The 66,848-nt window shown below is 34.9% G+C and overlaps 5 protein-coding genes across 5 annotated transcripts; all 5 read right to left on the bottom strand.

Annotated features, from left to right (window-relative positions):
• Positions 1-7,037: 7,037 nt before the first annotated feature.
• On the bottom strand, positions 7,038-9,129 carry LOC109240066. The gene is made up of 2 exons (XM_019406681.1): positions 8,912-9,129; positions 7,038-8,760 (listed from the first exon to the last, which is right to left on the bottom strand). Exon 2 carries the CDS (start codon positions 8,445-8,447, stop codon positions 7,257-7,259), a length of 1,191 nt encoding a protein of 396 aa, XP_019262226.1. The 5' UTR covers positions 8,448-8,760; positions 8,912-9,129; the 3' UTR covers positions 7,038-7,256.
• A 27,168-nt stretch (positions 9,130-36,297) lies between these two features.
• On the bottom strand, positions 36,298-41,632 carry LOC109240067 (COX assembly mitochondrial protein 1-like). The gene is made up of 4 exons (XM_019406682.1): positions 41,453-41,632; positions 37,299-37,365; positions 36,825-36,929; positions 36,298-36,715 (listed from the first exon to the last, which is right to left on the bottom strand). Exons 2-4 carry the CDS (start codon positions 37,341-37,343, stop codon positions 36,626-36,628), a joined length of 240 nt encoding a protein of 79 aa, XP_019262227.1. The 5' UTR covers positions 37,344-37,365; positions 41,453-41,632; the 3' UTR covers positions 36,298-36,625.
• A 5,668-nt stretch (positions 41,633-47,300) lies between these two features.
• LOC109240058 (uncharacterized mitochondrial protein AtMg00810-like) lies at positions 47,301-48,539 on the bottom strand. Its single transcript, XM_019406674.1, has one exon. The coding sequence runs from the start codon at positions 48,537-48,539 to the stop codon at positions 47,301-47,303; it is 1,239 nt and encodes a 412-aa protein (XP_019262219.1).
• Positions 48,540-48,663: 124 nt separating this feature from the next.
• On the bottom strand, positions 48,664-51,998 carry LOC109240060. Its single transcript, XM_019406675.1, has 3 exons — positions 50,243-51,998; positions 49,098-49,291; positions 48,664-48,957 (listed from the first exon to the last, which is right to left on the bottom strand). Exons 1-3 carry the CDS (start codon positions 51,996-51,998, stop codon positions 48,664-48,666), a joined length of 2,244 nt encoding a protein of 747 aa, XP_019262220.1.
• Positions 51,999-55,048: 3,050 nt separating this feature from the next.
• Positions 55,049-55,783, bottom strand: LOC109240061 (COX assembly mitochondrial protein 2 homolog). The gene is made up of 3 exons (XM_019406676.1): positions 55,739-55,783; positions 55,253-55,357; positions 55,049-55,144 (listed from the first exon to the last, which is right to left on the bottom strand). Exons 1-3 carry the CDS (start codon positions 55,781-55,783, stop codon positions 55,049-55,051), a joined length of 246 nt encoding a protein of 81 aa, XP_019262221.1.
• Between the last annotated feature and the right edge of the window lie 11,065 nt (positions 55,784-66,848).

The following is a 66,848-nucleotide window of genomic DNA, read 5'->3' on the forward strand; positions in this document are numbered from 1 at the left end:
AAGAAAACCTAAATACTTACCTAAAGCCATGCCAAAAGTACATTTTTCCGAGTTTAACTTCATATTGTACTTGCGGAGAATCTCAAAGGTGTCTGACAAGTGTTGAAAATTATCCTCCGTCTGTGTTGACTTGACCAACATATCGTCTATGTAGACTTTCATGGTTTTTCCCAGATGTTCTTGAAACATTTTAGTCACCAATCTTTGATATGTGGCTCCAGCATTTTTCAAGCCAAATGGTATGACTTTGTAACAATAAGTCCCCCTATCTGTGATAAACGAAGTTTTTTCTTCATCTAGAGGGTCCATTTTTATTTAATTATATCCTGAATATGCATCTCAAAATTTAAAAGTTTATGACCTGCAATAGAATCAATTAACCGATCTATATGCGGTAAAGGAAATGAATCTTTAGGACAAGCCTTATTTAAATCAGTATAGTATACACAAACTCGTAATTTTCCATTCTTTTTTGGAATCACCATGGTATTAGCTAACTAGTCAGGGTACTTTACCTCTCGTATTGAACCAATTTTTAAAAGCTTTTGTACCTCATCCTGGATCACTTGATTTTTGAAGGACCCTTGCTTCCTCTTCTTCTGCTTGACAGGTGGGTGTAATGGATCCTCATTCGGCTTGTGAGTCATCACCTTTGGTGGTATACCTGTCATATCTGAGTGCGACCAAGCAAAGCATTCTGCGTTAGCACGTAAAAATTCAATTAACTTACCTTTCATTTCTAGGCTCAAATTTGCTCCGATGTAAACTTTTCTGTCTGGCTAATGGACAAATAATATTATAGCTTCGAGCTCCTCGGTAGTTGTTTTAATATTTTTGTTTTCCTATGGCTCTTGAATCACATCGGGTCTTGAATCGACATCAGTCTGTACTTGCGTGTCTTCAGTGAGGTTTTCGCAGCAGTATCCTCAACTAAATTCTGTAATTACTATTTCGCATCTGCACCATTGGCTACCGTGCTCGCAATCACCACTGAGTTAATACTTTGTTAAACTTGTTGATCTCCACGAATTTGACGGATTCCCCACTATGAAGGAAATTTGATAACTTGATGCAATGTGGATGGGACAACGTCCATATCATGAATCCACGATCTTCCCAAAATTATATTATAGGCCATGTCTGCGTCTATCACCTGGAACTTTGTATCTTTGACGACCCCTTCTGCAAATGTGTTAAGTACAACTTCCCCTTTCGTAATAACGCTTGAATTATCAAACCCAGACAAGGATCGTGCTTTTGGTATGAACTTATCATTAGCTTGCATTTCATTCACCGCCCTCAGTAAAATGATGTTCACTGAGCTACCTAGATCAATCAAAACTCTTTTTACATTAGTATCATATACGAGTAAAGATATTACCAGTGCATCGTTGTGAGGAATCATCAAGTCGTCTGCGTCTTCATCGTCGAATGTTATATTGTCGCCATCCAAGACTTGGTGAACTCGCTTTCCGTGAGTGACTGTGACTTTTGATGTCTTTTTCGTGGTTGTATAAGTTACTCCATTGACCTCATCTCCTCTAGTTATTATGTTGACTGTTCTATTTGGTGATGGAGGTTTTGGGGGTTCCTGTCTGTTCTTCATGTATGATTGTCTTCCTTTCTCACTGAACAGATCAGTAAGATAGCCCTGCTTCAATAAATGTTCGACATATCCTTGCAAAATCCTACAATCTGTTGTTCTGTGGTCATGGTCATTATGAAACTCGCACCAGAAATCTGGATTTTTTTTGCTTGGAACTGATCTTATTTCTTTTGGCCATCGCACCTTATCCCCCGTACCTCTTAAAACAACCACTAATTCGGAGGTGCTGATGTTAAAGATGTTTTCTCCTATTCTTGCTTACGGATTGGAATCATTGCTTCGGGCATCCCGCTCCTTTTTGAACCTGGATGAAGAACTCGCATCTTTTTGCCTTGATCTTGAATCAAATCGCACATTCTTCTGTTTAGATCAAGAGTCTCACCCTACAAGTCCCATGTACGACTCGTACTTGTTTTTGCTGGACCTTCTCTCTGATTCTGAACGTCTCAAACCTGGTCTTTCATCGGCCCTTGGTTGTGCGTCCGTATCTTATTCCATCCGCATCTTCATACTGTACCTATTGTACACATCGTTCTAAGTAGTTGTAGGAAATTCTCGCAAGCTTTCTTTCAACCTCCTCGTGGCTTCTGAACTTTTCTCGTTCAAATTGCTCGCGAATGCCATAGCCACTCAGTTATCAGGTACTCGAGACAACATCATTCTCTCCCGCTGGAATCTATCTACAAATTCCATGAGCAATTCTGTACTCCCTTGTTTAACCTTAAAGATGTCTTCCATCTCTTTTTTAATTTTTTGAGCTCCCGAGTGTGCTTTAATAAATGAATTTGCAAGCTCAGCAAAAGAATCAATAGAATTTTCAGGTAAAAGAGAATACCACGTTAACGCTCCTTTTGTGATTGCTTCACCAAACCTTTTAACCAAAACCGATTTGATATCCTGCTTGGTTGAATCATTGCCTTTCACACCGATAGTGAACGCAATTACGTGATCTTGAGGGTCAGTTTCAGTTGTTCCATCATATTCGAGAATATCAGGCGTTTTAAAATTTTTGGGAATTGGTAAAGGTGCTGCATTTGGCTTCCGAGGTTGTTGTGAATACTTGTCAATATCCACCCCTTTGATCACGGGGGGCACTTCAGGTATTTGCTTTATACGATCGTTTTACTCCTTCAAATATTTTTGCAAAGTTAGCACTAAACTTTGTAAATTAGAATTATTTGGTGTACCTAATCCTCCATCACGAGATTCATTAGGAATTACTCCACTTCCAGAATTATCAAGCCCTGAGCGCGGGTTCTCCAAGGTTGTTGTATTAACTGGTGGAGGAGTTTGCGTCACATTGGATAATCCTCTGACAAAAGCTTGTAGTGCACTATTCACGTGCTCTGCAATCAATTGCTTTAGAGCATCCTGCTCCACGGTTTGGTCGTCTCCCTGCTGATCATCAACGTGTGAAGCAGACCTTTTAGGTGAACTTCCACGGGACTGCTGGGGGGATCCTGTAGGTGTGTGGTGTGGTGGAGTTCCACCTTGTTGGTTCAGGTGGTTGTTGTCGTTAGCAGTTGACATACTTGGTTGTCAAAAAATAGAATTTGGAAAGTGAACAGATTATTAGATTCTCAATAAGGAACCAATTTGTTTAACCCAAATATAGAATTCTCGGTCAAAGTCAATATTTAAAAAAAATCGGGTTACTGATAACCAAGATTTACTTCACTTTCCCTACAATTCGAAGAATAAATCAAAGAATGGAAATAATTGATAACGAAAATATGAAATAGACTGGTATTCACTCCCAAAACTACGGTTTTAGAACTTTGAGAATAAAGTAAAGAATGATTGCATAGATTTCAATAATTGTCTAATGCCCTTACAAATGAGATTTCAGTCCTTATATAGGAGCGTATAATTATAACGGTTCCCTTACTTAATTCGGGCTTACTAGTGGTATTAATTGCTTTGATTGCCCGTTACCATATACAACCGTAACAGAAACATTTATGATTAAAGATTCCTTGTAACTGTGCTGATTCCCCTTCCTTATTTATAGCAGGTTCGTGTATCTTCCCTTCTTTATAGCCTTTATTCATCTCGTTCCTGTTTTTCCTTTTACAGTTGTCAGGTCCGGCTTTTTCTTCAGTATAAGTCCGTGGGTTTTTCCCCTGTGCCTTTTCCGCATTCTTTAATTCATATAATTAAGAATGCCACTTGTCATTATATCAATGTTCCACATACCATGTCCTGTCATCCTGTTGTTAATCCACGTGTCATGTTTTTTTTCCACCAATACAGTTAGCTCATGAAAAACTATACACAAGGGATAGATTTGTAGAATGAGGAATAAGTAGCAATCAAGACTGTGTACTATGTAATGCAGTAGATGAATGCAGAGCACATATCTTATTGAGATGTTCATACTTGTCTTCAGTTTGGTCCAAACTTATGAATTAACAACATATACAGAGACAAGCAATGGGGTGGCCTAGTAATAAGACTGGGCGAGAAAGTATGCTAATGAAAGAATGCCAAAGCCCACATTTATAGAATGATATTGGCCCTAGTATATAAGGCAGGAGAGGAACAACGTAATCTTTTTCTTTTTTTGGTTTTCCACTCGGTGTCCGGTATTCACATTGGGGCTGACTAAATCCAGATTCGCGTCGGAAATTCCCACATTTGACGGTAAACGAACAATATAATCTTTCAAGGTATAAAGAGGAGCGCAGAATGCTATGCAGGATGTGCTTTGCTTGTACATAATTTTCACTTGGTAATTAAATTCGGAGGAGGAGGAAACATAAACGATAGGCAATTGCAAGATAAATCTCTGTAAATCTCTCCTTTTTTTGTTCATATGATATACATGTAACATGTGGGTAAGAAAAGTATAATCAAACAATAATAATATGAAACCATTAAAATTATCTGCATACTACATATAAATAATAAATAACGTCTTAATCGCTAAATAATGTCATCGAAGACTCCTTTGAAAGCAATATTTCACTAAACAAAGAAGCAAAATTTTCTCTATTTAATTAGTCAACCGCTAACAAACAAAAATTAAATACATGGCGAGTTTGCCTAAACATCTATGCATTATCAATTTTTTTTAATAAAATGTTTATTATATCATGGTCGGCATTATTTTGTTAGCAAGGGTCAGAAACTAGGAATGTGTTTGGTACGAAGGAAAATGTTTTCTAATTTTATATGTTTGGTTGGCTTAAATATTTTAGAAAATATTTTTCTCATGAACTCATTTTCCTCCAGTTGAAGGAATATGTTTTTCCTATCAAAAGAAAGGAAAACACTTTTCAAAACTCTTTTTCAACTTTCTCCATCCTATTTCCCATGCCCATCCACTCTACCCTCACTCACCCCACCCCCAACCCCCTACCCTCCACCACACCACACCCACCTTCCACCCCCACCCCGGACTTCACCCAACACCCACCCTAAATAGAATTATTATTAAGAGTACTCTCTTTTCATGTTGTAGATAGAGTAATTTTTTTTCAACAAAATGAGTATATTCTTTTATGTAATAAAGTATTTTTTTTCAATTCAACAAAACAAATACTTTTTTTATGATGTAGAAAAAAAGTGTTGTCTTTCATTTCAACAAACTAAGTATTTTCTTTTTTTGAAATAAAAAAGTGCTTTTTCCCAACGAGACGAGTACTTTCTTTTCATAAATTAGAAAAAATATTTTCTTTCATTTCAACAAAACGAGTACTTTCTTTTCATGATATAGAAAAAAGTATTTTATTTTACTTCAATAAACTGAGTATTTTTTTTATTCAACAAAATGAATAATTTCTTTTCGTAGAAATAATACTTTCTTTTGCACAAAATAACGTATTTTCTTTTTAGTTATCGAGCTCAAATTTCAATATTGTTCTTGTGTGAAAAAGTAAAGTAACATATAGTTTGTATGGGTTTGTATGAATTTTAAAAATAATAATTAAATTCTTGAAGAAAATAGAGTCAGGGGAGGGGGGAGGGAGGAGTACAGGAAAAATGGGGATTTTGAGAAATGTGGATTGAGAAGAGTAGTATAAAAAATTATATTTCTAATAATATTTTATACTCTCTAACCAAACACTAGAAAATATTTTTCGGAAAAGATTTTTCATTCACCAACCAAACAAAGAAAAATAAGTGATAAAATCACTCATTTTTCAAGAAAACATTTTCTAGGAAAATATTTTTCATACCAAACACACCCTAGAATTACTAAATTGTTATTCTGTTGTCGGCTAGACAGCCGTATTTCTTCACGACGAAGTTGTTTATGATCTGACCAGCAACTTGTTATTTAGTTGTCTTGAGTTGTCATCTGGATTTTAAAATTATTTCTATTATTTGGAAGATATGGTCAGCTGTTCACATTAGTTTCTAGATTAAGGCATCGTTCAGCAGAATTATTTTGAAGATTATTTAGAAGGTTTATATCGTAAATCTCACTCATATAGGTTAAAAGTGAGATAAGGAGATAATTAAAAGCTATTAATTGCAGCCCAACACTTAAATGCACGTCTATGTACCAATATTAGCTAATTTAACTCATACATTCTTAATATTAAACAATCAAAAAGGTATTTTTATGAATAAAATCCTAACGAGCCAAATTTTGTTTATTACGGTTTAGATTTATTTTCTTAGTCATGGTTTAATATTCTGTTAGTCATAGTTTACATGGAGTTTTACTCAGAGTCCTATTTAACTCGACAATTAAGTGATAATTATTTATATAACCAGAGTGATACATGTCATAAATTTGTTTATCCGGCGCCAAATGAAGCTTCTTAATTGGAGTAGAGCCCTCATTTTTCTCAAATAGAGGCGAAAGTAGCATGTTACTCTTTTGACATGGTATATAATGGAAAAATAGCATTGTATCAAAATAATTCCATTAGTTCCTCTCTAAATCACCACGTCAACATAAAAAAGAATATCTTCTAATTTATTTATCTCCTCTTAATTCTTTTCTATTAAAAGATTCTATCCACTTTTCATTGAAAGACAGCTTAGAATCTCGCAAGGCTGTGGCTATCCTGCATAGACCACATATAGAGTAGATGTCACGACTTATCAGAAGAGGAAATTTGATGATTGTAGGGGCTAAAGACCTAATAATAAATGTCAGAGGCTGGGAAGATGTAAATTCATTTTAAGTTAAAACCTTCGAGTTGGATGCAAAAGGGCAAACGAAAACCACACGAAGAAGAGGGTGCAAAACCACAACAAGGTCAAAACCACACGAAGAAGAGGGGGAAAAACCACAAAAAGGTAGACTTATAATGGTCTTAGCATCCTTTAGCTGTTAACCAACAGGCATCACGACTTGATTTCTTTCAGGGCAGATTTTGATTCATAACTTCATATAGTATTCATTCCCCCATAGGTGTATTTGCAATACAAACTACTGTTCGGTGACTCAATATTCAGCTATATGGAATACAAAAAGAATGAAAGAAAACCTTTTATACAGCAAATTTTGTTAGATTTCACCTCTCCATCATGTTCGCAAGTCCTAATTATTACTAGTAAAAAATGTACCAAACATCGAAATCACTCAGATAATGAACACAAACAATATAAAACCCAAAAAAGTGACCTTTCAGTTATAATCCACCACCATGACAGTAATAGGAGAATACAAGAAAGATACAGCCCCAAGAAACTATAAGGGACCTTGAGCTTGTGAGGGTGGTAGCATAGGCCAGCCAAGAAGTTGAGGTGAGCCAGGAGGGGATGAATGCTGACTAGGAGAGAATACACTTAATTCCACAAAGGCCCCTGAAGTAGTTTCATCCTTGTCCGTTGTTCGAAAGGAGATGGATCCTCGCTTCGTTGAGGTAGCTGAATTTCTCCCAGGACTGCTGACCATACTTCCTCCAAGGTTAGCAATTAGAGAAACAGTATCATTTTGTTCATCACTTAACCTTCTCCTAGCCTCTATATCCCTCTCTGAGCTCTTCTTCAATGCTAAAGAATCCCACACGGGCATGAAAACAAGCATGAAGATGCCCAACCCAATACAACAAAAGAAGGAAACAAAACCCACAAATGCAAGAGCTTGAAAAGGTAAATATTCTGGTTGAGTTTTAACAGTTAAACCAAGCAATAGAACCCTTATAGGAAAGAAAGCAGAAACTGATACCACTAGCATGTATACTCTCTTTTGCAGACTCCTATTGATAACCAAATGCAGGATTCTTCTACCAAGCCAGAATAAATAAGAAGTCAGTATGATGGCAAAAAGACCAAGGCAGAAAGTATTCAACAGAGGGTAAGTGCAGAGGGCAACATCCTGATCATTCGTAGATCGCTTAGCTGAACTAGTGAAATAATGCGGCAATTTGCTAATGTAATCCTTCTTAAATTGCGGTCCAGCCGTAATAAGTATGAGCTGTAGAGCAAAAACCGGTAGGCAAAAGAGAAGTATATATCCAGCTGTTTTGCCATTCCATTTCTGGCCTAAAGTTCCCGACTTCTGTAAGGACGCCCGAAGGAGAAACACAACCGTGAGGTAAAGGCAAGGTTCTGCAAAACCTAAGCTCGAAACAATGTAACACTTGCAAACAGTTTCCTGCCATTTGAAGCTAAGAGCATTCAACAATCTCCCGTCGCCTCTGAACAAGTTGAGCCGAACAACCTCCCCAAAGCCCCACCAAATTGCAAACAATATAAACGTAATACGGATAATCCAAGGACCATTAAAATAGCCAAGCTGAATATAACCTTGCCCGTAAATCCTCGTGTGAAAGTAGACCAAGTACAAGATGCAGAACAACCCAAAAAGTACCAAAATAGAAACAAGCAAAATAGTAATTACACCTAGTGCATCACTAGCAACTCTCGAATGGGGCATTACCCAAACCACAAATTGCACGCATGCTCTCTGACAGCATGGAGACCTGAAATCCCTCTACCACATGAACCACCCTCCTCACTCCTCCTCCTCAACAACAACACAAGTGAAACCACAGATTTATTCTTGTTAACACCTTTCAACCTCAAAACTACCATATATGAACAGTCCCTCAAGATCTGATCACCAACACCACCTCACACACCCCAAAATATCAATTCTACTCTCCTTTCTTCGCTCTTCTTCAACAATGAACTCTACCTATATTCACGCCCAATTCAATGTTCAACGTTATAATTGCTCTAAAGACAACCTAAAAAAACATACAAAACCATACACAAAATGATCACAATCTACATACATAAAGTACAAAACTTGCGCATTAACCTTGAAACAAACCCTAAACCAAAAAATCAACAAAAAAGTACTGACATATGCGAAAAATAGATCAATAGAAAGCTTACAGGATGAAGAACCTTGATCTGGAGAGCTCAAATTCTGAATCTTCCTGTCGCCAGAGAGAATCGCGAAAAAAAACCCTAACCAGAGAAAAAAGAGAGAGAGAGAGGATTGGTGGAAGAGAGGAGTGAGGGGAAAAATGGGGGAGAAGATAGAGGGGGGTGGGGGTAGTGTGGTAAGGGGGAGCTTTGTTGGAAACAGGCTGTCGCCAGCGAATAAACCAAACCCAGAAATGGAAATTATTATTGAGATTATAATGTAAGGAGTAATGTTTAATGGGACACAGAAAAATAAGAGAAAATAAAAATAAAATAACAGGCTGTATACAGCTGGATGATTCCGAGCCTCTAGCTTGGAATGCTCCGAGCCTAGTTGGCAACCTGACCGTGGCGGCGTTTACGGTGAATGTTCTAACTTTGATTTTTCCTCTCTTCATTTTTTTTATTTAATTCATTAATTAATACTTTGTATAGAAAATTTAAAAAAAAAGTTAGAATAGTGACAGTTGAATGGACTTTCACACCCTGGAATTACATCATACATTCGTTGGTTTTGTAGAATAAATATTTTTCTCTCTCCTTCATCAACGCATTATAAATAATCAGTTTTTTTTAAAAATTAATGTAAATATTCTTTTATACAGCTTGTCTATGAAGTATTTATAAAATCAGTTTAATGGCAAGTGAATTTTAATCATTAATGTTAATAGATAACTTTGTAAAATGTAACTAACTTATTATAATAGTTTAAATTATATTAATTGATCGTGTAAACAGTTGTTATATCGTCACTGTGTGTAAAGTAGATTCTTTTTTATATGTAGTTATTAAAAAAATATTTTGTAGATTAATTTTTCGTGTATTTGGTTAAACTTAGATAAGGTGACAGCAAAATATGTGAGATACTGCATGGTGATAAAATGTTTTGAGGGTCAATTTCAGTATTAAAAATGACAATAATGTGATAATTTCAGCAATAATATGACAGAGTTAGTTGAGATACTTTCAAAGAAGTATGCCCAGAATTAATACAAACAATTTCCTTGGTTTGAACAGAGATAAAAAAAATCCCTCCGGTTTGGAACTCTGCTCCAATCAAGTCGCCAGTTAATTACAACAACAACATACCCAGTAATATCCACACTGTGGGGTCTGGGGAGGATAGTGTATACATAGATCTTACCCCTACCTTGTGAAGATAGAGAGGATGTTTCCAATAGACCCTCGGCTCAGGAAAGCATAAGCAACATATTAATGAAAATATAGATAAGAAGGGACAGTACCAAAAGCCACATAAAAGTAGAATAAAAACAACAAGACAGTAAGGTGACAACAATGAAAAATAACTATTAGTCATAAAAACCTACTACCAACAGAAAGCGAGACTACGTGCCAATACTACTGTTATGAACACTCTAGACTACCTACTCTACTACTCTAATCCTCGACCTTCATATCTTCCTATCAAGGGTCATGTCCTCGGTCAGCTGAAGTTGCGACATGTCTTGCCTAATCACCTCTCCCCACCTCTTCTTTGGCCTACCTCTACCTCTCTGTAGGCCCTTCAATGTCAATCTCTCACACCTCATCACCGGTGTGCCTGTGCTCCTCCTCCTCACATGACCAAACCACCTAGTCGCGCGGTCGCGCTTCCCGCATGTTGTCACAAAAAACCTTATTTCTGATCCTATCTAACCTGGTGTGCCAGCACATCCATCTCAACAACCTCATCTCTGTTACCTTCATCTTCTGGACATGAGCGATCTTAACTGGCCATATACTCAGCCTCATAAAACATTATTGGTCTGACCACCACTCTGTAGAACTTACCCTTAAGTTTCGATGGTACCTTCTTGTCACATAAAACACCGGAAGCGAGTCTCCATTTCATCCATCCCGCTCCAATACGATGTGTGACATCTCCATCAATCTCCCCATCCCCCTGAATAATAGACCCAAGGTATTTAAAACTTCCTCTCCTAGGGATGACCTGCGAGTCCAGTCTTACCTCTCCTTCCCCTTCTTGAGTCTCGCCACTAAACTTACGCTCCAAGTATTCAGTCTTTGTCCTGCTCAACTTGAAACCTTTAGATTCCAGGGTCTGCCTCCATACCTCTAGTTGTGCGTTCACATCGTCTCGTGTCTCGTCAATCAGTATAATATCATCTGCAAATAGCATGCACCACGGCACCTCCCCTTGGATGTGGCACGTCAGTACGTCCATCATCAGAGCAAACAAAAAAGGGCTGAGTGCCGACCCCTGATGCAACCCCATCATAATCGAAAAATGGTCCGAGTCCCCATCCACTATCCTCACTCGGGTTTTTACTCCATCATACATGTCTTTAATCAACCTAACGTAGGCAACATGTACACCTCTAGCCTCCAAACATCTCCACAAAACCTCCCTCGGAACTTTATCGTACGCCTTTTCTAAGTCGATGAACACTATATGCAAGTCCTTCTTTCTCTGCCTATACTGCTCCATCAATCTCCTAACAAGGTGGATGGCTTCTGTAGTCGAATGGAAATAGACACACTCATCCTCACCCTTAGCTCTACCATTCTCTCCCAGGCTTTCATAGTATGTCCAAGCAGCTTGATACCTCGATAGTTATTGCAATTTTGGATATCACCCTTGTTCTTGTACACAGGAACTATCGTGCTCCACCTCCACTCATCGGGCATCTTCTTCGTTCTAAAAATGACATTAAATAACCTAGTGAGCCATTCCAAGCCTGTCTTGCCCGCACTCTTCCAAAACTCCACCGGGTTTTCATCCGGCCGGGTCGCTTTGCCCCTGATCATCTTACGCATAGCCCCCCAACTTTATCAACTCTAATCCGCCTACAGTACCCAAAGTCACAACGACTCCCAGATAGTTCCAAATCACCCAGTACAATGCTCTTGTCCCCCTCCCCGTTCAAGAGACTATGGAAGTAGGTATGCCATCTCCGACGGATAAGCCCCTCATCCAACAAAACTCTACCTTCTTCGTTCATGGTCCAAGTCTCAAGCTTTCCTTTCTCGCGTCTTGGCTAACTTGAACAACCTCTTATCCCCACATTGGCCGTCGAGTTCCTCATACAAACGACAAAAAGTTATAGTCTTTGCCGCCATAACTGCTAGCTTTGTCTCTTTTTTAGCCAACTTATAATGCTCCCTATTCGCCTTCATCTCCTCATCATCTACACTTTCCACTAGCTTCAGATATGCTACTTTCTTGGTTTTCACTTTTCCTTGCACCTCTTCATTCCACCACCAGTCTCCCTTGTGACCACCGGAGTAACCCTTGGATACCCCTAATACCTCTCTCGCAGCTTCCCTAATGCATTGCGTAGTCGTGGTCCACATAGCGCTTGCATCCCCACTAGTCCTCCATGCCCCCATAGTCACCAGCTTGACCCTCAACTCCTGCACTTTAGCTTCCGTCAAGGCTCCCCGCTTGATCCTATGTTGGCTATACATCACCCTCTTCCTTCACTTCCTTGTGATCTCAAGGTCCATGACCAGGAGCCTATGAAGAGTCAAGAGGTTCTCACTCGAGATGACCCTGCAATTCGTGCAAGTCGCCAGTTAATTATGTACTTTTTTTCATATTTGCTTTCTTAACCTTTTGTATAATTGAGAAATCTTTTAACATAAGTATCTCGGCGTTAGAAACCTGGTGGGAATAATGACATCGACGCTATATTCTTCTCTACTTAAATATCAAGTTTTATATTCTTCTCTACTAAAAATATCAAGTTTTATATTCTTCACTTAAATTTTAAGCATGAGTCTAATCCACACACTCTCCCTCTCTAACACTTATCACTAGACAAAAGCTCTCGACAAATATTTACTTTTATACTAAGGAGGGACAAGTGATAATTGGAGACTATCTGCCTATCTGGTTCTTTGAAAACAGTTTTTACCATATTAAACACGTAATATCAAACATTAAAAATGATATAATAGTACAAAATTTAGCAATGTATTAATCAAAGAATATTTCTTTATCCAGTTGATGCCCCCGAAGTGAGTTCAAATGTGCTTGAACTATTTCAAACGGTTCTTTTTGTGCAGTTTGATTACTCAAGCAAGCACCAGTTTTCTGTTAAGTTAAAGAATATAAATAAAACGAATAGAAAGGCTAGATCACTCAGCTTCATTATTGCCAATTTTCATACCTTTACCAGATTACTTCATAAGGAATTGAGATCAGTTAGTTCCTAATACTTTCTTCTTCTTCTTTCTTTTGACATGTCAAAAGAGTTTTCCTCAACCCCCCTTGGGCTTGGAGTGGTAAAAGGAGGAAGTAGATTTTTGGGCGATGTGCACAAATAGCCATTAATAGCAGATGTCTTTATTTTTAAGCCACTGTTTTAATTGTCTTTAGTTTTTAGTCACTGTTTTAATAAACTTTTACCTGCCTGGACGAAAATATCCTTTTGTTATAACCTTATATCTACGCTCCTTATTAACGATCAGCAGCAGCAACACGTAACTAACTTTCGAAGCAGCAACAGAGACTGTGATCGTCCAAAATTGCAGTAGCTTCTCTTCCGATTTCAAACTATAGCAGCAGCAGAGACTGTGATCGTCCAAAATTGCAGTAGCTTCTCGTCCAAAAATCGACATAAAATTACAGTAAGTTATGCTTTTGTGTGTTTTTGTTGATTTTTATTTCGTTACTGGGAATTTGATGCTAGGAATTTGATTTTTTTTTTCTTTTCTGGATTGATAACGTTAAGGACATCGCGGCCTGTGATTATTCTATAAATATTGAGGACATAAAGTTAAGGATTTGTTGTCCTGAATATTAAGGACATAGTGTCCTGGTTTTGCAAAAGTTCAGGACCATGAATCCTTAACTTTTGAGCTTGGAACTCAAAAGTTAAGGATTCATGGTCCTGAACTTCAAGTTTTAAGTTCAAAAGTTAAGGACACTTGGTCCTTAACTTTGATTTCCAAGTTCAAAAGTTGAGGATTCATGGTCCTGAACTTCAATTTTCAAGTTCAAAAGTTAAGGACACTTGGTCCTTAACTTTGATTTCCAAGTTCAAAAGTCAAGGACTAATGGTCCTGAAGTTTGACTTCCAAGCTCAAAAGTTAAGGATTCATGGTCCTGAACTTCAAGTTTCAAGTTCAAAAGTTAAGGACACTTGGTCCTTTACTTTGATTTCCAATTTCAAAAGTTAAGGACGCATGGTCCTGAACTTCAAGTTTGAAGTTCAAAAGTTAAGGACACTTGGTCCTGAAGTTTGAATTACAAGTTCAAAAGTTAAGGACACTTGGTCCTTAACTTTGATTTCCAAGTTCAAAAGTTAAGGACACTTGGTCCTTAACTTTAAATTTCAAGTTCAAAAGTTAAGGACGAATGGTCCTAAAGTTTGAGTTCCAAGCTCAAAAGTTTAAGGATTCATGGTCCTGAACTTCTGGTTTCAAGTTCAAAAGTTAAGGACCAAGGGTCCTTAACTTTGATTTCCAAGTTCAAAAGTTAAGGATGCATGGTCCTGAACTTAAGTTTGAAGTTCAAAAGCTAAGGACACTTGGTCCTGAAGTTTGAATTCCAAGTTCAAAAGTTAAGGACACTTGGTCCTTAACTTTGAATTCCAAGTTCAAAAGTTAAGGACACTTGGTCCTTAACTTGGCCTTGAACTTACAGTTCATGTCCTTAATTTATACAAGGATTGCTCTGTAAATATGTCCTGAATTTCCCATTCTCTTGACTTGCAGGATGGAAACAATATGTATTATAGTTGCTTTTAATGGTAGATGGACTACAGACTATAAGTATCTTGATCATCAAACAAAGCTTGTTCTAGTACCTAAGGCAATTCGATTTATAGATTTCATTAAACAGGTATTTGAAGTTGTTGAATTGGATAGAGACAAAATTGAAGCAATGATATGGTTTGATATCAACCTGGGAACAAGCAAGGGAATGCTTGTATCCAAAGATTTGGATCTTCACACATGTATAGAGTTACTAAAAAGTCATTCACTCTTCAAGGGCTGTCGTTTCATTGTTGATGTTTGGGAAAGAGTTTTTGGATCTACAAGCACCTTTGAACATGTCAACAGATAAAATCAACATGACAATCAAAACAAATGCCAACAGATAATGGAAATAGATATGGTTGAAGCTCAACCAATAACTGAAGAGGTGCTTCAAACATTTGATTGTATTTAAGTAGAAGGACAAAGCATTATAGAGATTGACAACGAACAAGCTTTGGGTATTCAAGTCTTAGAGAGTGCACCGTTAATAGAAGAAGTTGCTGAAATAACCTCTACTCAACTAACTAGACGAAGCTCAAATTTGAAACAAAAAGTATCCCCAACTACGATATTAAGAGAAAATGCTTCGTTGGATGAAATAAAAGTGGGATCAATATTTGACAAAAAGAAGAGTATAATTAACTATTTTTCGAATATAGCAATTAAAGGACATTTTGAATTCAAAGTTGTTAGATCAAGCTCAACAAGATATTCTTTGAAATGCAATGATGATAGGTGTGGGTGGTGTGTGCGTGCTTTAAGAGTCAAAGATTCAACACTGTTCAAGATAGTAAAGATTGTGAAAAATCATGACTGCTCAGTTAACACTATGAAAGCGGATCAAAGGCATTATTCAAAGTTGATTAGTGGTTACATTATTGACAATCTTCGAGACCCAAGGTTTGAAGTTACACCAGCTTTTGTCATGGCAGAAATGCGAAAATTGCATGGACTAGACATTGGGTATCACAAGGCGTGGCGTGCTATCCAACGCGCTTCAGCTTTAATAAGAGGACTCCTGAAGAGAATTATGAATTATTGTCTTCATACTTGTATATGATGAAAAGTAAAAACCCGGGAACATATACTAACATAAAGATAGACGACAACAACAGGTAAACAATCAAAAAAGAGATTATTAGTCTGTTTTTATAAACTATAGGACATGCTGTCCTTAAACGGTGAAAAAGTTAAGGACTTGCTGTCCTTAACTTTGATGTGTGCAGTGAAAAAGTTAAGGACGTGCGGTCCTTAACTTTGATGTGTGCAGTGAAAAAATTAAGGACACTTGGTCCTAAACTTAGAGTTGCAAGTTAAAAAATTAAGGACATGTTGTCCTTAACCAGTGAAAAAGTTAAGGACGTGTTGTCCTTAATTTTGATGTGTGCAGTGAAAAAGCTAAGGACACTTGGTCCTTAACTTAGAGTTGCAAGTTAAAAAATTAAGGACTGCATGCCCTTAACTTTTAAACTTGTAACTCTAAGTTAAGGACTACACGTCCTTAACTTTTTAACTTGTAACTCTAAGTTAAGGACCAAGTGTCCTTAACTTTTGAGCTTGTTAGTATAACTTCAGGACTACATGTCCTAAACTTTTGAGCTTGTAACCTGAAGTTTAGCACTAGCTGTCCTTAACTTATGACCTTGGTAGTCTAAGTTAAGGACAGGTTGTCCTTAACTTCTGTTAACCTTCTGTTATACTGTATTTTCAGGTTTCTTTATATGTTTTATGCATATGGATCATCAATAACTGGTTGGAATCATTGTAGACCAGTGATTACTGTTGATGCAACTTTCTTGAAGTCAAAATTTCATGGTGTTTTGATTATTTCAGTTTCAAAGGATGCAAATAACCAAATTTTCCCACTAGCCTTTGGAATTGCAGAATCTGAAAATAACAATTTCTATGAGTGGTACTTTAGTGAGCTTCGCAATGCAATTGGGAGTCGTGAGAATTTAATTTTCTTATCAGACAGGCATCAATCTATTGCATATGGCATTGCAAAGGTATATCCTGAAAGCCACCATGGGATTTGTATCTATCATTTGGAGCAGAACCTAAAGCGAAGGAAAGTGAAAAGTGAGGTCATAAAACTTTTCCAAAGTGCTGCAAGAGTATACAGGCGCAAAGAATTTGATCTATACATGTCAGATATAGCAAAAGTAGATAAGAAGACTTATGACTACTTGATGGAAGAACCACCGGAAAGATGGGCACGTTCTTGTAGTCCACGACGAAGATATGACATGCTCACAACAAACATAGTTGAGTCAGTGAATTCTGTACTATTAGAAGCAAGGGAGCTGCCTATATTAAGAATGATGGATTTCATCTAAGTAAAGCTACAACGTTGGTTTTATGAAAGAAGAAATGAAGCAGAAGGAAATTTTTATGACGTTTCTTGTTGGGTAGAAGAGGAATTGAAGAAAAAGATAGATTTAGCATTTACTTTGAATATAAGTATTATGTTCTTTGTTTAGCTTAATATTTTAATGATAATTTAACATAATGTACTAACTTAAAAAGTTTTAACATTGAAGGTCTTCCCTGTTGATTCATGGCGTTCTAGAGTTGAGGAAGAAGGAATTGCTTTCTTGGTGGACTTAAACAAAAGGACATGTGATTGTTTTCAGTTTCAATTTGATGAATTACCATGCATACATGCAATTGCAGCTATCGAGAAGAGAAACATCAAGAAGTCCAACTTTTGCTCGCACTGGTACTTAAAGAAATCTTGGCTGAAAACATATGAAAGACAAATACATCCTGTAGGACATACTGATTCTTGGATTGTACCAGAGGGTGTTAAGTCACAAATTATTAAACCTCCATATTTCAAAGTGCCACCAGGTAGAAGGCAGAAGAAAATGCATGTTCCAGCTACCGAGTCATCCAAAATAACATTCAAATGTGGTCGTTGCAGAAGAATTGGCCATAATAGAACAACTTGTATATATTCTCTGGCGGTCCATCCATTTTCAAGGAAGCATAGAGAATAGTAGATATATCAACTTATGTTTATCTACTCTTTTAAGTTTTTGCTATAAATTGGATTCATTTAGATTGTTTTTATTTGACCAGATGTCCTGAATTTTCAAAGTTTCTTTGCGCTTATGTGCTTTTTGTTTCTTTTGAGTTGCAAGTTCAAAAGTTAAGGACACTTGGTCCTGAACTTTGAATTCCAAGTTCAAAAGTTAAGGACACTTGGTCCTGAAGTTTGAGTTCCAAGTTCAAAAGTTGAGGACACTTGGTCCTTAACTTTGAATTCCAAGTTCAAAAGTTAAGGACACTTGGTCCTGAACTTTGAATTCCAAGTTAAAAAGTTAAGGACACGTGGTCCTTAACTTTGAATTCCAAGTTCAAAAGTTGAGGACACTTGGTTCTGAACTTTGAATTCCAAGTTCAAAAGTTAAGGACACTTGGTCCTTAACTTTAATTTCCAAGTTCAAAAGTTGAGGACACTTGGTCCTGAACTTTGAATTCCAAGTTAAAAAGTTAAGGACACGTGGTCCTTAACTTTGACTTCCAAGTTCAAAAGTTAAGGACACTTGGTCCTTAACTTTGAATTCCAAATTCAAAAGTTAAGGACAGATGGTGCTGAACTTAGACTTACAAGTTAAAAAGTTAAGGACATTTGGTCCTTAACTAATATTTACAAGCTCAATACACATAATTTAGGGAATGCAAATGGACAAATCAATACTTGACAAAAACAAAGAAATTGATAACATGATGCCTTTATATTACTTCTGAAACTGTAATTTGGCATAGCTGTGACAAAAAATTATACTATGCAAACAAAATAAAAGTGCCTTGTGGACAATTTACAAGATATTTCAGAATTCATATGGATTTTTTACAGCAATTTTATACAAAAAATCAACTACAGCTAACTTTCTTTACAATTAAACTACAACTCCTTTGGACAGGAAGTTTCATTTTCACTATCATAGTCGTCGCCGACATTTTCTAGTGGTGTATCATAACCATAATTTCTTTTCCACTCTCCATGTGCCCAAAGATTTGCTGCAAGTTCTTTTCTAAATTTTGTTATGTCTTCAGGTTGGAATTTCTCCACATCCTTTCCCGTCATCAACAACTCCACATACTTGATAAGGAATGCACCACAATCAGTCCTAAGAAAAATGTAAGATATGGAGTCAATTAACAATATCTTTAATAAAATAAATCTAAAGTACATATAAATTATATATCAAATGACAACACGTACGATCTAGTTTGGTTTGGTGATCTTTGCCACTGAATATCAAATTTGTTAGATGCATTTCCAAAAGACTTGTGATTTTTCTCAAACTTTGAGAACTTTAGCAAGTGGGGGATCATGCGTGCATACATTTCAATGTGATTCATTCCTGCCTCATATGGCTCACTATATATGGAATCATACACATCAATCTTTTTGTCATTCAAGTCCAATACCCCCAAAAGAAAATGTGTCACGGCATCATCATCTTCTGAAGGAAGCCGACATGGAAAAAAGATTTTGTCAACCTCTATCCAAGCAATTCCACATCTACGACTGTCACCCCACACATATGGTGTCAGAAACAATTGATTATCACCACACCAAAACTCATCTGTAGCATCTTCATTGAAATCCTTATATACAAGTGCCATATAGTTATCAAAAAGTATATTTGTAGTTGTGCAACGAAAAGGATGGGCACGAGGGTGGTAGAATTCCTTCTTTCTATAATAATACAGGACAATGTCAATATGCTTCATAAAAAGCCAAAAAAATATAACAAATCCATCAGTCATAAAAAACTAAAAATAATAAATTAATAATAAAGAAAATAAATCTATGCAAATTATCAAACCTTATCATCAAGTACAAAGCTACTATCTGAAAGCTCAAGGAAGAACATTTTGCTACTAATTTTTTTGGGTACAAATTTATATGGATTCTTTCTCACACCATTATCGTCAGCATATATATCAGTTTCTCCAATGAAAATTTTGAAAATATCAAAGTTAGAAGTTAGTCCTCATTTCCTAATTAAGGACATCTAGTTCTGAACTTAGGCTAAGAAGCTCAAAAGTTAAGGACAATAGGTCCTGAACTTAGGCTAAGAAGCTCAAAAGTTAAGGACACTTGGTCCTGAAGTTTGAATTACAAGTTTAAAAGTTAAGGACACTTGGTCCTGAACTTCAAGTTTCAAGTTGAAAGAAATTAAGGACACATGGTCCTGAACTTAGACTTACAAGTTCAAAAGTTAAGGACACTTGGTCCTGAACTTTGAGTTCCAAGTTCAAAAGTTAAGGACACTTGGTCCTGAACTTTGAGTTGCAAGTTCAAAACTTAAGGACACTTGGTCCTGAACTTAGACTTACAAGTTCAAAAGTTAAGGACACTTGGTCCTGAACTTTGAGTTCCAAGTTCATAAGTTAAGGACACTTGGTCCTGAACTTTGAGTTGCAAGTTCAAAACTTAAGGACACTTGGTCTTGAACTTAGACTTACAAGTTCAAAAGTTAAGGACACTTGGTCCTGAACTTTGAGTTGCAAGTTCAAAACTTAAGGACACTTGGTCCTGAACTTACAGTTACAAGTTAAAAGTTAAGAACAAAAGATCCTGAACTTAGACTTACAGGTTCAAAAGTTAAGGACACTTGGTCCTTAACTTTGAGTACCAAGTTCAAAAGCTAAGGACACGTGGTCCTGAACTTACATTTACAAGTTTAAAAGTTAAGGACACTTGAGCCTGAAATTAGACTTGTAATCTCAAAAGTTAAGGACAATTAACAAATAATGGAATACATTTAGGGGCTTACGCTTTTTTGCGACCTTTCCTTTTCTCCTTGCCCAACCACCCAATGAATTTCTTCAATAAGTTTGCATCATCTTTGGCATAATGAAAAATACATTTACGAGTATATTTTGATTTTATCCAGCCTGTATTCTTGGGAGTATTTTCATTGTGCGCCATCGATGTTCCTGTTTTTCTTTCTTGTTCAAAAAAAGATTTCAATTGCCAACTAAGCTTCTTATTCCTTTTCCCTCGACCAAGATCTTCTTCAACATATCCTTCACCCTCCATAGACAAACCCTCAACAATGCTACTTTGTGTAGTTGGAGGAGTAGGAGTAAGAATAGAAAATGATGGACCATCAAAACTATCTCTCTTCCTTTTCCTAGTATATTGGTTAAGGGCTTCATTTTTGTTTTGCTCTGCAGACAACACTACATATACATTAGTTTGCTACAAGTCATAAATTTTACAACGAATTGTCAAATGAAGAGACAAAAACTAAGGACATAATTTTTGAAATGTACTGGCAATTTCAATTAGGAATATAATATTTAGGACACAATTAATACCTGTGTCGTCCACGCTGCATTCTTGTACTTAACAGACAATTGAGCTGACATATTGATTGCATTTTCTTTATCTTGAAACTGTGCATTTTCTTTATCTTGCAACTGTTCTCCATGATCTTCGATTGCTAGTTCACAAGATTTTGTAAAATATTTACAAGAGTTAACATAATTAGTAATTGTTACTAATCTTTGATTAAAACAAACATGTATAAAATTAAAAAAAAATTCGTCTAACCTTTTGCAACTGTCAAGATCATGCCAGTTAAATCATTATCTACACTAGCATTTTCTTGGCTTCCAATATTGTCGGTAAGAGAGCGAGGTTGTAGAGAGATCATATGTTCCTTCTATACATTTGCAAATAATCTCACTTATGCTTGTTCCTTAGGTATTTTCTAAGTCTTGAGATTGTCCTCCACTTCTCTCTTGATAGTACACTCCGTCTTTTTCCCTTGCAGCTTCAAAAGATTTTGTAACATTTACAATTAATACCCTTTACTAATAGTTTACTAAAACTAACATTCAACATATCATGAAAATTCCATCTAACCTTGATTGGCATCATTTTGAATTCCAAATTTCTCTTTAAGTGAGAGAGGTGTAGAGAGATCATATACTCCTTCAACACATTTGCATACAATCTCACTTACACTTGTTCCCAATGGATTTTCCAAATCCTGAGATTGCACTCCACATTTACAAATTATTTCTGTTACTCCTGTCTCTTTTGGATTTTCCTAGTGTTAACATTCTACTACTTCTTGAACTTCCACTCCATCCATAGATTCTACATATATTTGTAATCACAAAAAAGTTTATATATATTACGCTATTGAATATAAATTTCAATGACAACAAATTCAAAATCTATATCTAACCTTTCCCAATTTCAGTGTCAATATCAGTTTCATCTTCTAGATGCGCATCTCTATAATCGTTTTCATAATGATCTTCTGCATGCACATCTGTATCATCACATTGATCATCACCTGCATCTTTGTTAATTGGAACAGTAGGTTCTGTATCAACCGCATCTTTACTACATGGAGCAGTAGATTCTCTCTCTATGTTCCTTTTATTAGGTTTGACAATCTTCAACAAAGTATCAATCTTTGATCCTAGGTCTTTCTTTAAATTCTGTGAAAGAAATTAAGTTAAAAAGTTAAGGACAGGTAGTCCTAAACTTCAAGTTACAAGTTAAAAAGTTAAGGACACTTGTTCCTTAACTTTGACTTCCAAGATCAAAAGTTAAGGACGAATGGTCCTGAAGTTTGAGTTCCAAGCTCAAAAGTTAAGGATTCATGGTCCTGAACTTCAAGTTTCAAGTTCAAAAGTTAAGGACACTTGCTCCTTAACTTTGGTTTCCAGGTTCAAAAGTTAAGGACACTTGGTCCTTAACTTTAAATTCCAACTTCAAAAGTTAAGGACTAATGGTCCTGAAGTTTGAGTTCCAAGCTCAAAAGTTAAGGACACTTGGTCCTGAACTTTGAGTTGCAAGTTCAAAAGGACACTTGGTCCTGAACTTTGAGTTGCAAGTTCAAAAGTTAAGGACACTTGGTCCTTAACTTTGAGTTACAAGCACTGAAATAAATGATATTACTTTGATGTCATTTTGAATCTTTTATTTTTGATATAGCTATTCTTTGATTTATTCTAGTAACTTCTGTGTGCATATCCTTTGTAAACTTCTCCGATAATCTCTGAATCAAAAACCATGAAAATAAAAAAGTCTCTTAAGCAAAAATAAATAAAAACACTAATGCTATTCAAAGACAGAAAACCTACTTTAACAATTTTCTTAAGCAAGGCTTCATCAAATTGTGTGGAGGAAGGCATTGAACTTTGATCTTGAGACAATGGATCATGCACACTAACAGGCTCCGCATCTTCTTCAACAGAAATAAATGGTACCACCTCGATCAACTTATACAACTATTATATAAGGAAAAAAAACGTAAGTTTTCAGAACTAAAACACATAAACAAAAAAAATGGCTAGTAATCAAATTAACTTACATTTTCATTATGGAAGTATTTTTTACACAGAGAATCATATTGTGGAGATTTCATATCCATATAACATAACATCCGAGGATACCCACATTCTCTGAAGTTCACAAATTGTTTTTCCTGGAAAATTGGAAATACTTCCATAATCCAAACACAAAAAGCGAAAGGGAAGCCAAGTATAGTATAAAAGTCCTTGTCTTTATCTTTATCTTTCTCTTTCTCTTTCTCATTCTCATTCTCATTGGGCTTCAAACAACTCTTCAATGATTTTATTAACATAACAAAGAGAGCCCCAGTTGAAAGAGGAGCAGAGTTCATTGTCATCTACAACTTTCATAGTTGCTCGGACACATTCCGGTTCTTGCACTTCCCCATCAAAACAGATTCAACAAAATAAATTATTGCCAACTTCACCGCATCATCATCGCTACCTACAAATGATGCAGTTGTACCATTTGGGTGACTAGTAATAAAATTAAACAAATCGCCTAACTCAATTCTATCTTTCCCATGGAAGTAGACTTTCGAAAGCCTATTCTCTTTTTCACGCACAACTGTGAAGTCCACTGAAGAAGAACATTTTAAACCAATAATTATATGAAATGCTTCACGTGTAAACTATACTTCATGGCCAAAGACCTTGAATGTCATTGAATTAGGGTCATTGCTTACAATTTTTGAAAGCAACACACAATGAATAAGTTTAAAACAGAACTTCACACTTTGCAATCGGAAAAAGTTTCCAAAAATACCATCCCTCAACTTCTTCCATTGCCTGTTCGACAAGAAATCTTTTATTGTTTCCTTATACTGTAAATCTCTTTTCCAATAACTATTTAAATTACGCCAAACATCAAAGTCGAAAACACGATCTCCTTCCATTAACACACTACAAAAGAAGTAAAAAGAACATAAAAAATTAGGACTAAAATCCAGGACCTAAGTAAAATGCATCTTAAAGTTAAAGACTTATCACTTCAAAAGTTAAGGACACTTGGTCCCGAACTTTGAATTCCAAGTTAAAAAGTTAAAGACACTTGGTCCTTAACTTTGATTTACAAGTTCAAAAGTTAAGGACACTTGGTCCTGAAGTTTGAGTTCCAAGTTCAAAAGTTAAGGACACTTGGTCCTAAAGTTTGATTTCCAAGTTCAAAAGTTGAGGACACTTGGTCCTTAACTTTGAATTCCATGTTCAAAAGTTAAGGACACTTGGTCCTGAACTTTGAATTACAAGTTCAAAAGTTAAGGACACCTGGTCCTTAACTTTGATTTTCAAGTTAAAAAGTTAAGGATACTTGGTCCTTAACTTTGAATTCCAAGTTCAAAAGTTAAGGACACTTGGTCCTGAACTTTGAATTACAAGTTCAAAAGTTAAGGACACCTGGTCCTTAACTTTGATTTCCAAGTTAAAAAGTTAAGGACACTTGGTCTTTAACTTTTATAAAAGCACAGTTAACTAAAAATTCATAAACACAGTTAGCTTATTGAATTCATACGACTATTTTTATGAAATATCCTTACATAATCAAATATATTGATTGAACCGCAAACACATTTCAATACAAAAATGTTCTGAATAACTTCCTAACAAAAATTCGCAACTTCTTCCACACTGAATCAAGTTATAATCATTATTTTCGAAATTTCCTACATACTTGATACCAAACACAACATTGATCACGATTAAAGTTATACAAAAAGAAAAATGCATAAAAGCAAAATAAAAAATATACCAGTTCGCTGGTTCGATGCAAAGAAGATGACAAAGGAGAACATATTAACTGTAACAAACTACTGAGAATCGCTGGGCAGGAACAAATCGAACAATGATTTGCATGCAAGGAACGATACTTAGGGAGCGAAATTTGTCTCTGAAATTTTGTCTCTCAAATTTTGCCTCTGAACGTATAAAATAAGGGTTTGAGAATATAAGAATAGAAGAAAGGGTAAATTTATCTTTTCAATAGTTTTAATAGAGTAGTGGCTATTTTTGCTCAGCATTAGAATTGGTGGATAAAAAATAAACACCACCTTATTTAGTGGCTACCACGCGCCATTTTTACTAGATTTTCAGCTGAGTAATTTAGGACCCGTTTATTCATATTTTTTTTTCTTTTGTCCCATTTTTTTTTCCAAATATATGTTGTCCATAAAATTTTGCAAGTTATTGGAAAATTTTCGAAAATGAGTATATCACTTTTTCAAAATTTTCAGAAGAACTTTTTTCCCACTCACAAAACTGCAACATTTTTTCAATTGAAATGCTTATCCAAACATAATTTCAAATTCCAAATATAATTTTTCAACTTAACTTCAAATACTACTTTTTCTTAAAAATTTACGATTTTTATGTCCAAACGCCTATTTAACTTATGGAGGCGGTGGGGGAAAAAATTAGCTTATGGAGGCAACAAAGTTTTGGTTCGGCAGATCTAAAATCTAAACACGAGTTATATCTTCATATTTTCATTGCATTCTTGAAATTATGAGTTCATAACTCATGTGTAGTAAATATTTTTAGTAATTTTTTGACATTTAGGTCTTTCTTTTCTGCAAAAAATAATAAGTTCAATTTAACTCAGCACCTAAATCAAGATAGTTTTTTTTGTTAAAAGAGAGGGGAATGTTCAAATTTCAGCAAAGTTTGAGTTTCAAACCAATTCATACGTTTGTGCGTTTTGTTCGAGCCCCGGGTATGGAAATATTCTTGGTAGGAAGCGCTTTCCCCGAATGAGGTCCTACGCGGCGCGAATCCGGATATAATCGGGCTCCAATGCAAGTACCGGACACCGAGTGGAAAAAAAAAAGGTTTGTGCGTTTTGTTTTAAAATATGCTAAAGCATCCTTTAAATTTAAAAAAGAACGTTAGAGTAACCAATAAAAGCTTTCTCTGTAGACATGTGATATCGCCAAAAGAGACCCACAACTCTTGTCCTCTATACAGTGCTGCTATTAGGTGCCCTTTGATTTTTGTACGGAGATGGTGACTCTCTTAAAGTATATGTCGCCATTTTGGCATCTTTTATTTGAGAAGTTTTATTTTGTGTCTCATACAACTGACACTAGTTGTATGAGGCTCCTTTTTGTCTCACAAAATTGTGGACCCTAATCTTACACTGGTGGGTCCACAGAATTCTGGGTCCACTAAACTGTGAGACACAAAGTTGCCCCATATATGAGACACAAAATAAAATTTTCCCTTTTATTTGCTTTTATATCAATGCCTATTTCAGAACTAATTTCAACAGAAGAGTCCGGTAACTAATAATGGTCATCTTCTATTTGCATATTCGACAACACAAAGATAAAAGAAAAAAATACGGACCATAAAACCGCATAAATCACCATAGCCAATTTTTTCTGAAATATAACAATATATCCAATTTCGACCTATATTATTTTTATTTCATTTATCTAAGCAATTTTTCTTCTAAGAATGTTCTTATGTTGAATCACTTGTACGCACCTAAACAAAATATTGAATATGTCATATAGAGAGAATAAAGATAGATGGACAGAGAATATAAATTGTGAAACTATTTTAATATATTTTTGAAACTATTAATATTGAAATATTAAAGCCCCGAATGAGTTGTTGGTTCATGATATTTTAATATATTTTTGAAACTATTAATATTGAAATATTAAAGCCCCGAATGAGTTGTTGGTTCATGATATATAAGTTACCTATGGTTTCTGTTTAATTATATCCTTTCAAAATTCTAAGCACACCAAATTAAATTCCTACCACACTATTTATACTTTTTTTGTTTGACCGGATAAAAAGATCGTTTAGCCATTTTCTTTTCTTCTTTAATTGAATTAACTAACCAACAGTAATCATCATAGTAATTAAATGGAATTTTAAGGACATAAAATTATATCAACACTACAAGATTCATAACTGCATTTATATTCACAAAACATCTAGTTAAGCTATGAAATAGAAATTAAAGTAATACGAAATTGAACTGCATAAACTTCAACTTATGTGTTTGCTTCCATAATTTGTGTAGATAGTTTATATGCTATCACCTAAAAAAAACCAAACAAAAAATGAGATGAACGTGAACAAAAAAAAAAATAAGAAGCTGTTATTTGCATCACTAACAAAATAGACAATAAAATAGATATACTTAGAACCTATAGTTCATATCTTAACCTAAAATCAAAACTTAATACTAATTGCAGCCTTAACTGCATATTCACAAAATCCATATGATCAAATCTCAAAAGCACAATAAAATTACATGATATATCATTAGAAGGAAAAAGGAAGCGAAAATTGAAAGCAAAAAAGGAAAGAAAGAAGAAGAAGCTCAGAGAGCATCAACAGAAATTGAGAACTCACCTGCAAGTTACAATAAGAAGAACGTTAATAATGATTCAATGTTATCCTGCCATTAAAATTGAAAGTTATTTTGGTACTTAATACATAGAAAACGCATTACTCCTCTAAAGTAGAAAGCAAAAAAAAAAAAAAAAGGGAACGGCATGGAAGATTATAATTATGAGCATATTGTTATAAATAGAATTGTATTTATGGTGAATGTCTATATTTAAGGAGATTCTAGGGTTTATTACTTGGTGGCTAAGTCACCCTCTCCCTATAAATAGAGGGTTCTATTCCATTGTAATTCATCCCAAATCAATAAGAATTCTCTCTCTCTTTCTCTGCAATATTGTTCTTCTTCTTTTATTATTTTATAACACGTTATCAGCACGAGACTCTAACCAATTGAGTAGAAGCTTTGGGATTGAGCATAATGATTGTCAATTATTCCATGAACTTCCTTCATGATTAAATTCTGGATTTAAGGTAAATATTTTACCGTATTTTTCTCTTTTATTCTATACTTTGATTTTAAGTACAAGCAAAGACAACAAAGTTTGATTATAACTCTAATGGAGTTTGTAAGAAATTATAACCACCTGAAGTGGTAAAATTTCTATGCCTCGCCATGATCAAATTCATGTATGATTATGGGCACAAAAAGTGGAAATCCGTCCCATTGAATTTGCTCCATTCTCATTCCCTTAAGAGAATGTGATAGCAGTATGTGATAAGTCTGAAAGAAGACAAAATTATCACTATGAATATATCAATGGATGTGGACGTGGCAATAGACGAAATTATAATCGTCATCATTGTGATAATGAGAATAATAAGGATTCTCAAAATAAACCTTCACTCTGTGAAAGTAATATTTGTCATCGATTTGACATGAGATTTTATAAAGCACATACAGATGACTATGGTCAATTCATGATGTGAATGTGACAACATCCGATTTATGAATACATATTCATTCTTGAAAGAATATGAACGTGCTAGTGGTAGTGAATATACCACACTCACCTCTAGAAGGAGGTTTGAGATGATATAAGAAAATAATGTTATTATTATGGCTTGAATGGTTATTGGTCACGTACCTATTGTACGCCAAAATATTTTGGTAATGTGATTATTAAAGAATAACATTAATGCAAGAAACATATCTTGCATATAATTTTGACCATAACCATAATGGTATAACTCTCTCTTTAAAAGAGATATTCACTACATGGATGTTGATGAATCTGTGGTAGTACAAATTAATTGAGAGCTCTAGAAGAGCCAATTATACTATTTTGGAGAAAATTGATTATCAATAAGACGTTGTGTTGTAGCAAGTCTCAAAGAAACTTATTGAGTTTCCAAAGTATACGTGAAAGCGGTTGATTATATTGAGACTATAAATAAAGGAAAGATTTAATATCTTTTATTACTACAACTTGTAGCGGGGTAATATGTATGTGAAAAGCTACCCGCTTTATTCTCCAATTTGTACTACATAAACAAAAAATACCACAATGAAGTGGATATTTATTGATATAAAAACCCATATCATAATAAACTTGGAGTTTATTGATAATTGCACACGTCATGGTGTAAACCTGAACTTTATTGATAATTTATCCAGTTGGCATAATTGGTTTAGCCATATCAATTTTAAGTATGATGTGCAGAAATAATAGAGAATTCACATGGGTAAATATTAAAGAACTAGAAAGTTCTTTACGAATTCTCTTACATTGCTTGTTCTCATTAATTAATAGATCAATTAAAATTGGGATTGAATCCCATGAATGCTGGAAATATCAAAGGTGAATATGGGCCCATTCACCCGCCATGTATACCAGATAAGATGCATCTATGAGATGGTTACATGTGCAATTATTATTAACCCGCAACATGGTGTTTGCGAGGTAACTTGCTCAATAATTTAATTTCGAGCATAATTTCCAGATTTTCTATTCAACAAGTTCATCTTGATAAATTGGTTTACATCATAATTGGTTTAGTAAAATAATTTATTAAGTTCCTCCACTTAATAGCTAAACTATTGCTTATGAGAACAAAGTTATATATATCAGTTTGATATACGTTATATACGAAAGTATATTATTTTCTCCCCTCACAAGTGGTTTAGGGTCAGGAACCAATTCCATCTTATTATTATTGATGTGCGGTGTATATTTTGATTAACACCATAACGCACAAAGATGGATTCTCAAAGTTGAGGAAACAAGTTAGTTTTTCTAACATGAGGGGGGAGACAAGATAAACAGTTGAGAAAAAGTTACGTATAATGAATTATCATGTGTACATCTAAGATCCTCGAATAAGATATGAACTTGAAGTTCATAAAAGGATAATTCATTTGCAATATATTGCAAAGCATGCCAAACACATTTGTTGACCCAAAGAAAGTAACTATATTCTCGTTGCAAATGCTCCTATTAAGTCCTAGAAGGACAAAGTCTATGGTACGCTTAAAGCATATAGACAAATCGGTTTCAAATAAACTTCTTGATAAAGAAGATGAGCAAATGATCTAAATGATCATAATAAAGGAGGCAAGTGATCTAGAAGATCACATGACATAATGCTTCATAAAATCTCAATAGAGGTTTAGGTACCTGAAATGAATGAAGAGATCTCTATGTTATGTCTTTATTAAAAATGTTGAAACCGATATAAAATATTTGTCGACGACATCTATGATAGCGCTAAATATATATATATGAGGATCTTAAGTCTGAAGAAACAATTCGAATAGAATTGGTTTCATATGAAAGACATGTAGTTTTGAACATGTAGTTCAAACACTTGAAAGTATAAAGTCAATGGTATGTGCAATCAGTTTTCGATATCTTATATGTCTAGCATGACATGAAAACTTGATATGCATCTAAAGTCTATTATATGACTTATATGACTTAACAATCCCTGAAGGATTTAAATTGCTTAAAGCATATAGAATTCATGGTCATGAAGTACTACATCCTCAATGCAATTTGTGCACAAATGTATCTTGCTATAACTATATGCATGATAATATGATAGCAAGAGTTTTCACCTCTATGCGAAGATATTGAGCTGACGATTCCAACAAGATCATATGAAGATAATTCATCTCTATCAAGAATGATGATTTCAAGGTGCAATATATTCATTCAAGTTAATATGCCTGATTTGTTCATTAAATCTCTACCAAAGATCTTTTGAAGATGGTGCACAAGATTGGAATGCAAATGCTTAAGGATGTGAAGTGATGCTCTCATGAGGGGGAGTTAATACGCGTTGTACTCTTTTTCCCTTACAATATTTTGTCCCATTGGGTTTTCCTTGCAAGGTTTTTAACGAGGCAACCAAAAGGCGTATTATTAGATATGTGTACTCTTTTTCCTTCTCTAGAATTTTTTTCCCACTGGGTTTTATTTTAGTTAAGGTTTTAATGAGGCACATTATCTGTTGAATAGACATTCAAGGGGGAGTGTTATAAATAGAATTGTATTTATGGTGAATGTCTATATTTAGGGAGATTCTAGGGTTTATTACTTGGTGGCTAAGTCACCCTCTCCCTATAAATAAAGGGTTCTATTCCATTGTAATTCATCCCAAATCAATAAGAATTCTCTCTCTCTTTCTCTGCAATATTGTTCTTCTTCTTTTATTATTTTATAACACATATATAGGTTTTAATACACGGCATTAGAAAGGCAGTGTTAGAACTCTATTTTTGGTTAAAAAATTTAGTACTACCAAAAGGAGAAACAGGAAAACTCAAATTTAAAGTCCTATATAAGGTAAATCCCTATACAAAGTATGCCTTTTGAGATTGGAGTCTTACGTCCGGAATTTGAACACGAATTGAATTTAGTCCTCCACTATTTAATTTACATAAATTCCATAATTCTAATCTATATCTATCTATTATTAAAAGGAAGGAAGTCATCCATGAGATTTTGCCAAGTGTCGCATGTAGAAAATGCCATGTCACAACTGTAGAATAAAATTAGCTACTTTGTTATTAATTAGTTATCTTTTGAATTTGAATTTAAAATATTTAAATATTTATATGGTAGTTATTTCAAATTTATAGGTAAATAAACATTTTAGATTAAAAATGAAATATAAGTTCAACTGAATTTTCCTTATATCTTCAAATATAAAAAATAAAAAAAGAAAATCAACACCTCAATTGCTAAAATTTCTCCTAAATCGTAGGCACAGAATAATAAGAAAAAATCAAACTTTCTTTTCCCCTCCCCCATGCGTGAGGGATAAAGAATTCCTTTTTAAGAGTGGTGTTATAACGTGATGTAACTGCATAACCATCACTATTTCTTTGAGGAAAAACTGTTCTTTTAGAAGTAGTTTCTATCTTTTTGTACATGGCCATTCACTATTTCTTTAATTCTACCTTCTCTAATCTGAAAAGCCAAGCCCCAAACAGTCTATTTTATATTGTTTAAACTTGCAAATACTTTATACTTGCAATCAACAAAGATTGGAAGGAAAAAGAATTTCTTCATGGCAAGAACATAATATCATTCGTACACCAAGAAGATGACTTCTACTGTATTTGAAATGATAGCACCAAAATAGATGACTCCTCAATGGTAAATCATTATTATCGTTGGTTTATGGGTGATCTTTTGTTATTAACAATGTGATGTCATGTGGTTAATTGTGATACAATCAATAATACATGTTGTCATTTGAGTATAGTTTTTCAGTTTTTGTTAATTTTTTAAACTATAAGAACTTGGGTAAATTTTGCTGCAACACAAATATCTATTGTTAGCAGCGTCAGAAGATTTTCCTAAATAGGTAGATAGAGCATTCGCCGCTAAAAGATTATATATAAGTTACGATGAGTCAGTTGGTTTAAATTAAATATTAATTGGATGTATTAGAAAAATAATTATTAGAAAACTCAATAGATTTGAAACATAATAATCAAAAAACTTATGCATTAATATTTTAGACAATTAAAAGTTACTGTTTAAAATAAAATATGATAATATTTTTATTATAGGCAAATATTAATGTACAAAACATAATTTAAAATTTCATAGTAGGAAAGAGAATATATATAGAGAAAAATAAAGATAGTGTGAGGGTACTTATACGTTGAATAATTTAATATAAATAAATTAAATAATTAAATAAATACTTAAAACTATTATTAATAGATTTAAATAATAAAATATTATTAAGCTAGGTATGTTGTTGTTATTAAAAGTAAGAAGTAAGACATTAAGTCAATTGGTCAACTAATAAAAGTTCACATTACAGTATAACGATATTAAGTAATGAATAATACAATAACTATAAGCAAAGAACATAACAAAAAATTGTCTAAAAATGTAGAAGAATAAGACTTATTTGAATTTGAGATGAAACACAAAGTGGTAAGTAAGAATTTTATTAAAATAATATGATCGAATATGCTCAAACAACACATATCACAATATGACATTTTTAGTATTCTTTAATGTTGATAGCAAAACGAAATGCAAATACTAAAATCAAGGGGTTCTGTTGTTACATATATAGAAAAAGAAAATAGATCACCGATTATGACATTTTTGAAAAATAGTTTCATGTCCTGCTTCTAAAGGTTTATATTTTAAAGTTATTACAATTCAAATAATCCAAGTCAGTTTTGACATGGTTTGAAGTCCGCGCATCGCGCGAGTACTAATACTAATTATATTAAAAGGAGGATAGTGAAACATGAGATTAAGCCAAGTGGCTTATTGAGAATATGACACTTGGCGCTTTTAAGACAAAATCTAAATAAATTTAAGACAAGATCTAAATAAATTTTAAGACAAAATCTAATGAGAATCTATACAAAAATTTTGAATTGATAATGGGAAGATAAAATACTTATGTTTTTTTTCCTTAAAACTAATCAACGAGATTTCCAAATGTTAAGCTGTAGGAAAAATTCGAAATTATAATTTAGTTTTAATATGAAAGTATTTTGATTATATGAAAAATTCAAAATGGAGAAAACTAAGTACAATATTACAATAGAAAAATATATAATAATGGAATAGAGATAATATGAGGATATCAATACTTTAATAAATATAATAAACTACGTAAGTAATAAAAAATTATATTATTGATAAATTTGGAAAACTAAAATTATGAACAATAAATAAATTTTAAAAATAATTTATCAGAAGTAAGAAATATTTATGCTATATTAAAAGGAATAGTGGATAATGATATTAAGCAAAGTGTGCTAATAAAATATAATATTATTAATACAGTAATAATACTAAATAATAGATATTATGATAAAGCAAAATAAAAAACAAAAAAAAGTTATACGATGAATATTTATTTTTCTTTAATTTCATATATGTTTTATTAATAAAATAATGTACTAAGAAGTAGGATGACAGTTGTAACTATATTAATGTGATATTAATATATTAAAATATAAATCATAGTTTAAAATAATTAATATTCTTTAGTACCGATCTCGCATGCGCGGGTATTAATATTTATATTTATATTATGTTGAAAAGGAGAATAGTCAGTATTGTGATTAAGTCAAGTGATGCTTTAGAAAAGAAAAAAAACACTTGGCACTTTTAGATCAGAAACCTAATAAGAATTAGGAAAAATCTAATGAAATCCATATAAAAATTTGATTTCATAATGGAAAGATAAAATATTTTTTTTAAAAAAAAACTAATCAATGAGATTTCTAAATGAATTTGAGCAAAATTACATAAATGAAGGTGACCATCTATCTAAGATAGGTATTTTATGAATGAAATTAATTTGAGTTTTATTTTTCGTATGTTTAGCAACTAGGAATCTTGGAAGGAAACTTTCCAAGTTAGCGGCACTAATTGAATTGAGAATATTAGTAATTTAATGATAAAATAGTAAACTAACGTATCTGCTTACATTTTGGAAGAATCAAAATTATAATTTAATTTAAATATTATAGTGAGTGACAATTTAAATATAAAAGTTTCATTTGCTTATGGTAATGTAATATATAAATAACAATTATTAAAAATATCAGTGGTTTTATGATAAAATAGTAAAGTGACATATCTTTTTATATTTAGGGAAAAATTATAATTACAATTTAGTTTTAAATTCGAAAGTATTTCGATTATATGTAAAATTCAAAATGAAAAAGCTAATTATAATATTAGAGTAAAGAAAGATGTACCATGATGGGAATAGAGATAATTCAGAATATTTACACGTTAAATTAATTTTAAAAATAAAATTAATTGAGTAAATAATATACAAGATAGTTTTGAAAATTTTTAAAAAATTAAGGAATCGTGAACAGTAAAATAATATTGTAATAGTAATTTTTAAGAAGTAAGAAATATTTATGCTGTATTAAAAGGATTAGTGGACAATGATTTTAAGCCAAGTGGCGTGTTAATAAAATATTATATTAATAATATAATAATACTAAATGATAGATATTGTAATAAAAAATAAGAAATACAAAGTTATAAGATGAATATATGATTTTTTTTGCTTTAATTTCATATAGATTTAATTAATGAAATATTGTATTAAGAATTAAGATGCAGTTGGAATTCTATTAACTAAATATGATATAGTAAACTAAAAATGCAAATCATAATTTAAAGTAATTAATATTCTTAATATTGACCGCGCGATACTAATTTAATTTAAAGTTCATTATAATTTACCGTCTAAATATGAGTTGTATATAACTCTTATATAAGGTAAATGTTAATTGATATTAAAGCTCTAGATATTGGGACTTTCTACCTAATTTAGATAAGAAAATATTTAATAAATAAATTTTAGCTTACTTCAAAGCCTAAATGTTAGGAGGATCAAATTACTATTTTGTTTAGTGTGAAACTTATTTTTGAAGGGTAAAAAAGACGAACGACATTTCGCTAAGGGCCTTCGTACTTTTAATATAGTATAGATGCCTATGCCTATTTTCACAACTAATTTCAGCAGAAAAAGTGTCCACAAACTAATAATGGTCAGATGCAGCATTGCAGCAGCAAGTTTATCTAAACCTAGAGTTCACTAAAATTGTAACAAACAGTTGATTGGAGCCCATAATTATAAAAATATAATTGGAAACAAAGCTAAAAGCTTAAGGTGCTTATTTACTACCAGCTGTGAACTTCTAAAAGGGAACAAAATTGGAAGTCTGAACATTTCTTTTTATATTTACTCGAGGAATACAATCATTTCTGACAGGATTATAATCATTTTTACCTCCTCCCCTATTTTAGAGCTTTTCTATTTCTCCCTTTTTTCCCCTTTGAGTGCCACAACAGCAAGAATGCTACTCACATTTTTATTTTGATAGGTAAAGCAAGAGTAATACTTACACTAAAGTCTAAACTTACAGTAACAGTCCATTTAAGACCACATTGGTCATCCTATCAAAACTTTGAAAGTTCATAATACCTTTTTGTGGAACAAATTATGGCAATTGTTCATTTAACTGTCCAACTGGCCCTCGACACAAATTTAGAGTTCCAAAAGAAACTTGGCTTACAAATTGTATTATGCTGTAACAATTTATCTACAGTTTACTTGAATCCATAATACAGGAACAAAGGAAAAAATTGATTTAACACAGTTTTTTTCCTACGCATTTGGTTCTTTAAATTCCAAACAAGATTATGTTTATTCTCACGTAGGATTTTTTTTATCTTCTCTTTCTTTCCCCAAATTACTCTGTTTCCAAAACTCAATAACAGGTAATAGAAAGGTTAGAAAAAAACTCAAAAGAACCAAATCACTTCACTTCTATCAGTTCAAACAATCAATTATGTACTTTGATTTAAGACTTCCCAGGCAGGGCAGATGCAGTGTATATGTAATGGATTCACTAACCCAATAGCATTGGCTCAGACCCTATATATGCGTTAAAAAATTCACAAAACAAGTAATAGATTTCGAACCCAATAAATAAAATGAGTTGTGGTAGACTTGTAGCATACCGAACTCGAACCAATAAAGTTCAAATCCTGGATCCCCACTTTTGCCCAGATAGAATGGTCGGATAAGTTGCTATTATAATTTATCAGTTCTTGTGTATATACATCTTATTTCACTTCAGCTGACTTAAATATTGGAGATCCATAGAAAACATCAGAATAGACAAACAACAATTCTATTCACGAATCTTTCTTCGATCAACCCCAGCAGCAAAACTTCCGTTCATGAGTTGAGATGCAAAACAATGTCTCGAAAACAAACCTCCTATCACCATCTTGATTACAAGTCAGCAGTTTCCTTCCTGTAAGCCTGGAGCCTCTCCTTCAACTTCTTGCTCTGCTCAAAATTCGCTTTCCTCTTTATAGCTTTCTGCAGGAGGACATCTTATTTCTTTTATATTGACTCATACACGGAGAACATTAAAGAAGATATTTTCAAAATCATACAATTTCCTAATAGGTAAAGCAAGAAGACTTACCTCCTGCCTGAAGCACCGGTCAAGCTTTATCTTCAGATCTGTGCATTGCCCAAGGAATTTTCCTAGTGGGTGGTCTGTATGACACTTCTGAAACTCCTCAATAATCTGCACCAGAGACCTAACCATCTTAATAATGTATTTGAGATGCTTTTGACACTTATTTCTTAACATTTACCGGGAAAAAACAAATTGACCAGCAATACATAGAGACTACATGTCAATGCGAATAACAACATGCAAAAAAACAGCCATTTAAATCAATTTGCAACAAAAAAAGTATATGCATCTTCTAAATGCAAAAACAGATGCTATATTATAACTTCACCAAGAAAACCTGCAAAATGCATTGTCGCTATCCGCAAAACAAGAAAGAGAAAAACAGAAGGGAACAAAACCACCTGGTGCAAGTATCTACCATAAATTGACATAATAAAATGAGCAATCATTCTAGTAATTAAGAATGTGAAAACTTACATCAGCACATAACGGGTGCCTATGTAGAGTCAAAGGGGGATGCATCTTCTTCCGTTGACTTCAAAACCTATTGAAGTAAGATAATTTTCCAAATAAATACTTCCCTTTCTCCATAAATTAAGAAAAAGCATAAGAACAAGAATCAAGAAGGCAAAAGATTAAAGCATAAGGGAAACAAGTTTTTTAGGTAGTGAAACATCTTAGATTTTTTCCCCACCAAATAACAGCTGGGATCAAGTACTGGAACCTCCATAACAACTCTATAAAGGCACATCACATTTTATTTTCAACCACTTATTTAACTAACCCATTGCACCATATATTATGCATTCCATATTTTCATTCTTATTGTCGACTTCTCTTCCTTTTTGCAGCTTATTTTAACTAAACCACTGCACCATAATCCCATGGCCACTTTGCATTCAACAACAACAACAACCACCCAGTAAAATCCCACCAAGTGGGGTTTGGGGAGGGTAGAGCGTACGCAGACCTTACCCCTACCCCGAAGGAGTAGAGAGGCACTTTGCATTCAACAAAGTAACCAATTATTAAAGAAAGGGTAGGCAAATCAACTGGTCCAATCAATCCAACCTTCTTAATATACAATAAAAAACATGGTGAAAATATAACTCATTCTTCCAATATAATCATGAAAGATGCCCCAAAGTGTTCCGTCTCAACACGCCCATTGATACGATATTCTTTGGTATAATTAATAGAAGTTGGGCAGCAGTTATACGGGAGGCTTCCGAAATAGTACTTAGTCTGTTGAGTCAGTTTTAATACGCGTCAGCTTGATTGCAGAACAGTCCTTCTATCTTTCTTTATTAATTTCCTTATTTCCACTTTAGTCCTTCTTCGCTTTAAAGTCATTCGAGAAGGTTATGAATGAAGTGTTTGCTTAATTTCCTCTATAGTTTTTTCTTTCCTTCTTCAATTAGCCTTACTTTACCTATATTATAGTTCCATCTTGCATCACCCATCGATTCAAATGAACTTACATAATTATAATTCCTTCAATAAATCATGCTATATAATTGGTCATGAGCTCTTTTACCTAGGAAAATCATACAATTACCTAGAGGGAGTTAGCAACAACCGTGGATGATATCAATACCTGTTGCTTTAGCAAGAGTTACCTAATCAGAGATGACCAGAGGTAGAGGAGGAGGAACTGCACCAGAGAGGAAACCTACAGATTAAATACCGATTCTCTTTCTCGAGTTATATTTAATTTAGTTTAGGCAAACACTTCATTCATAACCTTCTGAAATGACTTTACAGAGTAGATATACTGGAAAGTGAAGAATGACTAAAGTGGAAATAAGGAAATTAATAAAGAAAGATAGAAGGACTATTCTGCAATCACGCTGACGCGTATTACAACTGACTCAACAAACTAAGTACTGCTCCGGAAGCCTCCCAAATAACTGCTGCACAGCTTCTATTAATTATACCAAATAATATCATATCATTGCGTCTCCCATGCTTCCTTGACCTCAAGGAAGAAATGCAGGAAATCGAGCCTTCACCACAAAAGCATCTTCCCAGGTTGCAATTTCTTCAGTAACCTGCCCCATTGAAAACCATTGGGCAACAACTTTATTTCCTTTCTGAACCATCCTACGTTGGAGCACTTTAAAAGGCTGAGGTCAATACAGATTAGCAATGTCTAATAAGGAGGCTGAGTGGCCTGCTTAGGCAGTTCATGACAAGGTTTCAGCAAGGACACATGGAAGGTAGGATGCAGCTGCAACTCAGAGGGTAAGGCTAATTTATAAGCAACCTGGCCAACCTTCTCAGTAATCATATATGGTCCATAATACTTGTAGGACAGCTTATTGAAGTGATGAGTAGACAAAGTAACTTGTCTATAGGGTTGAGCTTTCAGATACACCCAATCACCAACACTGAACTGCTTGTCAGACCTGTGATTGTTAGCCCGGGATACCTTCCTCTGCCGAGACCTAGCTAAGTGATGTTTGAGAAGATGAAACTTAAGTTCCCTAGTGACTAAAATTCTGTCAATATCTTCATAAGCAGAATCCCCTGCCATATAAGGAAGATGAAGAGGAGGAGGTTGTCCATAAAGAGCTTCATAAGGAGTCAATGGATGGATGAATGAAAGCTGGTATTGTACCACCATTCTGCAAAAATGAGGAACAGAGACCAAATAAGTTTCCAAACATCTATTAAGCACCTCAGTCTGCCCATCAAAATGTGGGTGATAAGTCATGGAAGTGCTCAAAGTAACCCCTTGGATTGAAAAGAGCTCTTGCTAGAATTTGCTGGTGAATATTGGATCTCTATCACTGACAATATAAGCAGGCATCCCATGCAATTTGTAGATGTACTCCATAAACATTTTATGAGCTCACTAGCAGAATAAGGATGAGACAGGGAGATGAAGTGTGCATCTTGGTAAACCTATCAACAACCACCCAGGTAACTGACTTTCCCTTAGAATTAGGAAGACCTCTGTAAATCCATACCGATACTACTCCAAGCAATGAGAGGAATTCGAAGAGGTTGGAGTAAATCAGGCTAAGCTGAGGTGTCATATTACTTTTCTGACAAAGGTGGTAACAACCTCTTTGAGACCCTTCACGTAAAAAATAGCCGAGATTCTCCTGTAAGTATTATCCACCCCGAGTGTCCTCCCTGAGGAGAGGAGTGCCACAATGTAATAATTTCTGACCTCAAGTCTAAGTCAGCACCTACAACCAACTTCCCATGTCTTCTGAGTTGCTGGTTAATGAAACTGTATCCCTTACATTCCTCTGGTTTGGATTGTAATTGGAGAATAAGTGCTTGCATCTCTAGATTAAGTCTCCAACTGTCTTGGATAGAATCCAGTAGATTAGTCCTCATAGTGGACAAAGACAAAGTTGCCAGTTCAACTGTAGGAACTCCAGACAAGGCATCCGAAGCCTTGTTCTCTTTGCCCTTCTTATTTCAATTTCAAAGTCAAATTGCATAAGTTTGGTGATCCCTTACGTTGAGACCCTATATGTAGTTGTTGTTCAAGCAAAACTTCAATGCTTTCTGATCAGTTCGAACCACAAACTGTCTGCCTATCAAGTACTGACTCCATTTGGTAATCGCCATTACTAAAGCTAAGAGTTCCTTGTCATATACAGAGAAGATAAGTGCTTGACTGATAATGCCTTACTCAAATAGGCAATTGGCTGCCCTTGATGCATCAGTACAACACCCAGACCCATGTCACAAGCATCAGTTTCCACTATAAAGGGATTATCAAAATTAGGCAAAGCTAAAACTGGGGATGAAGTCAACGCCCTCTTCAATTCCTCGAAGGAATGAGTGGCTTCATTAGTCCATTTGAAGCATTCCTTCTTCAACAAATCAGTAAGAGGTCTGCTAATAACCCCATAATCCTTGATGAACCTCCTACAATACCCTGCTAATTCCATAAAACCTCTGAGTTGGTTGAGGGTGGTGGGAGTGGGCCATTTCTGTACTGCTAAGATCTTCTTAGGGTCAGTAGCAACACCTTTAGCAGAAATATAGTGCCCCAAATACTCCACTGTGATTGCAGCAAACACACACTTAGATTGTCTGGCATACAGCTGGTGTTGAAGCAACAACCCAAAAGTAATCCTCAGGTGCTCCAGATGTTCAGAAAGGTCTCTACTGTATACCAAAATGTCATAGAAAAAATACAAGAATGAACTTCCTAAGGTGCTGCTGAATCCCGCTACCACGTAAACCACCCTCCTCACTCCTACTCCTCCTCAACTACAGAAGTGAAACCACAGATTTACCCTTCTTAACTCCTTTCAACCTCAAAACTACCATATATGAATAGTCTCTCAAGATCTGATCACCAACACCACCTCACACACACACACACACACAAAAATATCAATTCTACCCTCCTTTCTTCGCTCTTCTTCAACAATGAACTCTACCTATATTCACGCCCAATTCAATGTTCAACGTTATAATTGTTCTAAAGACAACCTAAAAAACATATAAAGCCATACACAAAATGATCACAGTCTACATATATAAAGTACAAAACTTGCGCATTAACCTTGAAACAAACCCTAAACCCAAAAAAAAAAAAGAAAAAAAAAGTAACAAAACAGTACTGATATATGCGAAAAATAGATCAATAGAAAGCTTACAGGATGAAGAATCTTGATCTGGAGAGCTCAAATTCTGAATCTTCCGGTCGCCAGAGAGAATCGCGAAAAAAAAAACCTACTAACCAGAGGAAAAAGAGAGAGGATTGGGGGAAGAGAGGAGTGGGGTAGGGGGGGATGGGGGCAACCTGACCGCGGCGACGTCGTTTATGGTGAATGTTCTAACTTTGATTTTTCCTCTCTTTCTTTGTTTTTAATTTTTTCAACTCATTATTCTTTTGTGTAGAAAAGAGAAAAAGTTAGAATAGTGACAGTTGCATGGGCCTCAGTTCACACCCTGGAATTTCATCAACGCATTAGAAATAATCAGTTTCTTTTATTTTTTTATATTATTATGAGTATAAAATATAATGTAAATGTTTTGTATATAGCCTGTCTATGAAAAGTATTGATAAAATCTGTAATGAAAAATGAATATTAATCATTAACGTCATCGACAGTTTCGTAACAATAATAACTAACATATTATAATATGTTAAATTATATTGATCATGTAAATGATTGTTACATTGTCACTGACTCGTTGTATACTATAACATAGATCATTCTTTATATGGGTTATATTTAACGAAATATTTTGTAGATTAATTTTGATATGTTTGGTTAAACTTAAATATTAAAGTCTAAGGTGACAGGAAAATATGTCAGAAAAGGTATGGTGATAAAATGTTTTGAGAGTCAATTTCAGTATAAAAAAAAGACAATAATGTGTTGATTTCAGCAGTAATACGACAGAACTAGTTGAGATACTTTTAAAGAACTAGTCTTACTATATTGCAATCACATCTCAATAAATATATAATTTTAAGAAATTACATAAATACTATATTAACTAATTATATTTGAGTTACAAAATTATTTTAAAAAATACGAGTTTCTAAAAATGACGATTGTTGATCTAATTTAGCAACTCGATAAATGAAGAAATAATGATAATAGAAGTTCTATGATCATTCTATTTTTTTTAATTAATAAGAATACTATAGAAATTGTAAAATAACTATAAATAAATAAATTTTAAGAATTTGGCCAAACGGATTCTATGTTGGAAAGACAAGTGCCAAACACTATCAATGAGATTAAATCTTATATTTAGTTGGAAAAATTATTATATAGCATTAAGGTGCCACGACATATTTTAAGTCTGTAGCAATTAACAGAATTTATATTCCAAAATTATAATTTTTTAGTGATATTCATATTCTTAGCATCTCCTAGAATGAGGCCACTTTCATCCTCTCGGTAGTTTTTAGCCATGCACAATATCAATTGTAATTTGTCATATCTTTCTATATGAATTTTGATTAGTCATAAATATTTAAGTCTTATGTTTCTAATTTTTTGTAATTTTTTCTCGTTAGAAATTTTTCTCAAAATAATAAATTACATGTTCACAAGAAATAGATGTAATATATAGAATATGTTCATAATCTATTACTATTATATAAGTGAGGATAAGCAAGGAGCTGATGGTCAACATGCCTGCTTCATCACAAAGGCATTTTTGTCATTTTATAATGTTTTGTTTCATCGTATTGCATATGTCATTCCATATTGGAAATTTGTGTAAAAATTGTACGGGGTAGTCACTTTTTAAAGTGGTATTTACTCTTTATCCAATATTTTTAATGCTTAGCAATAGTAGCCACTAGTCTATTAAAATTAATATAAAAAGACTGTGTTACCCTTTCTTCTATCTCTTTCATGTGTTAGGGAGAAAACTTTGTCGCCGACTGTAAGGAAAAAATCCCTTTTTGCGGCCAGTTACTCGTGAATTGTCAATGTTACAGGAGCTCCATTCCAAGTATCAGAAGGAGGTATATATATGTTTTTGTTTTAGAAGGCAAATATCACTTAAAAAATTATTAAGAGTTCCCATGCTTGAGCTTGAAACGTGATCCCTTCTTAGCACACAGGATGTTTCCTTGCTATGAGAATGTTACCAGTACTAGCGCTTCTTATAATAGAAAGTTAGTACTTATAAAATTACATGCCAAGGAAACGAGACGGCTACGTCGTTAAGCAGCTTCGTTGGTGTAGCATGTCTGCATGCGATGACAGATTGGGTACATGAATTGCCTTTCGTAATTGCAGCAGCCTTTTGTCCCCCTCGTCTTTTACAAGTTCAAAAGTTAAGGATAGTTGGTCCTAAACTTAGGCTGACAAGCTCAAAAGTTAAGGACAATAGGTACTGAACTTATAGTTACAAGTTCAAAAGTTAATGACAATAGGTCCTGAAGTCCTGAACTTAGACTAACAAGCTCAAAAGTTAAGGACACTTGGTCCTAAACTTACAGTTACAAGTTCAAAAGTTAAGGACACATAGTCCTGAAGTCCTGAACTTAGAGTTCCAAGTTCAAAAGTTAAGGACATGTAGTCCTGAAGTCCTAAAGTTAAGTTCAAAAGTTAAGGACATGAGCAGAAGGGTATTTTCGTCCGGGCAGTTAAAGTTTATTAAGCATTGGCTAAAGACTAAAGACATATTAAACAATGGCTTAAAAGTAAATACATATGTTATTAGTGGCTATCCGTGCACTTCCCCCGAAATTTGTCAGGCACAACATTTAATAATGTGGGGTCCATTAATATTCTCATCACGTATAGTATTAATTTGTACTTTATTGTCTATTTGATATCCACATGGCTAAAGCTACTTTAATGACTATTGAGTGTAATTTTATCCATGCCATAATTATTTAATTTAAGAGATTGTTCGATTTAGTTTAAGTTCAGTATATGTAACTTAACTTGAAATTTTCTGTTGAGATCTTACATAAAAATTTTAAAAATATTTTCTTGGTTTGGACATTTTTATGTGATTAGCTTTTTAAATGGTCATTATTTTAATTACATAAAATATAAATCATTGCATATAGAGTAATCCACAACTTATGAAATAAAATTATAACCTTGTTATAGATGCCAACTACATTACAAAATGGTAGTTTACTACAATGCTCAAGAATATTGCAGTTGCTTACAAATAAGAATTAATTAGTTTTATAAATTTTGGAAAAAATTGAGGTACAGTTAATCACTATTTAGTTTCCAATAATATCGTTTTACTCTCTAACCCATATTTAAGGCATATAATGAGACAAAGAAATTTTTTATAAGGATATTTTTTTAAAAATTAGTTCTTCGGCTTGAGAAATTTTATTATTATACTTTAATTTTTTAAATTAAATTACTTTTAAAAATTTATAATACATAAAAAATGAAGTTCGATACTTCAGAAATAAGGACATATGTAATTCTATTTTTCACGCAGATGCTTTTTCTAGACCAATAAGATATGATAATTAGTGTTTCGGGAAATTTCAATAACATATTGCTTAATATTATACTTAAAATCAGATTACCACAACTAAAATACAAAAAACAGGAACTCGGGTAACGTAGAGGGTAAAATTTTCATGTGGCACCTAATTTTACACCGCCCATTGAATTTGTATTCATTTTTTTTGAAATTTTTTAACTGATTCACAGTTTTTGGATAACTTCAAATATATAAACTTTTCTCATTCTTCTTTGATGTTGTTTTCTTCTTCTTTGTGCTTAAAGTTTCTTCTTCTTCTTCTTTTTAGTTGCAAAGTGAGTTTGTTAAATTTGTTGTCGTTGACAATTTGATGATTGGGATTTGTTCTTTATGATATTTGAAAGTGATTTCAAATTTAAGCTCATTTGGAGTAGATTTTGGCATTGAATCGTGTACTAGATTATTGAAAATCGAAGAACAAATTTATGCTTCAGAACTTAAGATTCGATATCTAAATTTGCATTCAATAGATTGAACTACTTAAGATTCAAGTTACTGAAGTTGCATTTGAAAGATAAAAGTACTTCAAATTTGATTTCTGAAGTTGCATTGAAGAGATTGAACCTCTTAAGATTCGAATTTCTGAAGTTGCATCTGAAAAATAGAAGAACTTCATATTTGATTTCTGAAGTTGCATTGAAGAGATTGAACTACTTCGGATCTGAGCGGGTATACTTTGAAATTTTTGGGCAATGCAGGTATAACTTCAACGGTGATCCCAACAGTGGGTATATATAAAAATGCTGGGTATGGGGACTCTGGGAGGATTGCTCATACAATCAATCCCCTCTATAACAGTCTCATTTGTTTCGGTATTTTTGTTATAGAGTACATATATTATAACATAACATCGATTATAACATATATTATAACATAAAAATCGATTCGACAAAAATTTAGCTTTTATGGTGAATGATTGTTATATAAGGATACTGTTATAGAGATGTCTGACTGTATATAAATAGTCATTGGGCCCGGGCTAAGCCCGGACATAACATCACTAGTATAATATAATACTTATAAGAAACTACAATAATATTATTCAACTGTAATTACAGACTTGAATTAATAGCTCGATCGCTACGTAAAAGATCACAAGAACTTTTGGCACTACAAAAATTTTGAAGACATTTATTATGAAAAAACTATCGGAACAATCTAAAAATTAGAAAGTCAATTTTTTTTTTAACTACAGAAAATTTGATCTCTTTAATAGGATATTAAATAATGGTTCTCCTACTTATTGTCTAATTTTTTCTCCGTTTTTAACCTACGAAGATTTTGACTTTACACCCTTCGTTAGATTATTAGGATAGATATTAAATAATGCTAATAAATAATGGGTCTCCTACTTATTGTCTAATTCTTTTTAGTTTTTAACCTATGAAGATTTTGACTTTACACTCTGTGTTAGATTATTAGGGATAATAATTAAAGGAGTGTCCTACTTCTTCTCTTCTTCCTAATTTTCCTTTTTTTAAAAAGTCATTAACTTGTATCTACAATTTTATCCAGTATAGAGTGCACTCGTGGAGGATAAAAAAGGGTGAACGACATTTAGTGCCTTCAGTATAGTGTGTATAGATGTAGATAGATAGATTACGCCTATAATTACAATTTCCTCGGTTTGATCAAGATAAAATGTTCCCCGTTTGGAACTCTGCTCCAATCAAGTCACTAGTTAATCATTTAGCATTTTCTATTCATATTTACTTTCTTATCCTTTTATATATTGAGAAATCATTTAGTGTAAGTAGCTCACTACTAAAAAATCGAAACTTGGCGGAATAATGACATTGTCCTTATATTATTCTCTGCTTAAATATTAAATTTTATATTCTTTTTCATTTAAATATTAGTAAATGTTTATTTGAAAAAACCATAACATACGTCTAATTCATACTCTCTTACACTTATCACTCTCCTGAAAAATATTTACTTTCATACTCAAGAGGGACAAATAATAATTGGAGATTATCTTATTCTTCGGGGACAATATATACCATATCAAACACGAAATATCAAACATTGAAAATGATATAATCGTAAAAAATTTGCGAGTTTATTAATCAATATTTCTTAAAATGTACTCGTATTTAATCCAGTTGATGTCCCCGAATGACTTTAAATGTGCTTCAACTATTTCAAACGGTTCTTTTTATGAAGTTTGATTGGTAAAAGTGTGAAATTCAGAGGTAATCGAGGAAAAGAGACATGAGTTCGGTGTGAGCTCTAATGGCGAAAATACAGATCGTGTAAGAGAGAGAGAGAGAGAGAGAGAGAGAGCGCACAAATGAAGTTTCTAGAATGGAGAGCCGATTTTCATTATTTACAACTCAAATAAAAATATACAATTAATGTCCTATTTATAGTACCCAAACTAATACCTAATATCAACTAACACCTTACTAACATCTGATGTAAGCACTGTACAAGTAAGAATAATAAAAGAAATGAAAGAATAAAGACAATGTAATACATGGTGTATATGAATACTCTCAACACACCCCCTCAAGTTGGAGGTGAGGAGCTCACTTCCAACTTGCCAAGAAGTGTAGAATGCTTGATTCCTGTTAGAGACTTGGTGAAAATGTCAGCTAATTGATCATTAGTAGAGACATGGTGAAGGGAAATCAACCCTTCCTGCAGCTGGTCTCGCACAAAATGGCAATCCACTTCAATATGCTTCGTACGTTCATGGAACATAGGATTCCTTGCTATATGTAAGGCAACTTTACTGTCACATAATATGGGAATAGGCAAGGCTAGGGGAACAGTGAGTTCAGTAAGAAGTCTAGCCAGCCATACAATTTCACCAACAACCATCCTAGCTGATCTGTATTCAGCTTCTGCAGAGGATAGGAAAATAGTGGACTGCTTCTTAGATTTCCAACTAATAGGGCTGCCACCAAGTAACACTATGTACCCACTAACTGATTTTCTGGACTGGGGACAAGTGGCCCAATCTGAGTCACAAAAAGCCTTCACTCTATAATCTGCATCATTGCTAAGCAAAATACCCAAGGATGGATCACCTTTCAAGTACCTTAAGACATGGTATGCTGCCTTCAAATGAGGTTCTCTTGGACTTTGCATGAATTGACTAAGATGTTGTACACCGTAGGCAATATCTAGCCTAGTGTTAGTGAGGAAGTTGAGCTTTCCAATCAACTTCCTATAATAGGAAGGATCTGCCAGAGCTCCCTCATCAGCCTTTAACTTCATAGAGGAATCTAGAGGGGAAGTCATAGGAGGACAGTCTGTACACCCAAACTCTTTCAAAAGATCCATAGTGGATTTCCTTTGTGACATCAAAACTCCTTTTTCTGTGTATTGAACTTCTAAACCTAGAAAGTAATGAAGCTTCCTTAGGTCTTTTATCTTAAAGGTATTATGTAGAATGGTTTTCAAAGACTCAATATCTTGTAGATGGGTGCCAGTGACAAGAACATCATCTACATACACAGCTACAAATACTACTAAGCCTTCAGTTTTCTTATAGAACAAAGAATAATCAAGCATTGAGTGAGTGTATCCCCTAGAGCATAATGCTTCAGTTAGTTTCTCACACTGTCTACTTGCTTGTTTGAGTCCATATAGGGACTTATTTAATTTGCACACTAAACCTGGTGCCTCCACAACTAGGCCTTCATGGAGGTCTCCATGAAGGAATGCACTATTAACATCTAATTGTAGAACCTGCCAACCCTTCTTGACTGTTGTTGCTATTAAAGCCCTTACAGTTGTCATTTTTACTACAGGTGAGAAAGGTTTCTGTGTAATCTATCCCAGCTTGTTGTGTATATCCCTTAACCACTAGTCTTGCCTTAAACCTTTCTATGCTACCATCTGCCTTATGCTTGATTTTACACACCTATTTACACCATATTGCTTTCTTTCCAATTGGAAGGGGAACTAAGTCCCAAGTTTTATTTGCATAAAATTCTTGGAATTCTTGATTCATTGCTGCTTGCCAGGCAGGCTTCACAGCAGCTTCCTCATATGAACTAGGTTCACATTCATGTGAGGCAGTTCCCATCAAATGCTGACTAGTGGAATTTAAAGCATTAAGTAAATTGTCATGAGGCTTGGGTACAGAGGTGCTGAAGGAAAAAGACTGTGTATTTTGGCTATCATTTGGAGAGGATGATTGGTTCTGATGAGTGTGCTGAAGTTTGGGAATTACACACTCATAGTCTTTAAGATAAGTAGGAATTTTCAAAGTTCTTGAAGCTATATTCTGATTTAAGACTGAAATGCTTTGATCTTGAGTTATAACATTTGGATTGTGAGGAGCAGCAGGAAAACTTCACTTGGACTGTCAGTAACAAGAAAGGTTCCTGATGTCTGGCTGCCCAAGGGTGACTGAGATAATCTGGAGTCATCATCAAAGGAAGTAGGTTGAGGTGAAATCTGGTCTGATTCAGACAATGGCTCACTCCTAGTCAAGTTCCCTAGTGACACTTCATGGTGATTTTCATTCACTAAGCGTGGAATACTCCCTATATCATTGGAAGGAAAGAATTCATCTGATAGATGTGACTTCATTTGAGGAAATGAAGGGAATACCTTACTTGAACTAGTGGACAGAGCAATGGAAATACACTTTCATAGAACACTATATCTCTTGAAACACTTATCTTCTTAGTGGCCAGATTTAGTACCTTATAGCCTTTTGTCCCAAAAGGATATCCCACAAAAACATGGGGAGTAGATCTTGGTTCAAACTTATCTTTGTGTGTTTTGAGAGTGGTAGGAAAGCATAAACAGCCAAAACTTCTGAGATGAGAGTAACTTGGTTTCTTTAGGTACAGTAGTTCAAATGGACATTTGATTTTGAGTGATGAAGAGGGTAGTCTATTTATTAGATAGGTAGATGTCAGTATGCACTCTCCCCAATATTGCATGGGCAATTTTGACCGATACAAGAGTGCCCTGGCTGTTTCTAATAGGTATTTATGTTTTCTTTCCACCACATCATTTTGTTGTGGTGTATATGGACATATTTTTTGATGTATAATGCCCTTTGATTGAAAAAAATAAAGTGGCTTCAAGGCTGGTGAACTCAAGACCATTATCAGTTTTTATGGTCTTGATATTAGTGTTGAATTGGTTTTCTACCATGGCAGAAAAAGCCTTGATAGTGTGTAGGGCATTGCTCTTACAGCTTAATAAGTGAGTCCATGTGGACATGCTGTAATCATCCACAAGGGTGATGAAGTATTTATATTTGTTATGTATTGTAACATGATATGGACCCCACAAGTCAATGTGTAGTAATTCAAAAATCTTAGTGGTCAGTGTTGTTCTTTCTGGGAAAGGTAGTCTGGTTTGTCTTGCCATTTGACAAATGGGACAAAGAAAAGGCTGTTTGGGTGCAAAATTGACAGGTATAGAGGAAATCCCTTTTATTTTAACAAAAGGCACATGTCCTAATCTGTTATGCCACAAACGATCAAGTAAATGTTCTGTAGTAGAGGGAACATTGGACAAACAAGAGTCACTTTTATTGCTTGAACTATTTACAGAATGATGTGAATGTGGAAGAGAGCTACTTCTATCACTACTATGAGATGAGGTAATCATGGTGGATGCAACAGGAATAGTAGCAACTAGTTTATTTGTGTTAGCTAATTGAGAAGAAGAAAATGAGCTAGATGTGTTGACTGCAGAATGTACCTCATCTTTATTACTAGTAAGACATGGATGGAATGTACTAGAAGAATTAGAGGAAGTTGAACCATTGTTGTGGTTGCTTGAACAATATAGGTACATGCCAGTCTTGGCCTTACCAATCTCCAGTGGCCTCTTCAGTGAAGGGCCCTGTAGAAGAATACAAACATATTTGGTAAATACTACAATACAATCAAGTTGAACTATAAGAGAATGGACTGATATCAAATTGAACTTGAAACTAGGAACAAAAAGGACCTTCTTGAGGCTGAATTTAGGACTTAGAACTACATCACCAATCAGTGTCACCTTAACTTTGTAGCCATTTGGTAGGCTGACTAAGTATGGGTAAACTAAAATTTTGATATTGGTTAGCAGTAATTTATTATATGTCATATGATTTGTGGCTCCAGAGTCAAGAATCCAAGAGTCATCATTTGGACTAGAACTATCACACAAATGATCATTAGAATCAAAATGAGTAGAGCATGCTGAGATACCTGCAAAGTTCTCAGCTCCTCCATTGATTGTAGTGCTTGTGGATTTGTCTCCTCCTCCCTGAAAACTTTCCAGGATGCAGAGTAGTTGTCCATATTGTTCTTTGGTCAGACTGTGCATAGTTCGACCCTGTTCCTGATCCTGAGAGCCATTTCCATCATCCTTCATTACAGCACCCTCACTTGATGACCCAAATACATTTCCTCTAATTCTTCTTCCTTTATTGAACTTGAAACTCTGTGAAAATTCATGAAGCTTGTAATACTTCTCTTTAGTGTATCCTGGCCCCTTGCAGTAGTCACAGAATAGCCTAGGTCTATTATTGAGCTGATTCCCCTTATATCCACTGTTTGTGTTATTGTTCCGCTGTTGAGTATAGTTTGTTCTGAAGTTGTTATTTCCTGGTCCACTTGCATTCAAGGCAGCAGAATCCATTGAAAAATGGTTACTTGGCTTGACTTCCCTTTGTTTCTCCTCTTGAATGAGATTGGAGAAAGCTTGGGCTATTGTTGGAAGAGGATTCATCATTAAAATACTTCCTCTCACCACAGTATACACTTCGTTAAGCCCCATCAGAAACTGAATCAGTCTTCTGTCCTGTTCAGCTTTGTGCATGTTTTCTCTTGCTCCACATGTGCATTTGCAAGCACATTTAGCATGTATGTTCAGCGTGTTGAGCTCCTCCCAGAGTTTCTTCATCTTTGTATAATATCCAGTAATGTCCAAATTCCCCTGGCTCAAATCATTTATTTCCTTTTGGAGCTGATACAACTTAGCACCATTAGTTTGATCATACCTGTCCTCCAACTCCTGCCAAAGTTCTCTAGCGTCATTAACGTATTGCAAGTTGTCCGCTAGGTCCTTAGACAATGAGCTTAAGATCCACGAAGTCACCATATCGTTGCATCGCTCCCATTGGTCGAGGTTAACAGAATCAGGATCTGGTTTCTTACATTTTTCGGTGATGAAGCCTAGTTTATTATTCACGGAGAGTGCTGAGGATTCCTCTTCTCCATGATCTATAACCAGTTCCGTCATAGGCTACCGGAACTAACATAGGTCCAGCTCTTTCCGATGGATGCATGTACAACAGACTTGTTGAATCTAGGGTTGTTTTATCCATCACCGGAATTTCGTCCTCTCCGGCCATGATTTAGCTCAGCTGAGATGAAATCGTTAGTAGCGAAGATGAATCACTAAGATTAATCGACTAATTGATCGATTTCTATACAGAAACCCTAATTCCCAAAATCAACAATCAATTTCTGATCGTATGAGTAGAAGAACAAAATATAAGACTGCGAGACTCTAAAGCTTATGTCTGGGCTCTGATACCATGTAAAATTCAGAGGTAATCGAGGAAAAGAGACATGAGCTCAGTGTGAGCTCTAATGGAGGAAATACAGATCGTGCAAAAGAGAGAGAGAGAGAGAGCACAAATGAAGTTTCTAGAAAGGGGAGCTGATTTTCATTATTTACAACTCAAATGAAAATATACAATTAATATCCTATTTATAGTACCCAACTAATACCTAATATCAACTAACACCTACTAACATCTGATGTAAGCACCGTACAAGTAAGAAGAATAAAAGAAATGAAAGAATAAATACAATGTAATACATGGTGTACAAAACAATGTATATCAATAATCTCAACAAAAAGAGCCCCCTTTTCTGTTATTTTAAAGAATATAAAACGAATAGGAAGACTGAATCAACTCAGATTCATTATTGCTAATCTTCAAACCTCTACTAATCTACTTAATAAGTAATTGAGATAAGTTAGTTCCTAATACTTTCTTCTTGTTCTACTTAACATGTCAGAAGAGTTTTTCTTAACCCCATTGGAGAGGTAAAAGGAGGAAGTAAATTTTTACCTCGGTATGTCAGCTTATGGAGTGGGTAAAAAGAAAAATTTATTTATGGAGGCAACAAAGTTTTGGTCGATAGCACGTCAAGATAGAATGGATCCAAAATTTAAACACGAGTTAAAAATTATATTCTTATTATTGAATTCATTATATTCTTGAAATGATGGGTTACGGATTTCATATTTGTTTTACATCATGTCAAATTGTATCAATTGGACAAGGGTAAATATGCTAAAGCATCCTTAAATAAAATTTGAATTAAAAAAAATATTAGAGTAACCAATTAGGAGACCCACAGGCCACAACTCTGTCCAATATATGGTGCTTGCTATTAGGTGCCCTTTGATTTTTGTACGTAGAGGGTGACTCTCTTAAGTATATGTTGCCATTTTGGCATCTTTTATTTGTTTTTATATCAAAGCAAGAGTCCAGGAATTAATATTGGTCAGAGGCAGAGGCAGCACCGAACTCATCTGAATCCAGTACTTTCGATGCATAACATAATTTTAGGTGTAAACATTCACTTAAACTGTAACAAATAGTAGATAAAAACCATAATTTTAAAATTACAATTTTGATAAATGCTAAAATCTTAAAGGCCGAACCCAATTCGCCCCTAATACGGGTTGCTTATTTACTACCAGCAGTTAACTTCTAAAAGGGAACAAAACTGGAAGTCTGAACATTTCGCTTCATATTACCCAAGGAATACAATCATTTCTCTTAAGAGTACGATCATTTTTTCCTCCTTCCTATTTTAGAGCTTTTCTTTTTTCTCCCATTTACATCCCCCCCCCCCCCCCCCCGCCCCTTTCAACAGGAAGAATACTACTCACATTTTCATTTTCCTAGGTACAGACGGAGTACTACTTACATTTAACTTACAACAACAGTCCATTTAAGACCACATTGGTCATCCTACCAAAACTATGAAAATTCAAAATACCTTTTTGTGGAACAAATTATGGCAATTGTTCGTCCAACTGGTCCTCCACACTAATTTAGAGTTTTGAGTATGCACTCAAGGCTCCAAAATTCCAAAGAAATTACAAATTTCAGTAGACTAATTTATTTACAGTGGACTTGTTCATCATAATCCAGGAATAGAGGAAAATATTGACTTATGCACAGCTTTTTCCTTCGCATTTGCTTTTTCTTTCCCCATATTACTGTCGTTCCAAAACTCAAAAACAGATAATAGAAATGTTAGATAAAACTCAAAAGGACCAAATTAGTGCACTTCTGTCAGTACACACAATCAATTCAGTACTTTTATTTTGGGGAGAAATTCAAAAATAGCCTGATTTACCACTGGTCGTTGAAAAATAGCCAAGTTTCAAAAGTCATCGAAATTTAGCCACTTTAAATCTGAGCGAAAACACTGTTCAAAATCCGGAAAAATGCGCCCGCAAATTTTACGGGAGTTCCAGCATAAGTATGCTTGAACTCCCGTAAATTTTACGGGAGTTCAAGCATAATTATGCTGGAACTCCCGCAAATTTTACGGGAGTTCCAGCAAGTATAATTGTCCAGTATAATATACTGGAGTTTGGAGCACTGGTGCTCCAGTCTCCCGTAAATTTTACAGGAGTTAGCAAAGTATACCGGTCCAGCATAATATGCTGGAGTTCGTACACAAATGCACCAGAACTCTCGTATATTATACTGGATCGGTCCCTGTTGCAGCAAAATAGTGGCTATTTTTCATTGACTTGATAAACGCTGGCTATTTTTCATTGACCAATGTGAAAACTGGCTATACCATAATATTTTAACTTTATTTTGACATTTCCCGGGCACCCAGATACAATGATGGTGTATATGATATGAATTCATCTAAACCCAATAGTTTTGGCTCAGACCCTTTACACGTGTTGAAAAGTTCACTAAACAAGCACAAATAATAGATTTCGAACCTAGTAAATCAAATGAGTTGTGGTAAAATTCCGAACTCAAACCTATAGAGTTCAAATCCCAGATCCACCTCCGCCCAAATGGAATGGTCGGATACATTGCTCTTATAATTAATCAGTTCTTGTGTCTATACATATTATTTCACTTCAACTGATCTAAATACTGGAGATCGAAGAAAACATCAGAATAGACAAGCGACAATTCTATTCACGAATCTTTCTTCAATCAAGCCCAGCCGCCAAACTTCCGTTCATGAGTTGAAATGCATAACAGTGTCTCAAAAACAAACCTCCTATCAGCGTCAAGATTGCATGCCAGCAGTTTCCTTCCTGTAAGCCTGGAGCCTCTCCTTCAACTTCTTGCTCTGTTCAAAATTTGCTTTTCTCTTTATAGCTTTCTGCAAAAGGACGTCTTATCTCTTTTATCGGCTCATACACGGGGAACATTAGCGATGAATTTTCAAAATCATTACAATTTTGCTTACAGGTAAAGCAAGAAACCTTACCTCTTGCCTGAAGCACCGGTCAAGCTTTATTTTCAGATCCGTGCATTGCCCAAGGAATTTTCCTAGTGGGTGGTCTGTGTGACACTTCTGGAACTCCTCTATAATCTGCACCACATAAACCTTGAACTAATCAGCAATTATGATCTACATCATGACGTCAAGACTACATGTCATGTCAATGCGAATAACCACATGCAAAGAAACAACCATTAAAATCAATTTTCCACAAGGAATGTATATACATCTTATAAACACTAATTTCCTTAACACAGATGCTATATTAGAACTTTACCTACAAAACCTGCAAAATGCAGTGCTAAGAAGTAAAATGGCTATTCACAAAAGAACAAAGGGAAAAAGAGAAGGGAATAAAAACACCCCATCAAGTGTTGGACCACAAATTGACATAATAAATTGAGCAATTGGTGCTTCAAAAGCACAAGATGATTGATTGCTGATTCCAATTTAACGTCATGAGGAACTTACATCAGCACATAAAGGGTGCCTATGTAGAGTCAAAGGTGGATGCATCTTCTTCCGTTGAGTTAAAACCTACAGGAGACAGACAATTTTCCAAATAAATACTCCCTCTTCTCAGTAAATTAAGGAAAAAAACACAAAAAAAAAAACAAGAAAAAATAAGACCAAAAAAGATTAAACCATCAGGGAAACAAGCTTCTTTTTAAAGCAAACAAGCAAACCTTTGTTACAAAATAAAAGTCAAGTACCGGAAACTTATGAGAAATAACAGATCATAATGAAAATGCTCAAGCACTAAGTGAATGATGGTGGAGGATAGTTACACGTAAAACACATTTTGATTACAGGTTGCTTACAGAATTCAGGAAATTTAGCATGGAATCGATATCAGCCATGCTACACCACAAAGTTAGCAACAACAAACAAAGCATCTCTTTTAAAGGCTAATTACATTCTCCATTTCCCCTCAAAGTACCTTAGATTTATTTCCCACCAAATAGCATCTGAGATCAACTACTGGAAACCTCTACAACAATGCATAAAGATTCTGCAATATGGAAATAGGAGTTACTTAATTAGTAGTGGACTTTTTGTAAATATCATTAGTTAAGTGGGTCATTAGTGAGATTAGTTAGACATATAAATAAGGGCACTTATTGTACAGTGTTAACTAACGATTTCATTTCTTCTTCTCTGAATATATCGAAGCTCTCTCCTTCCTTCTTCATTTCTCTCTTACCTCCATTCTTAGATCTAGGGTTGAGATCACATTCAACCATAGTTCAATATGGTATCAGAGCAATTATGCCACGATTGTGAGCTGAAATTGTAGATCCAGTAATTGAATCTATCGATTGAGAAGAATCTCTGTTTTCTCTGTTTCTCCTCCATCAATGGCGAACACAGTACTCGATCACAACCATGCACTGTATCTGCATCCCTCAGACACAACATGAGCTCCGATTGTGTCAATTCAACTGACCGGATCAGACAATTACTCGATTTGGAGCAGTGCAATGAGAATCCAACTGTTAGGTAAAAACAAGTTAGGGCTAATTGACGTACACTGAAGAGAGAAGATGTCGGAGAGAATCTAGGTCATCAATGGGACAGATGTAATGCAATAGTTTTGGGGTGGATTATGAGTTCTGTGTCGAAGGAGTTAATAACGGGAGTAGTATATGCTAAGGATGCATGTCGAGTTTGGGAAGATTTAAAGGAGCGTTTTGATAAAATCAATGCATCTAGGATTTATCAATTGCACAAAGAGATTGCAACTTTATGTCAAGGAACTAATAGTGTGTCGACATATTTTACTAAGCTTAAAGAGCTTTGGGATGAATATGAGAGTATGATTCCAGCTTGTCGTGATAGTGAATTTGTTGAACATCTTCACAAACAGAAGCTAATGCAGTTTTTAATGGGGCTTAATGAGAACTATGAACAGGCGCGAAGTCATATTCTTATGACAAATCCTACACCTAATGTTAGCAAAGCATATGCGATGATCATTGAGAGAGAAAGCTAGAGAGCTGTCTCTAATGTGTCTATGATGAGCGAGAATTCAGAAGCCACAACTTTCATGACTACAAAAGGAGGAAGTTTTCAAGGAAACTTTCAGGGACAAAGTCATAGATCTAGGAAGAATTGGAATTTGCAATGTGATTTTTGCAAAATGAAAGGACACACAAAGGAGACATGCTACAAAATAGTAGGATACCCTACTGATTTTAAGTACAAGAAAAGAGGATCAGGAGCCAATGCTATAAGTGCTAATACTACTTACAATGTAAGTGCTGAGAATTGTAATCCTAATGTTGTAGGGTCCAGTGGAGGAAGAATTGAAGCAACAGACAAGGGATACATGACTGAACTTCCTAAACCACCACAATTCACAGCTGATCAATACAGCCAGATCATGATGATGCTGAACAAAGATGTTCCACAAAACACAATGGCTAACATGGCAGGTATGATGCAATCTTTTATGGCCAACACAGTTAGAAAGGAATGGATAATAGACACAGGAGCAACTAATCATATGATATCAGATTTAAGTATGCTACAGAATATTAAAAATCTTGATTCCTGGAGTTGTAGGAAGGTACACATGCCTAATGGCCAAATAAATCTGGTATCACACATAGGTGATTGCATAATTTCTAAGGGACAAATAGTGAAGAATGTGTTGTTTGTGCCTGATTTTCAGTACAACCTTATGTCAGTCTCTAAGGTAACTAGAGACCTCCATTGCTCAGTCACATTCTTTCCTCATTTTTGCCTGTTCCAGGACCTCTTAAGTGGGAGAATCAAGGGGATTGGTAAAGAGAAAGATGGATTATACCTTTTCTTACCTGCTGATGAATGAGAAGAGGTGAGTAAAGGGCTAAGTGCACAGGAGAAAGGACTTGATGTTTCTTTGTGGCACAGAAGGCTAGCACATGCTTCTGGAGGAGCTATGAGAGAGATTCTTGGATTGCCTATTGAAAATTGTAGAGATTTAATAGATAAATGTGATGTTTGTCCTTTAGCTAAACACACAAGGCTACCTTTTCATTCTAGTGACAGTAAGAGCACTGAAATTTTTCAGCTACTACATTTGGATGTTTGGGGACCTTATAACACTTCTACTATTGATGGTAATAAGTACTTTCTAACAATAGTGGATGACTATTCTCGTGTGACTTGGATTTTTTTGCTAAAATTCAAGAGTGATGTGTTCATTGTATTAAAAGGTTTCTTTAAAATGGTGCACACTCAATTCAGCATTATGGTAAAAACAGTAAGGTCGGACAATGGGACTGAGTTTGTGAATCATAACTTCACTAGTCTGTTAAGAGAACTAGGTATAGTACATCAAAGAACATGTGTCTATACTCCTCAGCAAAATGGAGTAGCTGAGAGGAAGCATAGACACATTCTTGAAGTGGCAAGGGCCATTAGGTTTCAGGGACACATTCCTTTAAGATTTTGGCGACATTGTGTTTTGGCAGCTGTGTATATTATCAATAGATTACCTTCAGTTGTCCTATAAGGGAAATCACCTTATGAGTTGTTTCATGGCAAAAGACCAAGTATGCTACACTTGAGAACTTTAGGATGTTTATGCTTTGCTAGTGTTTTGCCGAGACAAGATAAATTTAGTCCCAGGGCAGTTAAAGCAGTGATGATGGGGTACTCTAATGTCACCAAAGGATACCTTTTATACAATTTGGAGAAAAAGGAGTTCTTTATCAATAGGGATGTTGTTTTCAAAAAAGGAGTGTTTCCTTTCAAGGACATCGAGGGGCCTGTTTTACCAACTTCCTGTCAGGAAGGTGGTTTCTCTAACAATCCTTTTTTGTTTGCAGATATTAATTCTAACATACCTACTTCTGTAGCAGAGACATTGCAGCCTCAAGCCTCTGTAGATACTGATTTGCAAGAAACAAATGTACCATCTCATCTCCTGCCCATTGATACAAATCTGCTCAATGGTTCCTCTGTGGACAATCAAGTACCACATAGTGACTTACCTGGTCCTTCCACCCAAGCCAATGAGGATGAAATCTTTGAAGAACCCTCCATCTATTCATCAGATACTTCAACACCTTTAAGGAGATCTGGAAGAGTGGCTAAACAACCATTGTGGTTGACAGACTATGTAGTGCCTCTGCCAGCTAAGAAACCTCACTCTATGGCCAATTATCTCACATATGATCATATATCCTCCTCTCACAAAGCATATTTAGGGGTTTTTTCCGCAATATCTGAGCCTACATCCTTTTATGAGGCATGCAAAGATGCTCGATGGATAGAGGCAATACAGACAGAGCTAGCAGCACTACAAGCTAACAACACCTGGGAGTTGGTCTCTTTGCCACCAAGGAAGACCCCCATTGGGTGTCGATAGGTATACAAAGTCAAGCTTAAAGCAGATGGAGCAATTGAAAGATTTAAAGCTCGACTAGTAGCCAAAGGCTATAGTCAAAAGGAAGGACTTGACTATAATGAAACATTTTCCCCCGCAGTCAAGATTGCTACTGTCAGAACTGTGCTCTCACTAGCTGCTATGCACAATTGGCATATTCAACAGATGGATGTATACAATGCCTTCTTGTAAGGAGATTTAGATGATGAAGTCTATATGGAGATGCCACAGGGATTTTCAAGTCAGGGGGAGACAGTTGGCAAACCTCAATTAGTTTGCAGACTTGTTAAATCCCTATATGGATTGAAGCAAACCAGCAGACAATGGAATCTGAAATTAACAGAAGCTCTATTACAGTCAGGTTTCAAACAAAGCAGTCTTGATCATTCTTTATTCATTAAACAACATCAAGGTGATATAGTAGTTATTCTTGTTTATGTTGATGATATNAGTTTTTTCCGTAGGGTAAGTAGGTAATTTAGCAGATTACAAAGGTTAAAGGTTATTTCTTAGTTTTAATACAAAAGAAAATATCGCCTTAGGAAATCATATCAGTAAGTTGGGGCTTGGAGATGCTAAACCAGCTTGGACACCTCTTGAAGTCAATGTGAAACTTACTGTGCCAGAATATGATAAGTTGACAGGCAACAAAGATGATAATCTACTTGAAGACAAGGGGCAGTATCAACGACTAATAGGAAAATTGCTGTATTTGACACTAACAAGACCAGATATAGCATATACAGTCCAAACACTCAGCCAGTTCCTTCAACAACCAAAAAGATCTCATTGAAATACAGCCATGAGGGTTGCTAGGTACATAAAGAGGGAGCCAGGGCTAGGAGTATTATTCAGCAGTGAGAAATCGCATAAGATCTCTGTGTTTTGTGATGCAGATTGGGCATCATGTCCTAACACAAGAAGATCAGTGTCAATTTTTTTGATCAAGTATGGTGAATCACTGGTTTCTTGGAAGTCCAAGAAACAAAGCACAGTGTCGAAAAGCTCAGCAGAAGCTGAGTACAGGAGCATGGCCAGTGCTGTTTCTGAAGCTGTTTGGCTGATTGGATTGCTAAAAGAATTGGGAGCAGATGTGATACTACCAGTTGAATTGTACGGTGATAACAAGGCAACTTTGCAAATAGCTGCCAATCCGGTATATCATGAGAGGACTAAACATATTGAAATTAATTGCCATTTCATCCGAGAGAAAATACAAATGGGACTGATAAAAACACAACATGTGGCTTCGAAGGATCAATTAGCAGATATATTGACAAAGGGACTCACCAGGATGCAACATGAATCATTGACTGGCAAGCTGGGAGTACCTAATGTGTTTGTACCTGCCAGCTTGAGGGGGAGTGTGGAAATAGGAGTTATTTAATTAGTAGTGACCTTTTTGTAAATATCATTAGTTAAGTGGGTCAATAGTGAGATTAGTTAGACATATAAATAGGGGCAGTTATTGTACAATGTTAACTAACGATTTCATTTCTTCTTCTCTGAATATATCGAAGCTCTCTCCTTCCTTCTTCATTTCTCTCTTACCTCCATTCTTAGATCTAGGGTTGAGATCACATTCAACCATAATTCAATATGCAAATACTTCAGATTTTCTTTCTTATCTTCAACTATTTTACACTTCTCCTGCTGATTTAACCCATTGCACCACATATTTCACATCTAAAAGATCTTGTAAATGCAGTTCATATTTTCTTTCTTGCTGTCGCCTTCTCTTCATTTTTGTTGCTCATTTTTACCAAACCATTGCACCATAATTTCTGCATCCAACCATGGCTTACTTTGGATTGATCAAAGTATAACCAATTATTAAAGCAGAGATGGGCAAATCAACTAGCCCAATTGATGGAACCTTCTCAAATATCTAAAAAAACATAGTACAATGTAATTCCTTCTCTCAAAAATAATTACATCAAAGATGCACACAGCCTTCTGACTCAACACTCATCGATTCTAAATTAATTTCCCCTACTTTTAATTCCTTCAATGAATCATACATAATTAAGAGCACTTTTACCTAGATTTGAATTGCAATTTTTGTGATGTGACATGATTTTTAGCAGCTGCACAGATTTAAGACCTCTCTTTGTTTAGCTAACCTTTTATACCAGCAAAATTCATCTGTTTATCAAAAGACAAATCTTTATATTCCAGTTTTCTCTCAAAATCGTAACACTCTCAAAATTCTTTAACACTAACAAAATCAGTCAAATTAATCTCTAATACGTCGGTAAAAGAAGGCAAAGAAAGAATTACCTAATCGGAGAAGACCAGAGGTAAGAGGAGGAGCACGGGGCGCCGGAAAGGAAACACCGACTGTTTTTGTGCGGTTTGCTATTTCAGCTTTATATATTCCTACTATTTAGAAGCGCGAGTTCTAGCAGCTCTTACGTCCTTCCAGGAGTAATTTAGGAATTTCGCATTTTTAGTTTGACGTGGAAGACCGTCCTCTAATACTTATCTCCCTCTCTTGTGGGCACGTGGTTTATAGATTACTTAAACTCCTACCTACCTACTATGTTGAAGCGTCTCTGGTGATTTATTTTGCAGAGCTCTCTTTTGTCGTTGTTGAAGCCAGTGGATTACTGGCTTTGATCAAAAGTTATATAAATTCTAGGTTAATTTCTACAGAGATAGGGAGGGTATTTCGAAATCCCTAGGTCTTACTTGATGCTCTCAAAGGCGTCTCAATAAAAGTCGTGGCCTAAAGCCAAATTTTAATAAGGGGCCTTAATTTTTTTTGCCTATAGTATAGTTATCTTGCAAAATATAGTATTAATATTACATTGATTTCTTTTTGTCTTTCTTTCTTTTTGTCCTTTGAGGAGTTATCTTATAAAATATAATATTAATATTCACATTGGTAAGGAAATTCAAGTTAATAAGATGTTAGCCACGTATTTACAATTTTTTACCTATGATCTTATTGTAATAAACGTCATTAATCAATATGAAGATATGAGTATCTTAATTCAATGTTCTAAAATATTTTTACTGTTAAAAAATAGATAGTCTTTCTTTCCTTTTTATAATTATTTTGTATTTATTTTTTGTTTTTCTATAAACTTCAATATTGTCTAAGCGAAATAAAGATAGTAAATCCACAACTAAAAATATTTTTGGGCACCTAAAATTTAGGAGGCCTAAAGCAAAAGCTTTACTAGCCTCCCCTTGAGCCACCCCTGGATGCTCTATCACTTTTCAGTTTTCCCTTATCTTGTCTTTTTCCTTTCTTTTACCTTTGGTGTGTATCTATTTCTGTCTGTCTGGGTTCAAATGTGATCATCAAAAGGTGTTGGTTGTTATCGGTGGCTGAAATGAAAAATGGTATAGAGTACTTTTTCCATGTCATAGATGTGTTTCTCAACTATTATTGGCTGGTTTAGTGTGTGACGAATGGAAGAAATGTTGTCATTTGATTTCAACGGATTGCTAAAGTAAAAGGAAGGTCTTTGTGTTATTTGTTGGCTGAATTTGGACACTTAAAGGGACTGATATGTAGTAAAAAATTTAGTTTTGACTTTTCCTTGTGTTAGTTTGTCAATTTTGGAGATACAATTCAATATCCCTCACCATTAATGGTACGAGAATTTTCCTATTAAAATAGATAAGATATAAGACTATGTAGAAGCATTCGTTTGTTTATTTTTGCGCATTCTTGCTCTGCACAAGTTTGTTTTGAGATAAAAGAAGCCACAATTTTATTTATCTCATGTAAGCGATCGTTTTGTATATTGCTTCTCATGAATAAACACAACTTTATATTTTCTTTTTTGATAGGTCTGGAAGAATCAAAAGCTTATATTTCAACCTATATAAGCATTGTAACGACCCGACCGGTCGTTTTGAGAATTAGCATCCCGTTCGACGGCTTAAGGTCTCGAGCAGCTTCGTATTATGTGTTATGACTTGCGTGTGTGGCCGAGTTCAGTTTTCGAATGATTCGGGGTCAATTTGGAATAAAGATTCTTGTGCTACAAGCGTAAGCGGTAAGAGTTGACCGAAATTTGACTTTTGTGTAGACAACTCCAAAATGACATTTTGATGATTCCAATAGCTTTGTATGGTGATTTTGGACCTAGGCGTATGTCCGGATTTGGATTTGGAGGTCCGTAGGATAATTTGAAGCATTTTGGCGAAAATTGAAAAGTTAAAGGTTTGGAAGGTTGAGAGATTTGACCGTGAGTTGACTTTGTTGATATCGGGATCAGATATTGATTCCGAGAGTTTGATTAGCTCCGTTATGTCATTTTGAACTTGCATGCAAAATTAGACGTCATTCCGGGTTGGTTTGATGTGTTTCGGCACGAGTTTTGGAAGTTGGAAGATTTTGAAATTCATAAGTTCGATTCGTGGTGCGATTCGTAGTTTCGCCGTTATTTCATGTGATTTGAGGCCTCGAGTAGGTCCGCATTATATGATAAGACTTGTTGGTATATTCAGACGAGGTCCCGAGTGGCTCGAATGAGTTTCGGACGAGGTTCAGATCGTCTTGGAAATTTTTGGTTGCGGTTGTTGGGCAGTGTTATGGTGTATCTGCATCTGCGGAGGTTTGATCGCAGATGCGGAGCCGCTTCTGCGAAGTTTCTGTCGCTTCTGCGATGTTGAGGCGTGGGAGGAAGCTTCGCTTTTGCGGAGTTTTTGTCGCAGATGCAATGGCCGCTTTTGCAGCCCATCGATCGAAAATGCGAAGCTATCCGCTTCTGCGGCTGTTTGTGCGCTTCTGGGGAGTCGCAGGTACGACTCATTCTTGCGCAGGTGCAGCCACTGGCTAGCTAGTTGGGTTCGCAGATGCGAACCTTTTCTCGCAAATGCGAGGCCGCAGATGCGGCGATTCTGTTCGCAAATGCGAAAAACCTGGGCAGAATCACATATATTCGAGGGTTTGGCATTTTTGTCCCTTTTTGAGTTTGAAGCCTCGATTTTGAGCGATTCTGGAAGGATTCTTCACGAGTTTGATTTTGATAAATGTTCTCTATCCGAATGATTACATTTCATGATTTCATACTTATCTATATCATTAAATCAGTGAATTGAAAGGAAGAAAATATGAAATTTTGTAAAATCTTTCAAAAATGTAAAATGAGGATTTGAAGGGCGATTCGATATCGGAAATGGATAATTTTTGTATGGTTGAACTCGTTATCGAATGGGTGTTCGGATTTTGTAAATTTTGTCGGGCTCCGAGGTGCGGGCCCGGAGTTGACTTTTTAGTTTTAACTAAAAATCGATGCTTTATTATCCGGAGTTGTTTCCTATGAGTTTTATTTATGATTTGAAGTTATTTTGGCTAGATTTGAGCCATCTGGAGGTTGTTTCACTCGAGAAGGTCATTTTAGAGTATCGCTCTAGCTTCTTGAGGTAAGTATCTTGCCTAACTTTTTGTGTGTGTGTGGGGGGGGGGGGAGGGGCTTACCCCTTAGGATTTGAGTCATTTGTGCTAATTGTGTCATGTAAAGACCGTGTACGCGAGGTGACGAGTACGTGCTCGGGCTTGTTTGTGGAAATTTGACTGTTTAGGGCTCTTAGGTTCTTAAGTTCATTAGATATGAAGTTGTTTTGTCATGTTAAATCCCCTATTTACTAAATTCATCCTTACATGTCTTATTGGAAATTAATTGATTCGTGTTCTACCCTTATTGTCGATTAAACTCTATTGTGCCTTAACTGAAGTTGTTGCCTCTTTTATTGTCATGCTATCCTTTCCATAATTGCTTATCCTTAATTGAAGTTATTATTATCTTTTCCGTAATTGTCTATCCTTAATTGAAGTTATCATTATCTTTTCCGTAATTGTTTACCCTTAATTGAATTTGTTGTATCTCTTCCGTAATTGCTCGACCTTAAATGAAGTTTTGTTATCCCTTTTCATTGTCGACTTGTCCTTATTTGGAATCATTGATCCATGTTATCTCTCTTATCGTTGAATTTTACTTTTGTGGAATCACTGCTACACATTATCTCTTCCTTGTTTCATGTTGTGTCTTTCTTTGTGAGCTCGTTCCACCGTTTCTTTGTGTTCTGAAGTTCCTGAGTTAATTTACTTGCTGTATTCTCGTGTTATTGTTATTGTTATTGTTGTATTCAGTGTTGTTGAGCCGAGGGCTGTGCGTGGTTGTGATATTGGAACTATTTGGAGGAAATATTGTGGTATATGAGCACATATTGTGAAAGTCATTTTATTGAGTTGTTATGTTTTGGCACACGTGTTATTGTTGGGAGGATTGTTTGGGAGTTTGTACGAGATTTCTACCGTGCTGTTGTTACTATTGATATGCATGCCGTGGTATAAGGTCTGGGCGTTGAAACTAGGGGTGTGCATTCGATTTATCGATTCAATTTTGACCCTTATCGATAATTACTTATCGATTATCGATTTGTACATATGCTTATCGTTATCGTTTCAATAAGGTTTCGATTTTTTTGATTTCGATTTATCTATTTTGGGGGCTTATCGATTCGGTTATCGATTACACCAATAAGAAAATTTGCGGGATTCCACGGAAAGTATATCGCTATAAACACGCCTAACTAACATGGACAAAAAGAAGCTAAAATAAGACGAACACCATTTATAATATAAAAATTGTGTCAACAAGCACATGCAACAAAACTAAAGTAAGGGATCAAATGTATGCCACCAACACTCCAACGGTATAAAAAAACAAAACAAAACAAAACACATCATCACGGCTAATTCTGTTTTCCATTAATTTGAACTTCATTCCCTTGATCTTTAAATATGATCATTCCTTAAATGTGGTAGAGGAAATAATAGGGTAATGGACTTAGGGTAAAGGAAAGGGTATAGATTAGGGAAAATAATATTGTATAGCCGCTTTCAAAATAGTAGGCGAAATATATATACATTCTGTATGTTATATTAATCTACACAAATAGGTAATTACTCATTTAACAAGTGTCTACAGTCTAGGGGTGTGCATTCGATTTATCGATTCGATTTTGATCCTTATCGATAATTACTTATCGATTATCGATTTGTACATATGCTTATCGTTATCGTTTCAATAAGGTTTCGATTTTTTCGATTTCGATTTCGATAACAAATAATCGATTCGATTTATCGATAAACCGATTTGAATGCACACCCCTATACGGTACTGTTCAAGCCTATTCGATTTTACATTTTGATAAAGACAAGGTAGTTGCAGTCGGGGTAGC

This window comes from Nicotiana attenuata, unplaced genomic scaffold (genome assembly GCF_001879085.1).
Source record: "Nicotiana attenuata strain UT unplaced genomic scaffold, NIATTr2, whole genome shotgun sequence".
Taxonomy (NCBI): Eukaryota; Viridiplantae; Streptophyta; class Magnoliopsida; order Solanales; family Solanaceae; genus Nicotiana; species Nicotiana attenuata.

Bases quoted from the DNA above. Each gene is read 5' to 3' on its own strand.
- LOC109240066 (XM_019406681.1), bottom strand. From the start codon at position 8,447: ATGCCCCATTCGAGAGTTGCTAGTGATGCACTAGGTGTAATTACTATT.
- LOC109240067 (XM_019406682.1), bottom strand. From the start codon at position 37,343: ATGCATCCCCCTTTGACTCTACATAGGCACCCGTTATGTGCTGAT. The intron at 36,930-37,298 runs GTAAGTTTTCAC...TCTCTGGTGCAG, and splicing joins GGCACCCGTTATGTGCTGAT to ATTATTGAGGAGTTTCAGAA. The intron at 36,716-36,824 runs GTAAGTCTTCTT...GTCCTCCTGCAG, and splicing joins ACCGGTGCTTCAGGCAGGAG to AAAGCTATAAAGAGGAAAGC.
- LOC109240058 (XM_019406674.1), bottom strand. From the start codon at position 48,539: ATGACAACTGTAAGGGCTTTAATAGCAACAACAGTCAAGAAGGGTTGG.
- LOC109240060 (XM_019406675.1), bottom strand. From the start codon at position 51,998: ATGACGGAACTGGTTATAGATCATGGAGAAGAGGAATCCTCAGCACTC. The intron at 49,292-50,242 runs GTTTGTGGCATA...CCAATGATATAG, and splicing joins TACAGAACATTTACTTGATC to GGAGTATTCCACGCTTAGTG. The intron at 48,958-49,097 runs GTTTTCCTGCTG...CCCAAACTTCAG, and splicing joins TTACTGACAGTCCAAGTGAA to CACACTCATCAGAACCAATC.
- LOC109240061 (XM_019406676.1), bottom strand. From the start codon at position 55,783: ATGCATCCACCTTTGACTCTACATAGGCACCCTTTATGTGCTGAT. The intron at 55,358-55,738 runs GTAAGTTCCTCA...TATGTGGTGCAG, and splicing joins GGCACCCTTTATGTGCTGAT to ATTATAGAGGAGTTCCAGAA. The intron at 55,145-55,252 runs GTAAGGTTTCTT...GTCCTTTTGCAG, and splicing joins ACCGGTGCTTCAGGCAAGAG to AAAGCTATAAAGAGAAAAGC.